The sequence below is a fragment of the Callorhinus ursinus genome, unplaced genomic scaffold (genome assembly GCF_003265705.2).
Source record: "Callorhinus ursinus isolate GAN/ISIS: 27379988/994484 unplaced genomic scaffold, GSC_fseal_2.0 scaffold1, whole genome shotgun sequence".
In the NCBI taxonomy this organism is placed as follows: domain Eukaryota; kingdom Metazoa; phylum Chordata; class Mammalia; order Carnivora; family Otariidae; genus Callorhinus; species Callorhinus ursinus.
In genome coordinates, this window is record NW_027397063.1 from 83,310,670 (window position 1) to 83,382,758 (window position 72,089).

A 72,089-nucleotide genomic window follows, 5' to 3' on the forward strand; every position below is an offset into this window, starting at 1 on the left:
ATGAAGTAGTTTGTGAGTTTTTGTGAGGACTGTATAATATTAGTGTTTAGAATAGTGCACTGAAAGCACTCAATAAATGCTAGCTATTACTATTATTATTTATCTCACAAATATTTATGAGGTACTTATTATACACCAGGCACTGTACTAGGCACTGGGGATACAACTGAGAAACAAGCTGATGCAGACTTTGCCCTCATAGAGCTCAGAGTTTAGTGAGCCCTATCTAAACAATCGCTATTTTATCCTACCACCTTTCTTTTTGTACAACTGGAGTTCACAAGGCTATAGAGCATGCTAACCATCTATAGTAGAGAGGTAATTTCATGGTAATTTGTATAAAATTGAAAAATGTTTCCCTAATGCACACTAATATGAAAGTTGTGATGCTTGATATAGTCACAGATGTGAAAAAAAAACCTAATGCTTTACCTCTCATTATTTTTACCTTCTCTTTCACACACAATTAAACTTATTTTATAGAGGCAATTAAAATATTAGGCTATTTTCTCCTTCATTAAGCATAATTTCCTTTAATTTTTCATTAACATTTTGCCTGCTTCTCTTTTTGAAGATTAAATGGAGCTGTTATGTATGGTATCATATGGAGTTGAGATGTTTATCAAGATTTTAAAACTACACTGTTTCATTTTCCTAATTAAAATATTTTTTGTTTGTTTTCTTTTCCTTTTTGCATGAATGTGACTGACCAAAGAATTTATATGTATTAAATTACTGCTCTTGGGAACACCAACATGAAATTAAAAGCCAATATGTTATCATACAGTAGATACCTCTAGACAGCACTTGTACATTGATTGATTTTTAAAATTGTAAATGTAGATTACTTTTATAATTTATAAGTTAGGGGAAAAAAGTACCCCAATTGTGCCATTTTCCTTATCAAATGCTTGACTCCCTGTTAGTTATCGGTAGCATACATCCAAGCACTGTCCCATGAACATTCAAGGTCTTTTACCAACTCTCCCCCAAAGCAGACAAAACAAATATGTTTCCATGCTATGAAACTAAGAAACATAAGTTAAAAGACCCATTTCCTGGAAATTCTTGGAATACCTTGAGGTAGAAACCACAATTCATATATTTATTTGAAATTTTAAAAATTAGAAATTAAATCATCTATCCATAAACTATACAAGTAATAGTGCAAATCTCAAAAACAAAAACAAAAGAAAAAGCTTGAGTTTCTAGTCTTAGTCTATTCGATTGTCTTGTTAGAATTGTAATGATTATATTTACCATCTTATTATCTCAGATCCCTAAAGAAAAATCAACTGTGTTTGATTATCACAAGATTATCAAAAGGAAGGAATTTTTTAGTAAAACCAACATTGTATTGTCTTGAGGAAGCTCTGGCTTGATTTCTTGACTTGACTTTAAAATTCTTCAAGACAGGGAGGCTGGGTGGCTCAGTTGGTTAAGCGACTGCCTTCAGCTCAGGCCATGCTCCTGGAGTCCCGGGATCGAGTCCCACATCAGGCTCCCTGCTCAGCAGGGAGTCTGCTTCTCCCTCTGACCCTCTTCCTTCTCGTGCTCTGTATCTCTCATTCTCTCTCTCAAATAAATAAATAAAATCTTTAAAATAAATAAATAAATAAATAAGATTCTTCAAGACAGAAAAAAATTGATTATTACAGTACAGTTCCTCTTCTTAAACCAAGAGAAGGGGATTTAAGCATAGGCTTTGTTTCCTAAGCCATACAAATGAAGAGCTAAGTTCTAGTTCATTGTCCTTGGCTTATAGCACATTACTGGGCTATACCTCCCCCGGCTTCAGTTGGTTCACCTTTTTATATCTCCTCTCAAATGTGGACACATTCTGTGGAACCAGGGATCTCACAGTAGTATCTTTTCCATGGGTCTTGAATAGCTTAGGCTGAGTCAAAATATACTGGCCCCACTACTTTTTTTTTAAGTTTATTATCTTTTTTTCTTGATAATCTCTGCAACCAACATGGGCCTGGAACTCACAACCCTGAGATCAAGAGTCACATGCTCTTCCAACTGAGCCAGCCAAGAACTTGTGGTTCCACTACTTTTATAAAGGATGTGAATCTGCTCTACAGTACTGGGTGCAAAAAAACATTTTCTTTAGTGTTCTAAATTAGATATATCTACCTAAGCTTGCTATTCATCAGGATTGATGGGAAATTTAATCCACCTTATTTAACTGATTTTATGGGAGAAATAAGATAGGACAGATGGGCTTCACCCCTCTCCAGGTCGTAAATAATCTGGGTCATCATATACAATCTAGGGGAAAAAGGCGGAAAGGGTTCTAGTCTTCAGTCCCTTTTGATCACCTTTGAAATGTTAATTATTGATCCCTGCATAAATCATTTGTAGGCAGATAATTCTACTCCTTTTATGCCATGCTTGAACAAGAATATCTTTCATTTCCCCAAATCATGACATGTGGTTGGTGTTCAGTCCTCACGCATCCCTAAACTACGCCTACTCAGCAGCTTCTTCTCCAGGAGTGGTGCATGAGAGTGCGTCTGAGATCTTCCTCCCTCTTAGAACTGCCTCCACCATGTTCAGGAAAAATGCACTGGAAGTCGGAATCCATCTTCACCTCAAAGAACTGGTCTGTTTTCTCCCTCTCCTTCCCTCAAGTGCTTCCAAAACAAAATGGCTTACTTCCTTGAGGTTAAATGGGAGAGTGTTCAGAGGACCTTCAATTCCTGGAGCTTTTCTTGAAAGGAAAGCTTGCTCCTACATGTACTTTGTTTCATGCTAATTTACTATACCATTTATTTATTTATTTAAGATTTATTTATTATTTGAGAGAGAGAGGGGTGGAGGGGTAGGGGCAAAGGGAGAGAGAGAGAGAGAGAATCTCAAGCAGACTCCCTGCTGAGCGTGGAGTCTGACACAGGGCTGGGTCCCACCCCCCAGAGACCACGACTGGAGACCGCGACCTGAGCGGAAACCAAGAGACAGCAGCCCAACTGAGCCCCCAGGTGTCCCACTACACTAATTATTTAAACATGAGTTAGGAGATACTAAATCAAAATGAATTAAATTTAAACATTGATTATTTACTTAATGAAACATTGAAACGTATAACTGAAATTTCACAATTATTAAAAATCACAAGTCTGATATATCAGATTTTCTTAAATATTATATACTCATTTATCAAACTACACACAAATTATATTGATTATAAAACATTACTACTTTTATACTTCAAGTAGTTAAAAAAGTATTAATACTATGGATTTAAATTTATGCTTTTCATTATTTCTATACTATTCTTATTATTTCTCATTCCTCTTAGGGGTTGCCTTCCTAGGGTTACAGAATATTAATTACCTTGCGGGGTATAGTACCAAATAAAACAACCAAAAAACGTCAGTGCAAGGTAGTCAAGGTCACAGAATCAGGATTGTCAGTGTATTGGGCCTGGCTTCAAATCCTAGCTACTGATCTCCAGGTTATACTTCTGTGGCAAAGAGTCTAATGTGAAATTCAGGATAAGGTATTTTGAGCAGAGAAGAGTCAGAATCAGTAAGGGCAGCCGAGAATAAATCATGGAATATTAGAGCTAAAGAACCCCTTAAAATCAGTCTCTGCTCACTCCACTCTCTCAATGTGGAAAAGAAAAAGAAAAGGAATCAGATACTGGTGGCAAGCAGACTATTAAGATACCCTTTTTAATAATCTAGGAATCATAATTTTATAGTCATGACCAAGGATGCTGACAATTAAAAAGACCAATGTGAGAGACAAGAGAAACAAAACTGATAGCCATAATTGTGGTTTTCAGTTACAAACAAACCAAGGCACACTAGCTAGTTTTAACCAAAAAAAAAACCCCAATCATTCTCAGAGGCTAAAGGTGCTTGGAGCAATACCCAAAGCCACCACCAGATTGTCGATGGTGCTCTGGGAAGAAGGAGCACAGACACTACCAGCAACCCTTACCTCTGTTGCCACTAAGAACTCAGTGCCTCTCAGCTAGACTCTACACAACACCTCCTTCTTCATGATGCTCTTTTAGTCAAAGGCATTCCATGACCGCTGCTAATGACAGAATCTAGGGGACATGCTGGGTGTCTGAGATATGAGAGAGACTAGGAAAGTGACATATATAGCCTCCAGCTTGCAGACCTAGGACTCACAATATGGGAAATTACCAACATTTATCAAGAGTGTTCAAAAGATTCTGGGAGGCCACAGATATAGCAAATGCTCACTATGACGCTCATGCAAGTTTTCTTTGGAATGATGTCCCATTCATTTGACCCCAAACATATTCACTATAAGACATATGAAAAGTCAGATAATTCTTTTTATTTATTTATTTATTTATTTAAAGTAAGCTCTACATGGAGTTAGAACTAACGATCCCAAGATCAAGAGTTGTATGCTGGACCGACTGAGCCCAAAAGATAATTTAAAAAAAAACTAGTCAGGTGCAGCTATTATGAAGTAGATTATCAAATAATTTCTAAAATTAATGGGACTTTCATTTAATATAAATAGGCTGTTATATACAATTAACAGTATATGTGTATATATATTGGGGTGTGTGTATATATATATATACACATTTATAAAGTAATTTATAATGAGTTAATCATGAATATTGCAAAAACTGAATGATTTATTTTACCAAAGGAAAAGAAAAATAACTTTAGGCCAGTGAATCTAGAAGACTTTAATCATGTTCTATGTTTTTTCCCAATGATAGAATTTCTTGCCAGTATACATTTCTATGATTTGATCATGATCACTTATTGAGTTAATACTATATCTTAACCATTCCTTGTTTTTTTCACACATAAATTACTTTTTCATGGTAGCTTTTGCATTTTTCTTATAAAAGTATGGCTTTAGAGCCTTATTTAAAGTGCCTTTTGTAATATGTTTACCTTGTATTTGCATTCTCATATAACTGGTAACTCTTGAAGATAGAAAGAATCTTAGAGATCCTGGGTCCAAACCATTATTTTACAGATTAAGAAACTAAGAGTCAAGAAAGTTGGGTAACATTCCCAAGGTATTATAGACAGCCAATGATAGAGCTTGGTCAAGAATTTCCAGCCATCTTTCTTTCTGTTAGGACAGGCCGTTTGAGACAAATATAAAGGATTGTTTTATAAATACAATTTTTGAATTAGACAAATAAATGTAATAGATATAACTTTCAATAAAAGTTCAGGTTTATCTGGTATGAGATGGTTCTGATACCAATTGTCTTAGGTATTTTTGTTAACTTCTGTTTCTACATTATTTTTAAAACATTATTATATAGTAATGAATGAAGAAAATTGAAAAACTCAAAGTAATAAAAAGAAATTAAAATTATTCATAGTTCTACTACATAAACATAAATGCATCTGAGGCTTGGGTATATTTACCTCCAGTTGTATTTAAACTTTTTTTCATTTCTTTAAACTTAATTGTTGTCATAATACATATTTACTTATTCTAACCTAAGCAATTGTTTGTGGTAGTATCCTGCTTTTTCAATTATTTTAAGGGCTAAGTGTTCCATTTACATTTAGATACATTGTTTACTTATTTTAATATGTAGAAGAAACTTATTTTTATATATTTTAAATATATATAATTTTTTAAATAATCTTTATTAAATAATTTTTTTCTACATAAAGACTCATATCATGGCACCATTTATAAGATGAAACTGGATACTATGTATTTACCTACCTTTCCTAACATCTATTTTCATCTATGATCTATTCTCTCATCATAATTTTTTGGAGGGAAAAGCAGAACCCTGAAAATTGTTTTGCATTCCTAGACTCTTGGTAAGGTTAAGCATTTTCCTGTGTATCTCTTTACTGACTGTATTTTCTGCCACATGAATATAAAGATTGTTAAAATGTACTTACATTATCAATGGATTTGTATATTGATATGAACTGTAATATAACAGAAATTTAAAATATTTAAAGAAATGCATCAAAAGTCTGCCATATCATTTTTTACTATGTATATCAAATTATCACAACTGACTAACAAACTTCAGGGGAAAAAAATCCTAAAACAGTGCTGCCACAATATCCATACCTAATGATAAAGGGATCAATTCATTCAGAAGATGTAATAATCCTATATATATATATTGTCGCAATATTAGAGCACCTAAATATATTAGGTGTATACCGACAGATTTGAAGGGAGAAATAGACACTACAATAAAAGCAGGGGACTTCAACAATGAATAGATCATCTAGACAGAAAAGCAATAAAAAACACTGGACTTGAACCATGCTTTAGACCAATGGCCCTAACAGACATATACAGAACATTCCATCCAACAGCAGCAGAATACACATTCTTCCCGAGTACACACAGAACATTCTCCAGAATAGATCATATGATAGGTCACAAAACAAGTCAGCAAATTTAAGAAGACTGAAATCATACCAAATATCTTTTCCAAACACAATAATATGAAACTAGAAATCAATAGTAGGAAGAAAGCTGGAAAATTCACAAATATGTGGAAATTATACAACACACTCCTGAACAACCAATGGGCCAAAGAAATCAAAATGGAAATAAAAAATATCTTGAAACAAATGACAATGAAAACACAACATATTCAAACTGTGGGATAGTGCAAAAGCTGTTTTCAGAGGGAAGTTTATAGTAATAAACACATCAAGAAAAAGAAAGATTCCAAATAAACAACCTCACTTTACACGTGAAGAAACTAGAAAAAGAACAAACTAAGTCCAAAGTTAGTAGGAGGAAGGAAATAACAAAGATCAGAGCAGAAACGAATGAAACAGAGACCAAAATGACAATAGAAAAAAATGAAACTAAGAACTGGTTTTTTTTTTTAAAGAAAAACAAAATTGAATTTTTAGCTAAACTAAGAAAAAAAGAAGATCCAAATAAATAGACTCAGAAATGGAGGAAGAGACATTACAACTGATACCACAAAAATACAGAGCTTCATAGAGACGACAGTGAACAATCATGCCAACAAATTGGACAACCTAGGAGAAATGGAGAAATTCTTAGTAACATACAAACTACCAAAACTGACTCATTAAGAATAGAAAATCTGAACAGATCAGTAACATGTAAGGAGATTGACAACTGTAATAAAACCTCTCAACAAGAAAGGCCCAGCACCAGTTGGTTTTTCTGGAGAATTCTACCAAACATTTAAAAAATTAATGCCAATCCTTCTCAAACTCTTCCAAAAAATTGAGGAGGAGGGAACACTCCCAAACTCTCTTTACAGGTCAGCATTACCTTAATACCAAAGCCAGATAAGGACACTACAAGAAAAGAAAGCCAGAGATCAATATCTCTGATGAAATGAAAACAGAATATCAGAGAGATATCTGCACTTCCCATGTTCACTGCAGCACTATTCACAATAGCCAAGATATGTAAAAAAACATAAATATCTATGTCTATCAACAGATGTATGAATAAAGAAGCTCTGTTATAAGCATGAGCTTGTGCACACATGCAGTGGACTAATTCGACCATGAGAAAGAAAGAAATCTGCCGCAACTTGCAGCAACATGGATGGAACCTGGGGGCATATTATGCTAACTGAAATCAGCCAGACAGAGAAAGACAAATACTGCATGATATCACTTAGTATGTGGAATCTAAAAAAATAAAATAAAATAAAATGTCAAACTCAGAAACACAGTAGAAAAGTGATTGCCTGGGGCTGGGAGGTAGGGGAAATAGAGAAAGGTTGGTAAAAGGGTACAAACTTCCAGTTTTAAGTCAGATACAGAAAGAAAAATGCTGAATGACAGCACTTCTTTGTGAAATCGAAAAAAGCCAAACTCAGAGAGTGAGAGTAAAATGGTGGTTGCCTGGGGAGGAGGTAGGGAAAATAGGGAGATGTTGCTTAAAGAGTACAAACTTCCAGTTACAAGATGACTAAGTTCTGGGGATCTTATGTACAGCATGGTGATTATACTTAATAATACTGAATTATATACTTGAAAGTTGCAGGAAGAGTAGATCTTAAATGTTCTCACCACAAGAAATGATAATATCTGACACCATGGATGTGTTAGCTAATGCTTTGGGGGTAGGCATTTTGCAATATTTAAGTGTATCAAATCAACAGGTTGTATACCTTAAACTTATAAGTGTAACATATCAATTATATTTCAATAAATCTGGAAAAAATAAAACACAAACATAAAAATTTTACTTAAAAAAAAAGGATTTGGGGGCACCTGGGTGGCTCAGTCATTAAGCGTCTGCCTTCGGCTCAGGTCATGATCCCAGGGTCCTGGGATCGAGTCCCACATCGGGCTCCCTGCTCAGCAGGAAGCCTGCTTCTCCCTCTCCCACTCCCCCTGCTTGTGTTCCTGCTCTCGCTGTCTCTCTCTGTCAAATAAATAAATAAAATCTTTAAAAAAAAAAAAAGGATTTGGGTATTTCCAAGTGCTCTCTCTCTCTCAGAGGAGATATTCAAAGTTTTGAATTACTTTCCAAAATTATACATGCATAAAAAACAGATTCGAATTTAGTAAACGTATTGTTTTTAGTTACTATGTCATATTCAATTTGTTACCTGATGATATTTAGCTGTGGAAGCGAGGTAATGATTTCTTTTTCACATTGTCGGTCCTTCAGATCTCAATATTAGACTTTTTTTTTAAAAGATTTTATTTATTTTATTTGAGAGAGAGAGAGAGAGCACATGAGAGGGGGGAGGGTCCGAGGGAGAAGCAGACTCCCCGCCGAGCAGGGAGCCCGATGAGGGACTTGATCCAGGGACTCCAGGATCACGACCCGAGCCGAAGGCAGCGGCCCAACCAACTGAGCCACCCAGGTGCCCAGACTTTATCAGCTATCCGTATTTACTGAACTTTGGCTATGTGGCTAGGACTGAGTTGGGACCTGGATATAGAGCTTAGGGCAGACATTGGAATAGTAAGAGATTAAATTCTGGGTTCAAATTTTTGAAAAGAATAACTTCTGGGAATACTCTAGGGACCTAACAAAAGTAAATGCCCAAACGAACTAACCAATGGTTTATTTTTCTGAGATAAGTACATATTTAAAAACCAAGAAACAGTAGAGAAACCTAACTGAAATATATAACCCACTTGATTTATTTTTTAGCATGTCTAATTGCTAAAATTTAAATGTCATCCTGACTACCTGGCCCAAGAACTTAGGCCAGTGGATATTTTAAATAGTTATTACAGAGTATATTTTATCAATAGAAGTCATTTATTCCTGAGAAGCATACACAGATTATCCTATCTTTGATTTATATAAATTCAATTAAATCAGTGAAATAAATTCTGATTGTATATCACTATCTCTTTTTCCACTGGTAGTTCAATTAAGAACAGACCTGAGGGGTGCCTGGCTGGCTCAACTGGTAGAGCATGTGACTCTTGATCTCTGGGTTGTGAGTTTGAGTTCCACATTGTGTGTGGAGCCTACTTAAAAACAACAACAAAAACAAACCTGAAACTTCTGCTGATAAATTTTATTATTTTGTATTGTTCATAAAATCTATAGAAGCTGCTCCCTGAAGCTATCATGCTCTCGCCACAAACCTTAGATTACACAGTATGCTTGCATATGCCTTTCTCCCCTTGTCTGTCTGGTGTGCTTCTACTTACCTTTGAAGACTATTTTTTCTACACCTCTATTATAACACTTAGCAAGTTTTCTTTTATTTTCCTGTTTACTATTTTTTTTTTCTACTGGACTGAGCACTCCTCCCATGCAGGGATATTGTCCTATCCCCAAGCATGATACAGTGTTCAATACTTAATAGGTCATCGGTAAATGTCCAATAATAAATGACATCTATGTCCAAAGATAATAAGGTAATTATAACATATTGTGATGTTATGTAAGCTTGAATATGACCAATTCCTTGATACATAATTTCATACATATGCCATGAAAAGATATCTGGTTCTTAAATGTACACATAAAATGGAAGGAGCCATTTTATATCAAAAAATTACAAAGTCACTTTCTCAGGAATCATAGGAAGATAAGCCTTAAATATGTTACCCAGAGTTGTTTGCATCAGTCTGAGAATCTGAAAAAAAAATGGAAAATGGAGAAAAGATACTTAACCAGAATACTCCTAAAAGACTGTCTTTTAAGCAGGCAAATATTCAGTAGTCTTTCTGAAACAAGATTCTGAAATAAAATCATTTTAGTATTTTCAGAAATATTGAAAATTACTTTAAAACAGGTGCCTTCAGGATATAAATACCCAACAACATAACTCTCTTTCCATCTAACTCATTTCCATCTTTCCTCAGGGGTGGGTCATTTAAATTAGCTTCATAAGAAAGACAAGACTCTTACTGCGAGGTGGTCACTTAGCAGTTATAGAAGGTACCTACAGGCTTCGGGGCCCAATTACATGCTGAACTTTACAAAATATTGTCACTCTGAGGAAGTGACATCTAAGCAGATATCTCAGTAATAAGAATGAGCCAACTAGGATGGAAAGTAGGGGACAGAGTGCCAGGCAGAGGAGACAGCACAGAATAACATACATAAAGACCCGGAGGCAAGAAAAGCCCTAGGATATCTGATTGGAAGGGAGCCAGTGTGGTTGCAGCATAGGAGACAGGTAGGGAGGGCAAGAGGTGAGTTACAGAGGTAGGCAGGGGCAACCAGCCCAACCCCGACTGAGGTCTGGAAAGGAACTTGGAATTTATTTGAAAAGGATATTCAAATTCACAGGTGACTGCCTGGAACTGTAATTACTACCAGTTCCCTACTTTCCATTAGATACAACCCAGGACCAACAGCTAAGCCCAGTCATCTTCAGAGGCCACACCTTTTCTCATAGGTAGATCCACCAAGGACACCAAAATAACATTCAGTTCCCTGGAGAGCACAGCAGTTCTTAGAAAATAGGAAGTGCCTGATTTTAAGCAATAAATATCATCATCAACGACAACAGCTACAAATGATGATCTCAACCTTGAATGCTTGAAATACCATTGAAGTGTGCCCTTTATATGTTTTCTTCCAACTCTGAACAAGAAACACATTTTCTCCTAATAATCTCATTTTCAGTCCCAAACTTATGACTATTTCACTCCTTTGGATCAGATTAAATTTAAATGACTATATTAAGGTACAAAATTATGTGTACCAGGTGTTTTAAGTCCTTGTTCAATAAGTTTGGAGCTGTTCTCGTACCACCTCCTTAAAACAGTTCTTCCAAATGTTTTCCTCCGGGATCTCTGGTTTTAATTCACCTGGTAGAGTTCTTTGTCTCATTCTATAACCTACCCTCTCCCCCATGGGAAATCTGGATTCAAATTATTTTGCTGCTCTCATTGACCCACTGAAAGAATTTTTTTTCAGGTGGCTTTTCCCTATTTATTTATTCATGTATATTAGTATAGATTCCCGGTTTTTATGTTATTTATAATCCATTAATTATTTATTTTGATGCTAAAATTACCCCAGCTTTAGCTATTGGGAGATCCTTCAGTCTGTCACCTGTGTCCTTTTGACCAGTCCCCTCATTTTTGAGCACTTCCTTATCTTCTAGCACAACAGACTAGTCTTGTACTTTACTTGCCCCAGCCTTGGAATCACCTTTTTCTCCAAAGAGCCAGCAGAGTCCTGGTTCTTTTTATTGGCAAATGAAATTTGGAAACCAAGACTTGGATGCTAGATATACTATTGGCTTGTCCCTGATTGAGCTATAGGAATTTATTATCTTTTTTTTCACCACGTATCAGCTAGAATTTACATTCCATTGCAAGTCTGGCTCTAGAAGACAGTGGATTTTTATTATCTTTCTCAGTATCTCCACTGTGAGTCAGAGTGGGCCAAGGACTTTGCACACACACACACACACACACACACACACACACACACACAGACTCATCACATTGAAACTATTCTGGGTTTTAGTTTGGGATCCTGCAGGAGGGAGCCGTTAGTCACAGGCGTGCAGTACAGACCTGTGTCCTCCAGAGTCCGCTGTGCTGCTCCTAGCGCAGCCCCGGAGCTGTCTCTAACCTCGAGCGTCTGCAACACTTTGCAAGGACACCGAAGAGGAGGCACGTCAGCGCTCCGACTTCCTCCCGACGCCGCCTCTGATTGGCTCCTGGGCGTGTAAGAAACCGGTGAATGAGCCGCTGACCCTTACAGAAACTTGCTGGAGGTCTTTGCGTGGCCCAGACCTTTCCTCCGCGTCCACCCGCCGGCAAGCCAAGCCGCGGGAGGATGAGGTCGTCCTGTGTCCTGCTCACCGCCCTGGTGGCGCTGGCCGCCTATTACATCTACATCCCCCTGCCCAGCTCTGTGTCCGATCCCTGGAAGCTGATGCTGCTGGACGCGACTTTCCGGAGCGCACAGCAAGTGGTGAGACGCAGCCCAGAGCTGATTCTCTCTCCCTCCTCTTAAGTAATATTTGGGAAGGGGGAAGCAAGATTTCCAGACCGCGTCCCACGAGAACGCATATTTTTCTAACGCAATTAGACGATCAATTTTTAAGGTGGTTCAGTCTGGCGTTTTCAGGGTGTCTCGTTTGCCTCCTTGCTAGCAGCGGGCTAGATCTGTATCTTCTCCTCTGCGTTGGTGACCGTGAAGGTGAAGTTCTTGAACAGAATTTGACAACTGTTTAACCCTTCGTCTGTCTTAAATATCCCTCCTCTTTCTTGGTTCGCAGTGTCAAAAAACAAAAAACCCACCTTTCAGCCTTTTATAAACCACCCTTCCCCATTTTCCTTCTTCTGCAGGGGCCAGCAGAGAGTGAGTTAAATGTTTTAGGAAGGCTGTGGGGAAAAACAGGCTCTGATTCCGGGTAGTGTGCAGCCACCTTAAAAGCGGAAGCGGGCACCGGCGATCTTCCGAGGTCCCCCGACTGTGGAGCTCTCCATTCCAGGGGGCAGCAGGCAGGGATCCTGTAAGCACTTGAGTAACCGCGGAGATCTCCCGTTTTCTGCGTGGTGCTTATCAGCTCAGCGCAGGAAGGAGGCCAGGAGGCCTGGCTGCCTGGCTGAAGACAAGGCGGTGGAGGGGGCGGCAGCGGCGTTTTGCATGATGCACTTGTTTTCCGCCTGCCCTGCAGCATTTATTTTCTCTCCTTGATTGTCAAGGAGATGATCTTGACCTGAGCCAAGATACTCCTACTTACCCTTGCAGGGTAACATTTCTGTCTACTGTATCATGGGTATGGATTTCTTTTCCCCGTAGGCCATACAATGTAACTGTCTGCATTTTATTCTATAGTAAGAGACATTAATTTTAGTGCCAGAGAATCTAAAATCTAAACTACAATCTGCAGCCAAGGCTGGGCCCTATTTTCTAACCCTTCTTAATCTCAGGTTATTTTTGTAAGCTCCTTTTTTTTCAGGAGTGACTAGAGAAAGAGGGGGAAAAAAATCATGAGTTTTCCTAGAGAGTTGATGTTTCTTTTCCCTTTTCCATTCTAATTGTGTGTAAAATCACAGAGTCTCTGAGGCTTTGTCCTATCACAAAGCCCCTGAAGTAGGGTATTGTAGCACATTCCTGCTAAGGGTTTGTTTTTCTTTCTTTTTTTTAAATTAATTTTTAAAAAGATTTCATTTTTAAGTAATCTCTACACCCAATGTGGGGCTCAAACTCAAACTCCAAGATCAAGAGCTACATGCTCCACCTACCAAGCCAGTCAGGCACCCCAGAGATTTGTTTTTCTTAAATCCAGCCATGTTTTCCATTCCCTGTTGTCTCTTAGGAATGGTCTATGAAGTTATACAGCCCGTTCCTTCCCTTCTGTTGACTGCAATGCTGACATGGTGGAAGAATGACCATCCCCTTCTCTAGCATTTGTCCCAAGAAAGGTGGTCTTCTTGTAGGAAGCCCTGAAGTCCCTCTCTTCCTTCAGAAATTATGTAATTTAGGAGTGATATCCTTTAAAGTTCTGGGGTACAGTGGTCTTTACTGGGGTGGGTTATAATGGCCTTCAACAAGAAGAAGAATCATAACTAGTTAGAAGAGTAAGAAAAATGTGAAAAAAGAATCAAACCGCTCTGTTGGCTGCAGAGATTATTCTTAGTTTTCAGGTCACCAAAGAAGTCTTCCCCATCATGTGTCATTGGGGAAACGCCAGGTTTGGAGAAAAGCCATTCTTCCCCAACTATAGGGTATCAACCCATCAAAGGCAAGGCCGTTGTACCCTATGATCCTCTATATAGAATGTGCCCTCAGTTGATGTTTGGGACTGATAATGTGTGTAAAGCCAGGTCATGGAGATAAATGAGGTAACCAATTATCCTCACCTGACACTGTGGCTTGAGAGTGGGTTTGCCCAGAAGTGGCTCTCATCACTTTTCTTCTAAATTGTGAAAGATCAGAAAGATCATTCAGGGCACATGGTAGCATATTCTACCCAGTAAAGCAATTTATTAATGTCACTTCAAATTGTGCCGGGGAAAAGGCGATGTGACTTGACACATTGTAAGTGAATACGAACGTGACTGCTAGAGTATGCCTCCCTGAGTCCCATCCCAACCAGGCTACTTACTGGCATCGAGGCCAGGAAATTTACTAACCTTCTCTGGTCCTCCATTTTCCCTGTAAAACAGACTTAACATCTACCTTACAAGGTTGCCATGAGGTTTAATAATGTATTTAAATGCCTGGAACTTGTAGTTATTCCTCTAAGAGTTGTTCCAAAGGTCCACTACGGATTGTAGAGAAAATCTGTGGGATTGCCCAACTTTGTTGAAACAATAAAACAAATGTCAACTGGAAGGGATTTATCTCTTTGAAACCTGGGGAGCTACCACTAAATTGCATGGCATAAAGTTTGTTACCCAAGCAATTTTCGTTAGAATTGATTTGCTCAATTACAAAAGCCGCCTAAGCTACTTCAGAGGTGAAGCTTGGCCTACTTCTTAGCACAGTAGGCACGTGCCCAGCATCAAGAAATATGAATGCTGCTTTTATTCTTGTGCAGATGAGTCAGATTATTGAGATTTTATTGATTGTACTTTTTTTTCCCTTGGGATCCTCCAATATTACCTAAGAAGAAGCTACTTGAGATCCTTCTCTAAAGTCATCTCCAACACAGAAGCTGCATTAAAATCGTCTAGGGAGCTTTAAAAATCCTGATGCCCGAGTTCTGTCCTATACCAGATTTATTCAGAATCTCTGGGAGGTGAGACCCGGGCTTCAGTTTTAAAAGCTCCCCGGGTGATTTCAATGTGCAGTAAAATTTGAGAACCACTGTTCTTTAAGGTAAATCAAATGCATTGCAGATCAGATAATATATATTCCTTAAATTGCACTAGTTATCTTGCACACATGTGGCTGGAAATTAGCCCTTTTACATTACATGGATTAGTTTATCAGATTAGTTGGTTGACACTCAACTGACTGAGCCACCCAGGCGCTCCAGCACTGCTGTTTCATGAGAAATATGGGGGACCATTCAGCAACCTTATTTTGTTTTGTTTTATTTTGTTTTGTTTTGCAGTATCATTTAAAAAAATGGAAGCAAAAAATTAAGAGATTATATAAATTACGGAACACGCATTTTTTGAATACTATACAGTCAAAACATTTAGGTTGTAAATAATGTTTAAAGACCTACAAAAGATACGTACTTTATGTTAAATGGGAAAATGCAACAAAACGGCATATATGCCATTATCCCATTTAAAATACTTATATATACCAAAACATATAGTTCTGTATATCTACATGCCAAAACATATAATTATGTATATCTATATATCAATTTATCTATACTTAGAGAAAAAGCAGAAGGGTATGATTTAAAATGTAGTGCTTTTTTTTTTCTGGGCCATCTTCAATTTTCACTTCTATATATTCTAGCTTTTCTACAATGAATGTGTAGTAATAAGAAATTATTAAAAAAAATTTTGTCGGTTTCCTACTTCTAAAGAGGAATTGATGTGCACACACATACCAATATGATTACTATTTTAGTAATTGTTCTCTAAAAAAATCAGATTTCTTTAAAAAAAAAAAAGTATCCTGGATCCCCTGATATAGCTCTCATAGTGGCATACTCCCTGCTTAGTCATTTAGATGTGACACAGATGGAAAGTGGTTTTAGGGAGATGCCAAAATGACCTAAAAGAACCTATAGCCTGGTAGAATGGAGAAGACATGTTAATATATAGCTATTAAAAAGGTACTTGCTGACAGGCATTACTGAAGAGGCACAGTTCCAGAAGCTCATAGGAGGGAGAGGCTTTGTAAGGTTTAAAGGAAGGTAAAGATGGCAGCTAAAGGCAATAGGTTATCTGAAGGGAGTTCAGAGCAAGGGCTGGGCTTGGCTTACCTTGATCATTTCCCAATTTACTAATTCCTCTACTATGTATCTTTTTTTAAAAAATTGTATTTACTTATTTTAGAGAGAGAAAGAGAGAGCGGGTGCAGGTGGGGGAGGAGCAGAGGGACAAGCAGACTCCGAGAGGAGTACAGAGCCTGACGTGGGGCTTGATCCCATGACCCCGAGATTGTGACCTGAGCCAAAATCCAGCGTGGGACGCTTAACCCACTGAGCCACCCAGGGCCTCCTCTACTATGTATCTTTTTGATGACATAATGTAAAACAGGTGTTTTTGCTGAATATTTCCCCCTGTTTCTTATGGGTGACAGTGCCTTTGAACCAGTTGAACAAGGTTTTTCATCTTGTAAAATGTCTCCAAACATCAAAATGCAACGTGACTTCACCTGGAAGTTCCATGCAGGAATGTACTCTCGGGCTGTGTAAGTGTGGTTTAAATCCGGCTCAGCTGGATGCCACGCAGAACTCCAATTTGCTAACCTTTTTCATAACCATTCATGAACTGGAACTTTTACTATTGTCAGGTAAATTTAACTCAAAAACATTAGTAAATGCTAAGTTTTGTCCACCGCCTTCTAGACTTGCTGTGATACATATTTCTTCATTTAATTAGAGATTTCACCAATCACAATAATTTTTAGCTAACTTGGTGGAATTTTCATAAACACCTCGCAGCAGAAATGCTTTAAGAATACTTTAGGGGCAGAGCACCTGGGTGGCTCAGTCCATTAAGTGACCAACTCTTGATTTTGGCTCAAGTCTTGATCTCCGGATCATGGCATCGAGCCCTGCATGAGGCCCTGCACTCTGTGGGGCATCTGCTGGAGATTCTCTCTCTCCCCCTCTCCCTCTGCCCCTGCCCCCACTCTCTCTGTCTCTCAAATAAATAAATAAACCTTTTAAAAAATTAAGGTCGGTTTGATTCAGCTACCAGGTGTGTTAGACAATGCCTAATTTATAGCTTTCCTTGTTATTTTTCCTAGACCTCTATAAATATAGCCCTCAGCACAAGAATGCTATATTACTTTATTTTAGTGGGACATTCTATTTCTAACATGTGACTTGGGCTTGATCTGAAGACATTTCTGGAAGGCATGGAAGTGCAGTGATCGTTCTTAAACAGTCTGTTAATGCACAGTTGCTTCTTTTAAAATACAGACTATATATTTTCACTGCTAAATGAAATGATATGGGAGATCAATACTTATTTTCTCCATTTTATGTTTATAACAAATTAAGAAATGTAATTGAATGTCCAAGTGGCAAACCTAGTTATATTCTATACCCAATTTGTGTCCAATTATGAAATTTTAACAATCTATCTTTCAGTGTTTCCAAAATAAAATTAAAGTCCTACCCTTTGGAAGTCATCACTCGTTCAGTAAATATTAACTGAACACCAGTGCTAAGAACTGGCAAAACAAAAATGAAAAAGACACATGCCTAATCTCAAGGAGTTTACAGTGGAGTGAAAGGAGGATAAGCCTATTGGCAGTTACAGAGTGTGTTCTTGAATGACAGAGTTATTGACAGAGACTTTAAGGGTTGCTCCAAGAGCCTTAAAAAGGACCTCTAATGTAGACCCAGGCCACAGGCATTGAGGACTATTTCCCTCTCACATTGGCATCTAATCTGAGTTATCGAGGTTGATTGTTTACAGTAAAAAAACTAACATTTCTTAAGCATATAGTGAGCATTTACTCTGTGCCAGATACTGTGCTATGTGCTTTGCATGCAATTCATTGAGGCCATGCTATAATTCTATGAGGTGGATGTCCTTATTCTCCTTTCTTTACAAAGGAGGAAACTGAATTGCAAAGAAAACTAACTTGCTCAAGATGACACAGTTTATGAGAGGTAGACTCACAATTCAACTCCTGCCTGTCTCACTCTGAGCTCAAGACTTTAACCATTGTACTCGCTTGCCTTTCCATAGGAGCTGAGTGAGGGAGGTGGAGGAGGAGAAGGTAGGGGTAGAAAGGAGGGTGGAAGGGCATTCCGGCCAGAAGGGACATTCCAATGGGAGAGGATGTTAGAGCTAAGGAACTACAAGTGGATTAGACCTCAGAGAGGTAAGGCTGGAAGGAAGCATAAGCAAGATAAAGAAGGGCTCTGTGGGCTGAGAAAGGGGCCACTGAAAGATTTTTCACAGGGAAATTACACAGTCAAATGTGTGTTCTAGAACAGTTTCTCTGTGACAGTGTAGAGACTGGAGTTGAAGAAAGTAAATGAAGGTGAGCATCCACTGAGGAGACAATCCAGATGAGAGGTGAGAGCATGAACTTACAGTGAAGCTGACAGACTTGCTGACGGAGAGAGAGTATGGAGTGAAGGAGAGAAAGGAGTTCATGGTGGCTCCTGAGACAGACCCTGGAGTACCTGGCTGAATAGTGACAATGGCCCCGATTCAGGAAGAGCAGATCTGAAAGTGAAGATCATAGAGTTTTGGATCTTGTTTTGAAATGTCTGTGGGACTAGTCTGAGGACAGCTTTTCATAAATAGTTTGCATGTGCAAGACCAGAGCCCAGGAGAGAGGGAGTTGACCAGAGACATGGATTTGGGAATGGTCGGTGAATGGGTGGTGGTGGAAGTAGGGGGAATGGAGTCAGAGTAAGATTGAGAGATCCTACCAGGAGTACCTCAGGGAGATGCCAGTGGCCACACAGGGAGAGGAGAAATGAGACCCTGACGAACATGATTTTTTATTATATTTTACATTTATATAGCGCTCTAGATTTTACAAAAGTTTTCACTTAATCTCTTTTTTTTTTCCAAAAAAAATCTGTGTTTGGGTGGTGGCTGGGTGGTGCCCTTCGTTAAGCATCCGACTCTTGGTTTTGGCTCAGGTCATGATCTCAGGGTCATGAGATCAAGCCCCAAGTCCAGCTCTGTGTTCAGGGTAGAATCTGCTTAAGTCCCTCTCTGCCCCTCCCCCACCTCGCTCTCTCTCAAATAAAATAAATAAATCTTTTTTAGAAAAGTGTTTTAAGGGCGCCTGGGTGGCCCAGTCATTAAGCGTCTGCCTTCGGCTCAGGTCATGATCCCAGGGTCCTGGGATCGAGCCCCACATCGGGCTCCCTGCTCAGCGGGAAGCCTGCTTCTCCCTCTCCCACTCCCCCTGCTTGTGTTCCTGCTCTCGCTGTCTCTCTCTCTGTCAAATAAATAAATGAAATCTTAAAAAAAGAAGAAAATGTGTTTTAAGCTTTTTTTTTTTTTTTAAGTAAGCTCTATGCCCAATATGGGTCTTGAACTCACGATCCCAAGAAAAGAGTCACATGCTCCACCAATTGAGACAGCCAGGTGCCCCACCCTTCATTTTATTTTTGTGATGAATAATTGGCTGGCATGAATTACTTCCATTTATCAAGTGAGGAAACAGGTTCAAGGAGAGTCAGTGACATCCCCAAGATCACATGATTCGTGAGACTAGAATCGAATGTCCTGGATTCCTATTTTCCTGCTCTCACTTGCTGAGCCAGGCTGACCTGAAAACAAAGTCCTCCATAATGGATTTCCCCTTTTTGTCTCTGGTGCTGTCTCTGACCCACCCCTCGTAGCTGCGGCCACGCACGTGGGAGTGCTCATGATCACTTTGACACTAGTTCACCTGGCACCTGGGTAGCTCAGTCAGTTAAGCACCTGCCTTCAGCTCAGGTCATGATCCCAGGATCCAGCCCTGCATTGGGCTCCCTGCTTAGTGGGGAATTTGCTTCTGCCTCTCCCTCTGCCCTCCGCCCGCCCCACCCCCTGACCCTGCTCATGCTCTCTCTCTCTCACTCTTTCTCAAATAAATAAATAAATAAATAAAATCTTCTGAAGAAATAGACTTGGAACAGTACCTGACATAAGAAATATATATATATATATATATATAGTCCAGATCTGAGTTTTGACAACTGTCTGCAATATACTCCAATAGTAATATGCTGTTTTGTATTCTTTTATTTTCACAGTTATTCTTGTCAGTCTACTACTGCTCTTACTGGCAGACTGGAATCTATACAGATATAGATCTTCTTAAACTTCTGTTGGCTGTGGCTACTGGGTTTAACTCCTGGCTTCAGCACTAACTAGCTGTGAAACTAGTTAGGCAAGTTACTTGAACTCTAACCTTAGTTTTCTCACCTATAAAAGTGAGATAATGATAGTGCATCCCTTGAGGCTTGTTATATGGACTATATGTGATTGCATATATAAAATTCTTGCACAATCCTTGCTGTAAAGCAAGAACTAAAAACTGCTTCCTGTGGTTAAAGTTTTAGAGTCTATGGGCTGAGTTTGCTGATGTTCTAACTGAAGAGATCTATGAATCAGCACCCTCATAGCTAACTCATATTCTTCTGTTTTATGTATATACTCAACCTTTATAAGAATCCTGTAAGGTAAGTACTATTACTATTACTATATTGTAAATGAAGAAACTGAGGCACAGAGGGGTTAAGTATCTTGCCAAAGTCAAACACCCAGAGCCAAAACTCTAATTCAGGCACTCTGCCTTTGTAGATAGTGCTCTAAAAGTCAAAGAAATTGAATGTCTCTTAGGCTTTCACTGTCTCATATCAAAGATCTCCACTGGAGTTTGCCAAGGTATCAATTCGTTTTAGAATATGATGTCACCTGAAAAGAGTTCCTTAGGTTTTAGGTATCTCAGGTACAGTTGGTGACATGACATTTTGTTATATAAATTAAAGTCCTTTATTTGAATTCTGTCTCAATGGTGGGCCATCTTGCCACATTGTGAAAGTGGTGAAGAAGTACTTGCAAGCAGGGTTGATCTTTTTCTCAACGAAGGGCTTTGGATTTGCTCAAATGCTTGCCATCTTTGGGACCTGGAGATCTTTCCTGTACCTATGGAAAAGATGACTTTGACTTCTAAAGTTATTAAAGGCAGGTGTCTTCAGTCGAACACCAGAACAAGAAATTCACGATGGCCTCTATCATTTGTTAACCACCATATACCGGGCACTGGGGTGATAGCAGTTCACAAAACACACAGCACTTGGCCTCCCGAGAGCTACAATCCAATGCCAAATATATGTGGCAAGAAAATAGAGTGAGTATGGAGAAATTTGTTGGCAGGCCGATGGTAATCGAAATCCTATAAAGACATGAAATCCCCTATGGAAACAATGTTGAATGAGAAGAGGTGGTACCAACAAAAGCGACAGAACAGGGAACAATGAGGAAAACTGGGGAAATAAAGTGTTAAAGAAACCAGCAAAGAGTAGTAGCAGGAAAGGGTGGTCAACTGTGTTGAATTCTCCTGAGAGACTGAGGGACGTGAGGATGGAATGGGGCCCATCAGCTCTACATCCTGGTGTTCTCCTCAAGGTCTCAGCCACAGATGTACTCCCAAGCAACTGTGGATTTTACAGTTCAGGGTCTCAATCTATAGCCTGTTTGTTAGGATGATTTCAAGGATGTCTGCCAAAACTAATATTTTGACTGGTAATGCTCATCATATTGAGCTATCATTTCTCACAGGAAATAGCCAAAATAAACTTTATAGCTTGTGATTAAAACCTGAGATGGAAGTTACTGATGGATATTACTGAGGTAATAAATAGCTATATATAAAAATTATATACATATAACTATTTAGTAGATTAAAAAATATTTGTTTAAAAAAATTTAGGGGCACCTGGCTGGCTCAGTCAGTGAGCAGGTGACTGTTGATCTCGGGGTCATGAGTTCGAGCCCTATGCTGGGTATGGAGAGTGCTTAAAAATAAAAATGATGTTGAATGAGAAGAGGTGGTGCCAACAAAGGCAGAAAGAAAAAGTAAAATAGCTAATTTCCCCAAAGAGCTAATTTTAAATTTGTGTTGTTTGGTTCATCTATGTGGAACCTATCTTAAAATGTGGAGTCTTACAAGCTAAGTAGCTTTTTCTGTCTGCTTCAAAATGAGGTTCCCATCAGATGAATATTAAACTTTCTCCCCTGTAGGTTGATGCCTATTAATTCTGTAGTTAATAGTATACCATTAAAATGCACATATTATACTTTTGTCAAGAACAGTGGGCCAGTATTTTTTAGGACACACCATGTGCTAGATTCGAGCCTTAGTTAGCAACCACAGAAGCTCTTACTGACTAAACCAGTAACTTGTCAGTCTTATTTCCTCACATAGCAAATTTAAATTGGCATAATTCTGCAACTTAAATGAAGATATTTTGGATAAAAACAAGAACATTGTTATTGGTTATGTCTACAGAAGGAATCTGTTTGGCAGTGATTTTCAATTCCTCTAAAAACATGATTTCCCGAATTCATAAGAGCCTATTTTTGGGTAAATCATAGAACTTTAACTGCTTAAAAAGTTGGGACTTTCATTTGGGTGTTGTCAGTGTTTAAATGTCTTTATGCCATTCCCCCCACCATCCATTTTTTGAGTCTGAAAGGATGTAAAAAAAAACACCAGACAGATGCAGAGATAAGGGTATTCCAGGAAAACAGCATGTCTACAATTCTGAGGTGGGACAGCATGGTGCCTACCAGAAGCTACTTCTGTTGAGATTCTGAAAGGTGTAAGAAGTTTGAAGGAGATCTTTATGCAGCTGAACCATGGGAAGAACTAGTTCCAGTCTTGTGTTAGGATCTATTTCACTGTTTTAATTATGCTAACTCTAGTTAAGCTAACAGTAAAATTATGAAAACACAAGAAAAGTATGATTTTTCAAGAATAAGTACCACTTGGTGAGATCAGCTTTAAACTACTTATTAAAAACATTGTTACAAACCTGTAGAATAGCATTTAAATTTTGGTGACCAAATATATAATTTGATTGAAAACGATTTTGCTACTGTTATTTGATTTTAGTAGTCTTTTGTGTTAAACAAAAACTTCTTTAAGTCAGTCTTTCCTGTTGTATCCCCCAGTGCCCTGCTTCAAAAAACTCCTTCTTTGTTCCAAGTCTAAAACAAACGCTGCAGTTATTCAGAGTTGTGGTGCCTTACTTGAGACAAGAGCTTCTTGCATGCTCATCTAAGGGGTTGGGTCTACAGTTAGAGACCTCTTGTTTTAAACACTCAGTCTAGTTTCTGTCTCATCCCTATTTCCCTCTCTCACCCCACCCGGTTCTTTCCCTCCATAGAACATATGCTATTGGGAATTGTCTGTTTAATTACTCCTAAGTAATTTGTCTCCCTAAGTAATTCTTTCTTGCCAGGCTGGAAGCTCTCTGAGGGGAGAGAGCATGTCTGTGGGTTTCACCACCGTGTACCCAGCTCCTGAAAGTACCTGGCATGAAGTAAATACATATCGGCTGAGTGAATAAATGGTGACTGACCCAAAGTCCCTGGACAGCTTTTACTGTAAAGAGGCTGGTGAAAATGTCCTGACAGGAAGTTTTCCCTCTACATCCCACTTTTCAAATAAGGCATCATCAATAGGACCAGCAGCAAAATGTGCTTGCTACTGTTTTTCTTTTTGGTTTTTCTTCAAATTTTTATTTAAATTCTAGTTAGTTAACATACAGTACAATATTGGTTTCAGGAGTAGAATTCAGCGATTCATCACTTACATACAACACCCAGTAAATGTGCTTGCTTTTGCCCTGGATTCCTGTTCCTCTTCATGAAAAGCCCAAGTAGAAGAATGATAAGGGGTAAGCCGCCTGCTTTTTTTCAGAAAGCAAGAACTTAAAAGCAACAGTGAAAGGAAACATAATCTCCACTATATTAATCCATTCACAATTAGACTGAGCACTAGTTGCCTACCCAGCAGTATGCCCCTCTTAGGGGAAAGAAGGTGAAGGAGGTAGATGTTACATTATCACTCTGTTTCTACAAGTATCAAAAGTAGAAGCTTGAACCATGAACCAAGAGAGGGTGGGGGCAGGAGTGACTGTCTGGGGAGTGAGTAGGGCAGGGTGCCACAGAGGAGGGGGCATTTGCAATGGATCCTAAAGGATGAACATGAGTTTGGTTGTGAGAGGAAGAAGGAGACATTGCAATAACAGATGGAACCCTACAATTTAGCCTTCTGTATCTTTGAGGAAGGGATGTACTGCATGGGCAAGACAGACTGTGCAGGCAGAGGTGTGTACAAGGAAGTAGTGTGTAGGAATAGGAGTAGGTAAAATGTGTGTTGGTGCAGTAGGTTGTTATCAGCAGGTGGAGAACATTGCTGTAAGTTGTATAATCTCTGGTTGTCACAGACGCTTTAAAATTTTTCCCATAGAAGCATAATTCCTTGAGTAAATTAGAGGACTGAATTATTTTTTATATACCAGAAGTATATGATTATGCTATAGAAAATGTAGAAAATAGAAAAACTTGACTACAGTCTCACCTTAACACAGCCATCATTTGCTTTTTGTTATATTTTCTTCCAGTCTCTTTTTGTGTATGTGTCGGCTTTTGTTAGACATTATCACACTATACATAGAGTTTTACACAGAACTTCTCTTACTTATCATTTACCAGAAGGATTTACCCTATCATTACTGCATAGTATTCTCTCCCCTTTGGAATGGATGTATCAAAGAGCATGTGCCATTTTTAAGCTATTTCCCTATTACCAGATACTTGGACTAGTTACTTGCTATTATAAATAATGTTACAGTGAACATATTTGAGTATATGATCTTTTTGTTTTTAGGGTTTTTCCTCAAGTGATTGCCCCAAATTAGAACTATCATACCAAAGGGTATAAATATTTTTACAAGTCTTGTTTCTTATTTCTAAGTTATTTTCCTATATATGGTTAATAGCAGTATAAGAGAATGCCAGTTGTTTTATACTCTTTCCAGCATGAACTATTAGACAGTGGACCATTGAACAACACAGGTTTGAACTGTGCAGGTCTCCTTACACATGGATTTTTTTTTCAGTGCATATTTCAGTTTTTATAGCAGTTTTTTATAGTTTATATAGAAATTTGATTCCAAGCCATTTCCTGAGGTACACATGAACATCAATCTCATTGCTTTATAGTCTCACCTTGTTTATGAACAGAGTGCAATCCTCAGCTTCATTACACATATTGTTATTTAGGGGGACTTTGACTTTTCTGGAAAGTAAATTCAACCTCAGGAAAGGGAGATTTGTCTTAAGAGTACACAAAGGAATGAACCAAAGTCTCTGAAAGCAGTTTTTAAAAAAATACTGTAGACAGTGGTAGCCATGTTGGATCAAACATAGGAACTCCCTACTTCTTTGCAAGGGTTAAGTCATTTTCATGCTCTAGAAGTTGCTTTGGTTTTCAGTTTATGTGAGGATTGTTAGCTTCCACTCCTGATTATATTGTAGGGCCCTGTGTGTCAAGAGCACCTCCAAGTGTTTAACACATCTGTCAACCTCAAGGAGAAGGACCAGTGACCCTTAGCATAGTACTGGGCACCTACCATTATAACACCCAGTTATAAATAGTCCACTTCCTGGCATCCTTGGTGGGGGAGGGGGTGAAGGAGACAGTATTTAGGCAGCTTGGACTTTCTTTCATACTTATACTACATCATATTATATTCTCTTTAACGTATTTCTCTTTTGAAAAAAAAAAAAAAAGATGGGGCACCTGAGTGGCTCAGTTGGTTAAGCATTGGATTCTTGGTTTCGGCTCAGGCCATGATCTCATGGGCTGTGGAATCAAGCCCTCAGGTGGGCTCTGAGTTCAGCCGGGAGTCTGAGATTCTCTCCCTCTGCCCCTCCCCCTGCTTGTGTACACTCTCTCTCTCAAATAAATAAGTAAATCTTAAAAAAAAAAAAATTTTCCTTTTGTCTTCTAACTCTAACCCAGTTTATTATCTCAGTAAAATTAATCTTTATCCCCCATTTCTTTTGTAATCCCCTAAGAATGACTATAATTACCTCTGACAAGAAGACTATACTCAAATCAGGGATAAGGAAATCTATGTGCTTTGAAGGGAAAAGAAATTTTATTTTGTTTTATTTTTGCTTTGAAAGGAAAAGAAATTTTAAAAAGAAAGTGCATCAGCCTCTGCAGTCCTTGAGAGAACCCCTAAGTCCCACTCAGATTATCCATAATTCCCATGTCCATTGTCATTACTCTCTAAACTGCCTCTATGCATCATCGCAACCTAAAATGCCAAATAAACAAAACCCACAATCAAATATTTCTAATTTTATGTCTTGGTTTTATTTATTATTATCCAGGTTTGGAGTTAGAAGACTGTCAATTGGGCATATTGTTTGTATGAAAAAATACGTTCTGACTTTCAGATCACCAACTTGAGAGCCACAGGCTGTCCTGCAGATATGTTATTTTTGGTCCACATGGTATAGTAAACGTTTTTATTTTTTATTTTTTTATGTTTATTTATTGAAGTCATCTCTACACACAACGTGGGGCTTGAACTCACGACCCCAAGCTGAAGAGTTGCATGCTCTTCCAACTGAGCCAGCCAGGTGCCCCTGTATAGTAAACATTTTTAAATTCATTGCCAACACTTAAAATTCAGAATATTTCACACAACAGTCTGGGCTTCCTGCTTCTCTTGAAAAATCAGATCGCCTGGCAATAGTAGGCCAGAATTTCCATATCACACAATCACCTAGGGAAAGCAGCAGCTTCATCCTTATTCTGGGCCTTGTTTCTCCAGTTTGCCACAAGCCTCCCATTCCCTGATGTCTAATCACCTATTTTACTCATTTGCATTAGCTGCTGTGGCCCCTGAAGACGTGAGTTTAAGGCTTCTACAGAGTTTAGTGTTGCATAGAAGTTGGCCAACTGAGGAAACCCAGCACAGTCCTATGTTCTAATTAGATATAGGATCAAGCTGAAATAAAATGAAACATCCACCTTTCTCACCTTCCCCCATGGGAACACTATGTGAACATTTGTAGTCTACCCCCAGCAAAGGGTTGGACGCTAGACATGCGGAAGACGAAAGAATTGGATCCAGCAGAGGAGAAATAACACTTAGAATAACAGAGAGTAGGCCCTGCCTGGGACTCAGAGCTGGATTGGGGCCCTGGTTCTGGCCCCCAAATAGAGGGAAATCATTCAATCCATTCAAATTCAGTTGAAATTTTGACGTGTAAAACAGCAGGGCTGTTACAGGTGTGAGGAGGTTAAAGAATAAGTTTACCTCTTCTCCAGCACCTTTGGATACACTGTGTTCCAAATGAAAATCAAATTTGAAACTAAAGGGCTGGCCAAGATCTGATTGCTTCCAGTTAATGTAATTTAGCAATGTCAGAATAGGTTCACATTGTTGTTTTACTATTATATTCATTGTTTATATCACATTATTATATTGTTTATTGTTATTTTAAAGTCCAACAATATTTTTAAATATTTTAGTGGTGCTTTTTTCTTTTTTCTTTTTTTTCCACTTTCTTTCTCCTTTTCGATTTCCGCTCCCTCTTATTTCTCTGAGTCTTGAGGCGCTGCAGAGCGGAGATCTTCCTCATGAGGCTGGACCTCGTCTTCTTCCTCTTCGGCTTCGTCTTCTCGCTCCCACCCTGTCAGGCCTTCAGCCTGTAAGGTCCATCCTTGGCCCTCCATCCTCGGGGAGCTCATGGATTTTAACAAGTACCATCTTAAGAGATGTCATCGTACTTCTTTACCAGAGTCTGAAATTCTTACTACATTTGGCCTCTACCTGATCACGCCGCTCGTGCAGCTCTGAGGGCAAGGACTGGGCCTTTCACGGGGCGAGGCGGGCTCTCACCAAAGGCATTTCTAGGCTTTGGTGCCCTCTCGGCCCGGGGCCTGGGCTCCTCGGCCAAGTGCCCAGCGCGCCGTCAGTCTCCACTCCTCGCGCCGCCGGCCCGCCTAACCTCCGGGACCGCCTGGCAGCGCTCCGGAGCCCCCAGCTCCCTGGCTCGGCCATGTTGGAGGACGGGAGTTAAAGGTGAAAGGCCGAGCGGGAGGGGTGAGGGCCCCCGGCGGGGAGGGGCCGGCGGAGCCGGAGCGAGGCGCTGGGAGCGGCGGGCCTTTGTGACTCCGCGGCTGCGCCAAACCTCCGCTGCGAGAGAGGCCAGGAAGGAGACGCCTCCCCTGTCCCCTGTCCCCGTCGGCTTTCAGGCGACCTAACGCCCTCTCCGCAGCCGTTCATCCCCCCGCCCCGGCTGCTCGCCCGCCTCGGGGCTGGTGCGCGCGGATGGCCGCAACCGGGGTTCCGCTCTCAGAGTTCGCGGGGCAGACAGACATAGACCAAACCTCGCACGGAGAACCGAGAGGTGCAGCAATGGAGACGCGTTCGAGCCACGTCGTCACACACGGAGCCTGCAGAGCCGAACTGTTCTCTGCGGAGCAGGGGCGGCCGGGGGGTGGGGGACTTCACAGAGGAGGTGTCTGGAAGGATAAATAGGAACTTAGGGAACTGACCGTTCAGTCCTGAGGGAGGCCAGCAGTGCTCCTTCAAACCCTCTACGGTGCCTTGCGTTGCACGCCCTGCTCTTAGCAACATTGCCCCAAACCCGTTCAGCCATTACGGTTGCAAAGAAAATCGGTAACCACCAGAGCTGTCTCGGACACCTGGCTAAAGGGGCACCTGGCTGGCTCGGTAAAGCATGTGACTCTTGATTTCAGGGTTGCGGGTTCAAGCCCCTCTTCGGGTGTAGAGTTAATATTAAAAAGAGCAAAGAAACACAACTTGTTTAATGAAATATTGAACTAGACCAATATTTCTCAACTTTAACGTGGAAAAGAACCACCTGGAGAGATTCCAAAGTCCCACTCCCAGAGATACTAATTAAACAGGTAGAGCTGGGGAGCAAGAATTTGCATTCAGGTGCTGCTAGTCTTTGAACCACCCTTTGAATAGCCTTGGATTAGACAATTTGTATGATTGCTTAACTGATAATAGAGATGAGGTAAAACTGGTTCTTAATAACCTATTTAAAAACAGGTGGATTTTTAAAATTACTAATTTGCTAATCTATTGGTGAGCGAAGCTCCTTTTGTCTCTTCAGTTAGGAACTCTTTTAGTGGAGCCGTACTTCGGCTTCCCTGGGTTTTGTCCTGGGGATAGGATGGGGGTGGGGGAACAGATGTTCTTAAAAAGTATCATAAAGACCAGATGCAAAATCATCAAATTAAAGCTATTTCAATACGTTAAAATACAGTGCCAACCCTATTCTTCTTAGGGCTACAGAACAGTAGTCCATCCCAACTTTCCAATAAGCCTTACTCTTCTGTACCTTTGTGTGTTACCATATTATTCCACTGGCTGGAATGTCCTTCTCCCCCTTTTCTCCTGGAAAATTATTTGTTCTTAGAGACACAGCTCAAATGTCACCAATGCTGTGGACACACTGCAAGCTCCTCTGGGTAGAAATTGTTATTTCTTTCTCCGTGTATGTATCCCTGGTACTTATCACAGTATTGCATTGTATATATCCGCCTTATACAGTGTCAGCTTCTTAAGGATGGAGCCTATGTTTGTATTTCCCCTATCTCCCTACTAGTCTTGGTGTCTGGTATACAATAAACATTCAAATGTTTGCTGAACAAGTGGATGACAAATAGATCCATACCCTTTTCCTTGTAGTGGGATATCTCACGTGTAAATTCACCTCAGGAGGGCAATACAGTTATCTGGTGTATAGATACTTTTCTTTAAACTTAATATTTTAGGGGCGCCTGGGTGGCTCAGTCCATTAAGCATCTGCCTTCAGCTCAGGTCATGATCCCAGAGTGCTGGGATCGAGTCCCACATCGGGCTCCCTGCTCATCAGGGAGTCGGCTTCTCCCTCTGCCCCGCCCTCCTCCCCCACTTGTTCTCTCTCTCTCTCTCTCTCTCTCTCTCTCTCAAAAATAAATAAATAAAATCTTTTCAAAAATAAACAATATTTTAGATATTAAACACATTAGATTGTTTGTTGCAATTGTAGATCTTGACTAAATGTTTGTAAGGAGTAAATTTTTTCTGTTTCCTGAGTCTGTTAAAATGAGAAGCCTCTCCTGGGGCAGAGGTAAAAACCTCCATTTTTAGGGACTCCAGATTCTATCACAATGGGACTGATGGGCCAAGGAATGACTGAGCTACATTAACTTGAATCTGCTGGCTATAGAAATTCCAAGTGCTGTAAAGCTCTTGTACTATTAGTTTTCTTAGGCACTGTTAAAGTTGGCAAACAGGTCCTGCTAACCAGCCTAGCAGATCTGCTGGCAAATATGCCTCTAGCAGAATAGAGTTTGAGATACATTTCCTGACCTACTTCCCTTCCCCACCCTGATTTTAAACCTTTCATTCTTAGGTGTTCAAAACCTGTGCGATGGGAGAGGCTCGGCTTTAAATGATGATTTGGTTAGTGATTTTCGTCTGAGCTCTGAGTATTAACATTGAGCATGATGGGTCAGTCAGTTGGGCTTTTGGGTTCCAGTACTTGCTTTGTCACTTTGGGCGTTATGACCCTGGGCAAGGCATTTAACTTCTTTAAGCCTCAGATGAGCATAAAATGTGTGTAATACCTGCTCTTCCTATTTCACAGGTCCTTGTGAGATGCAAACTGGTGAAAATTCAAGCGGTCAGAAACTGCAAAGCTCTGTACAAAAGAGTATTATGATTTTTATAATTTATTACATGTTTTATATAGTATGCAGTGATTTATTATAATCATGTTCTGAGTGTACACAAAGGAGTCTTAAAGATTTTTTATTTATTTATTTATTTATTTGAGAGAGAGAGAGAACGAGAGATAGAAAGCACGAGAGGGAAGAGGGTCAGAGGGAGAAGCAGACTCCCTGCTGAGCAGGAACCCCGATGTGGGACTCGATCCCGGGACTCCAGGATCATGACCTGAGCCGAAGGCAGTCGCTTAACCAACTGAGCCACCCAGGCGCCCATGGAGTCTTAATTTATTATAATCATCATCTGAATCTGGCCCTTCAGACATCTGTAGATATCTATAAAAATCATTTGCTTTATATCTTTTGGATTTATATGACATTTAAGAAACAATTTTCAAAGCTCACATCTAATCTGCTGCTTCCTGCACTTTACCTAAAGCAGAAGATTACCCCAACTTCTGGATTATCCTGTGTAACACACTTGTGAAGTCAGGCGGGAGGTGGGAGTGAGCCAGCTCTGAATTGTTGTATAGCAGAAGGGAGTTTGGGAGGTTTTGTTGTGAAGGTTCGTTCTTTTGTGCTGTCTTTAGTCAGCTGCTCTTTGGAACACTCAAATGAAAACAAATGCTTCTTGTCCTGGCAGCCAAGGGAGGCTTTTAGCAGCTCGAGTAGCCTCATGAAGGACATTTGTTTATGACCAGCTGTACATGGGGCACTGGAAAAAAATTTTGATCCCCAAGACTCTGACCATGTCTGTCCCAAGGAGCTCACAATTAGTTATTGCTGTTAAAGATAACAGAAATGTGAATAAAAATGCAAAAGTGGAGCCTGGGTGGCTCAGTCCTTAAGCGTCTGCCTTCGGCTTAGGTCATGATAACAGAGTCCTGGGATCAAGACCCGCATCAGGCTCCCTGCTGGGCGGGAAGCCTGCTTCTCCCTCTCCCACTCCCCCTGTTTGTGTTCTGTCTCTTGCTATGTCTCTCTCTGTAAAATAAATAAATAAAGCTTGTGTTCCCTGTCTCTCTGTAAAATAAGTAAATAAAATCTTTAATAAAAAAAAGAACGCAAAGTAATTTTTTCAAGTCTCATTTCAGTTGTCATGGGTGTGTGTATGGAGAAGAGTGAGAAAGGAAACAGGACCCCAGAGAGAGAAATGTGCTGGTGAGGAAGAGCTGGAGGAAATGGGAAGATGGAGAGTGCCTCTTCAGCCGGAGTGGTCAGGGCTAGGCTGTGCTAGAGCAGGTGACCCTGGGCGAGTCATGTATCCTATCCTTTCCAGGTCTGAGTTTCCCTTTGTGTGATACGGGAGGCTAAATGTTCATTCCAGATGTAAAATCTTCCAGTTTTCTGATATATGTTTGAAACTACATTGACTCTTGAGTGTCAGTGGAGGGTGATGGTTAAAGGTTCTGGAACCAGAATGTTTGGTTCAAATCCAGCCCACTACTTCTTGCCTGTGTGACTTGGTCTGAGACTCCCCCAACACTGGGAACAGTGACTGGCAGAGAGCAGATATCAGTACGTTGTGAGTCATTATGCACCTTGATGTACCCTGATAGGATGTAGGAGGCTTTTGGAGCTAAGCAAGCACCTTGGCAATGTAGAATTACTTGTCTTCTGGGTCATAGTAAAAAATAAACAAAAAGTCTTAGCAACTGGAAAGAGGGGAGCCTGTCCTTTTTGTGCTCCCCCAGATTGAATTGCAACCCTGGGAGTGAGAGAACAAAGTGAAAGTTTTAGGGTGAAAGGCTTAAGGTGTCAGATCCTGCAGTTCTACTTTACCTTGCTAATTGAATGGCAGTGAGATGCTCCTCAGGTTTGCTTTGTAGCTTGTAATGAAATCTTTGAATAGGAGGCTAAACCAATTTGAAATTTTGTAATAGAGCAATCTCGTCAGAGAATCCTGTTACATAATTATATTTGTGTTTCACAGGTTGGTTTAATAATTCTCTCCAGTGCTTTGCTGTATGGAGAGAGTGCAGCTGTGGCCCAACCTGAACGCTTTTGGTCCATGCCTACTCTCAGAGTGTGAGACAAAAGTTGGGTTTTTGTTTGTTTTTTACAAAAATAATACTGGGTAAAAGAAATAAGAGAGGAAGGACAGGTGTAGGAGGGGTCCCTAACCAGATGGGGATTTGCCCAAGACCTGAGCAAGGCTTCTGCCAATTCAGGACCTCAGGAGAGAGGGAACAGACAATAAGTAATGTGGATTTCCTCCTCACGTGCAGTTTTTTTCCTCTTTTATCTCATAACTGGGGCCCAGAGAACTTAGGAAGCTTGCCCAGGCCATGTAGTTAATAAATGGGGGAGCCAGGACCTGTCTCTCTGTAAAGTCTGTGCCCTTTCTTCTCAATTATTTTTCTTTAACCCTTTCTGCCCTGTTCAAAGAATTTCAAGTCAGGGATAATGAAAACTGATTCTTCACAGCTTTTTCTTCTGAGGAAGCCTTGAAGATGGGGTTTATATCAGTTAAAGAGCTTTGCTACTTTGAAGTCCTTGTGTATCACTCAGTCTAGGAACATGCAGCTGGTGATTTAGCCTGGCTCTTCCAAGCTAATGTAGCAAGACTACATTATATGACAGGCTAAGATGCTATGAAGACCTGACATAAGCAAATAAAAAGAGGTAACAAACGGGGCGCTTGGGTGGCTCAGGCGTTAAGCGTCTGCCTTCTGCTCAGGTCATGATCCCGGGGTCCTGGGATCAAGCCCCACTTGGGCTCCCTGCTCAGCAGGAGGCCTGCTTCCCCCTCTCCTGCTCCCACTGCCTGTGTTCTTGCTCTCCCTATGTGTGTGTCTCTCTCTCTGTCAATTAAATAAATAAATAATTTAAAAAAATTAAAAAATAAAATAAGATTTATTAAAAAAATAAAATATAAAAATAAAAAGAGGTAACATTATGAGCACTTATATTCTAAGTTTTATGTCAGGTATCCTTTAAGAAGCTCTATAAAGTAGATATTATGATCTCTCCGATTTTATAGGTAAAGAAACTGAGGCAGACAGAGGTTTGGTGAATTGCTCAGAATCACCCAGCTAGAAAGTGTCAGAACCAGGACTGATCCTTGGACAACTGACCTCATAGTGCACACCATAAAGAACTATGCTATGCTCCGAATGAGTAGGGAAGGGGGAGGGGTGAAGTAGAAGCAATGGAGTGCTCTCCATGCAAATTAAAAGTGGTTAAACCTTTGAATATGGGAAATGAAGTGGGTAGTGAGTTACAATAGATGTTTTAAGTATTTAATGCTGTTGGTTCGTGTTGAAATTTGACCACAGGCTAAGTTAGTATTATTATTTCTGTTTTAAAGACGAGAAATCAAGACACAGAGAGGTTTAGTAACTTGCCCAAGATCCCACCCCTGGTAAAGTGGGGCAGCTGGGCTTTTCACTCAGGTACTTTAGGGCTGGAGTCTGTGCTGTTGCCTTTGGCGCTATCCGTGCCTCTTAGGTTGAGCCTTTTATTTCTATACCCCCCCCCACCCCCGCCTTCACTTCCCGTACATACCTGATCTTCCTATAGGTGTCTGAATGATAGCACGTGTACAACACTTTTACATCTTGCTTTCCAACCCTTTTCTTTGCTACCTGTGCTTCATCTTCCGTTAAGCCACGATGTAGGCTAGAAACCTTACTGAATTCCATCCCAGGAAGAACAGACAGAAGTAATTCCTTCCTTTTCTGAGCTCATACAACCTTTTATCTAGATCTCCCTTACTGCTTGTATTGCTTAGCTAACTAACAATAGCTATTCCTTTACAGCTCTTGGTTCTCCTCTATTTCCCTAAGCTCCTAAAGATTGTCTCTTTCTTCCCCCTTAAGCTTTCCTGCCCATAGAATCGAATTCATAATTTACATGTTGAATGAGTTAACAGAAAACAACCCCATTCACAAACATAACAACTAACTTGGATGTTGATAAACGGAGTACAGCCTCTGCTTCACTTCCTTTGATTCTTGCTTGTCCTTTGATCTTCGGCCATAATACCTGGGTAGGGACCCAGTGGCCCACCTATTTTGTTGTGTCTGGTTCCACTGTGGTATAATGAGCACCCTTATCCCTTCCATGTCCTCAGGCAGAATTTCTCCCCCAGATCCTGTAATGATTATGGGGGCAAGTTTAAGACCCATAGCACTGCCCTAGAGTCCTTCAACTGGCCAAGAATTGGTCAATTCTCAACCTGTGGGGCTCTAAAAACTTGGCCTGCTTCTTTGTGCTACTGGAATTTTCCAGCTACTTCTAAGGAGATTTCAGGAAACTTTGTTAACTTAGAAATGTTTTTTGGGGTGGATCTGAATCCCACTTAAACAAACTCAAGGATGCAAGAAATAAAACTTCATCTGTATTTTGAGTCTACATTTTTAAGGTAGAACTTCATTCCCATAAATTCCCCCTAATTGCTCTTTACTTTTAGGTTTTGGAGGGTCTTATACAATGTTGAGGCATAACGTGTCGGGGAGGCCATCTGGGTACTCATCCTTGGCTTATATCTTTGTTCCATGTGGTCTTTGGTGTTTGAGTCCCATACATTGCCCTGGAATATCCTTTGTTCTAATTTATAAGAGCAATTTAGGTTCACTAGTGCTCTCCCTCTATTCCCATTGGACCCTTGAGAGCATATAATGGGCCATGGCTAATGCAAAGGTGGTCTCAGGTCCATCAGCAAGACACTCATGCAGCCCTTGCCACTTTTATGCCTTTATTGGACTATGGAATCATTTAGCTGCTCCTGCACTAGTGGAAGCCGGAGGAACTCTCTGAGGTCATTTGAGGCACCATCTTCTTAAGACTTACCTTGCAGCCACTCTTCCCTAGGGTCTTGCCTCCTTCCAAGGTTCTGTCTGGGCATGGGGCAGATATCTACTGCTTTCAGATTCCACAGACATATCTGGGAGTTGCTGTGTCTCAGGGGTCTCTTTTGATTGGATTTCAGATATCAATCCATACATTCCTCACTTCATCTCCAGTGCTTTCTCCTCCCCTCTCCCACTACTTAGTTTGGAGAATCATTTTCTATTCTAGGAGACTTATTCATCATGTGATCTTCTAAATCAATGTCTATTTTTTAATTCTCCCAAGGATATAGGCTTTGAAAATCCAAAGTATGAAGTCACTCCTGCTTCTTTGCTATTTGTTCTCACACCCCTTCCCTGAAGTAACAACAACAGAAAGACTGGGATAGTGAGAAGAGCTAAGGGAGGGGCGCCTGGGTGGCTCAGTCATTAAGAGGCTGCCTTCGGCTCAGGTCATGATCCCAGGGTCCTGGGATCGAGCCCTGCATCAGGTTCCCTGCTCAGCCAGGAACCTGCCTCTCCCTCTCCCACTCCCCCTGCTCAGGTCATGATCCCAGGGTCCTGGGATCGAGCCCTGCATCAGGTTCCCTGCTCAGCCAGGAACTTGCCTCTCCCTCTCCCACTCCCCCTGCGTGTGTTCTCTCCCTTGCTGTCTCTCTCTCTCTGTCAAATAAATAAATAAAATCTTAAAAAAAAAAAAAGAGCTAAGGGAAACAGTAGATATTGGAGGAAAAAGTTAGATAATATTTACAATTTTATCATGCCACATGATATCATACAGACATGCGAATGTCATCCCATACTGAATAGGACTACCCTACCCAAGCACTGTAGGCGCTTAGGCAGTGATCACTATTATTAACAATAGCAAGACTGTTTGGTGACAGATTACTGTTTGAGTATCTCTGTTTTCAAATTTTGAAATAATCTTGGTATTTTCTGGAGGATAACTATTTTTCATACTCTCATTTATCAATGCAATTCCAAACATTAGCACGACTTTTAGCACCTTTTTGGCCCTATCTGACCCCTACCTGCTTATCTGTTTTTCCCATATAAACTGTCCCTTCTTGAATCAACACTTCTTTTTTTTTTAAATATTTTATTTACTTATTTGACAGAGAGAGACACAGCGAGAGAGAGATCAGAAGCATGGGGAGTGGGAGAGGGAGAAGCAGGCTTCCCGCGGAGCAGGGAGCCCGATGTGGGGCTTGATCCCAGGATCCTGGGATCATGACCTGAGCTGAAGGCAGACGCTTAACGACTGAGCCACCCAGGCGCCCCTTGAATCAACACTTCTGCCCCCACCCCACCCTGGCAGCATTGTGAACAATGCAGATATTTGTTCAGAAATTCTGTTAGTGCAAATGATCATAAGCTGACATGGCAGAAGTATTTTGGGAAAGGTATGGACAAATTGAGTCAAGTCTGCATGCACTCAGAGCATGCAGTGCATAAAGGAAACCCAAGGTGGACTCTGTAAAATGAACAATCTTCTCTAATCTGTCTTGTAAAGACAATTCACCTGTTTTACAGCTTTCCTATAGTTGAAGAAACTCATATATACTTTGTCATAAGTATTCAGTAGTCTTCACTTAACTTAAAAAAAAAAAAAAAGTCCAGAAAGTAACACAGCCAAGCCTGTGATTGTTTTCTTCATATTCATTATTTCATGCTTATCGAGCTACTTGTTCTGTGAGAAATGGGATGGATCCTGTGTGTTCTCTGTTAATTGATAATGATATTGACAAGGGTTTATGTGTGAACTCTAGAAATCTTAGTGAATGCAGTGATTTTTAGCTATGTCCTGGCAGAAATCAATATTCCCCAGTAAGGCTGACATTTTACCACAAAACTCAAAGGATGATTGCCTTTTCCCACTTTGACAAAACATTAAATTAATGGTTCGAATTCTGTGTGTGTGTGAATTTATATCATATCACACACATTTATTTCATAGCAAGCACATTATCAGTTGTTTAACTTTTTCAATAAATGTGGGCAATTGATAAAGAAATTGAATTATTTTATTAATATTTATTTGCTCTGCTGCTTATATTACAAACAAATATTAATGAAATTACTGGAATAGCTCTTCATGGTTAGATTAATTGCCTGTTGTTCTCATTTTTCATAAACCCTGGCCAAAGGTTTGTGGGTTTTTTCTTTTTTTTTTTTTAAGATTTTATTTATTTGACAGAGCACAAGCAGAGGGAGAGAGAGGAAGAAGCAGGCTCCCTGCTGAGCAAGGAGCCCAATGTGGGACTCGATCCCAGGACGCTGGGATCATGACCCGGGCGGAAGGCAGCTGCTTAACCAACTGAGCCACCCAGGCATCCCACTGGCCACTGGTTTTATAATGCAGTGATTTCCAACTCTTTTCATGGCTGGGCATATGTATACAACAATATTTTACATGGGACACTGGGGTAAGGGGCTCTCAGGAGCTTGGCTCCCCAGGGGTAAGGGGATCAGTATTATGGCACACCACTGTGCCTCAGGCACATGCCGGGAAGCTGTATTATGCTGTATCACAGACTGTTTATAGTCCTGATTTCTGCTACTAGTAACATTGTTTCCTTGACCTTATGATGGCATTAAATATTTCACTAATAATCAGTGTCCTGCTTCATATTTTCCAGAAGGGCACTGCTAATCTCTAGCTGTCCCTCTACCCTAGGTTTGAGAGCCACTGGGAGATACAGTATCTAAATTCATGCACCTGTGCCAGGAAAGTTTCCAGTCACTCTTTGACACTTGTGAGCCTCTCCATTGGACTAGTCACTGGCTGCCTGATGGCTTCCAGTTCTCTGGCTTTGAAACATGTCCATTTAAGTCTTACAGGGAGGTCAGTTTTATAAGTGTACTCAACAGGAACACCTTGTGTAAGATGTGGAAAGAGGGGAATACACTTTATAGGATCTTTGCTGGGTGGATGACTTGGGTCTCTTCTCTCTTTGTTCCTTCTCCAACCAGATAACTTCCTACAAAGACTTAATGCAGAGCTCAGTGCCCTCAGGTTCCAAGGGGACCGGATGGCAGACTGTTTATTCTTTGCACATTTCTGAAAAGCTCCTGGTAATGTCTGAGGTGTTCTGCTTCTCAGTGCTAGGACCAGAGTTACCTCTGCTCCTGGCCTCTCACAAATTCATTTCTTGCTTCACTCTCAAAATAACAGACATGCTTAAGCAGATAAGCTGTAAAACACTTTAAAAATAATTACGGTAAATATGAAACTTCTATATCTTTTATTTGCATTTAAATAAAGTATTCTTCCTCTAGTCTTAGTATCTATTGGAACTGTGATGTGCTGATTGAGGGGAGAATAAAGGACTAAATCCTAAAATTCACAAGTCCCAGAATTACCACTTATCCAGCTAAATGTTTATGTTTGCTTAATTTCTAAGCCTTCTTGATAAAATGGGACTGATGATACCTGTCCAATGCCCCTCTCAGAGCTGATCCAAAAACTACGATCTCATGTATGAAAATACTTTGCAAATGCTAAAGGCAAAAAGTAAATATAATTTGTTACTGGATTAAAAGTGGCCAGTAAGTCCTGAAGAGTATTGGCAATTGCTTGTAATAATTCAAACACCAGGAGTTGGTGAGTGTGGCTCTGGTGAGACAAAGTTGACTCGTGTTCTCCCTCTGTGCTCCCTCCCTTGCCCTGCAGAGCAACCTGATACACAATCTGGGCCTGAGCCATCACCTGCTCGCACTGAATTTTATCATCGTTATTTTTGGCAAGAAAAGCGCGTGGTCATCCGCTCAGGTGAAGGTGACCGACACTGACTTTGACGGTGTGGAAGTCAGAGTGTTTGAGGGCTCCCCAAAGCCAGAAGAGCCTTTGAGACGCAGCATTGTTTACATCCACGGAGGAGGCTGGGCTTTGGCCAGTGCAAGTATGTCCTAGTCACCTTCGGGTCTTTTGGGGCTGTGGTTTGCCCTGGGCGAGATGTGTGATTGAGTTTGACTTCCTTACTGGGTAAGGAGAGGAGGACCATTTGACTTGGTTCCCTTGAACAGTCTCGGTTACTCCTATTATCCCAGCAGAATTATTAATAGTGTCCCCTTTTCACACTCGAAAAGGTCCTGTCTTGGATGATTAATTATATGATTACCCTACATAAAGGTTTTGCCTATCTGTTTATTGCTTGTTAATGCAGGCAGACTCTTTTGAAAATATTTCCTGTGACCTATATCATAGGCTAACTTATGCGAAGTGCTGACAATAGCTTTCAGCACCAAAACAAGCCAAAGTTTCACTGGGCCAGAATATGAGGAAATTATCTTTTGCCGTTGTGTTTTGAAAACATTTTTCTGTGAAGTAGGACCAGTATTTATGAACATACATGATAACTCATCCACATTTCATCTGCTTATGAAACCAAAGATGAAAATATAAAAGGTATACCACCATTAAAAGGAAACAATGTTGCAAAATTCAAGAATATTCTCTTTGGTGTTTGGTAACTTTCATGAGTTATGAAAGGCAGGCAGCCAAGTGGAACAGCCTAGCAGAAAGCATACCAAGGAGAAAGTAAGGGCCTTATCTCTGCCTGTAATTATCAGAGAGCTACTTTCTCATGTTCAGCCCAAAGCTACTGGCATCCCCTGTGGCTTTTTTTTTCTTTTTTATTTATTTAAGTAATCTGTCTGCTCCACGGGGGCTCAAACTCATGACCCCAAGATCAAGAGTCACATGCTCTTCCAACTGAGCCAACCAGGTGCCCTGGCATCCCCTAGGTTTAAAGGTAATGACAATTTGTTCTAGTTTGTTTGTGGGTTTTGTTTGTTTGTTTTAATATAGGCTCCACACCCAACGTGGAGCCTGATACAGGGCTTGAACTCACGACCCTGAAATCAAGACCTAAGCTGAAATCAAGAGTCCGATGCTCAACTGACTGAGCCACCCGGGCACCCCTTGTTTGTGTTTTTAAATAGCATTTTTTTAAATGTGGCAAAGGCCAAAAAAGTATAACTTTTTCTAGTAATCACGTTTCATATTCATTATTTATTATTTTATTCATGGATTTGTTCATGTTTTCAACAGATGTTTATGGAGTACGTAGGTTTGGCCAGGACTGAGGGATTTCCTGGGGTTCAGGACTTCAGTATTCGAACAGTTATGTACAAACCTATACCTGTGACTCTCCTAATATGTGCTAGGGGATGAGGATACAGAAGTGAGTAACAGAAGTGATTGCATCTATAGTATTGGACACTTGCCAAGTGAGACATTCCCGTGGAGGCCAGGAAGTGTCAGTACCAGGAATGGCATGGATTACAAATCCAGCTGGCCTTGTCCACATGATTTTGATCACTCCTGCCAGAGGAAGAGCTCAGGGTGGAGACACTATGCAGATGGTTATGTAGTTATTAAAATTGTTTCTGTCACTGCAAACCTTTGGATTCTCTTTCTAAGAAATGCTAAGATTTCCTAAAATTCTAGTTTTTATGTGTTGGCTTTAACAGAATTTGCTGTTCTTCAAATTGGAAGAATGCAATTGAATTGCAGCAAATGAAGGTATTAAGACAAAAATTTCCTCCAAGGAGGAAACTGTTTATTTGCTGTGATTTTTGGAAAGGCATACGTTTGAGGAGCTACGAAATCAGAATTAATTTGGTGCATTTCAGATAGTCTATTATGAAATACATGTCCAGTTAGTTAAAAACACGTTCAAGGGTAATCTAATGTGGATTTCTTGTTATTTTATACTAATTACATTTTATAGAAACCAGATTTAATTTTTACATTGGTATATGTAACCCTATAAATGAGACATATGTTCACATTTGCTTTTTATTAGTTTTATTATTAATATCTTAAGTCCAAGTCTAAAAGCAATCCACAATGAGCAGAATTTAAGAATGGACAGTATTAAGTAATTTGTTTAATACTGATTGTTCCTTTGTCTCTTTTAGAAATCCGGTATTATGATGAACTGTGTACAGCAATGGCTGAAGAACTGAATGCTGTCATTATCTCCATTGAGTAAGTAATTAATCCTAGTCATAGAGGGCACCTGAGTGGCTTTGAGTGGCTTAGTAGGTTAAGTGTGCTGGGCATGGAGCCTGCTTAAGATCTCTCTCTCTCTCCATCTGCCTACCGCCGCACCGCTCCCACCCCCCCACCCCTCCCACCGCCTCCCTGTGCATACGCTCTCTCGAAAAGAAAAATATGGGACACCTGGGTGGCTAAGTTGGTTAAGTGTCTGCCTTCAGCTCAGGTCCTGATGGGATCAAGTCCTGAGTCAGGCTCCCTGCTCAGTGGGGAGTCTGCTTCTCGCTCTGCCCCTCCCCCTGCTCATGAGCTCTCACTCTCTCTCTCAAATAAATAAATAAAATCTTAAAAAAAAAAAGAAAAATACTAGTCATAGAAAAAATAGTTTTTAGGAAGGGATCTTAGATAACCATCTACTTACTTTATTTTACAAGCAGGAAAATACAGTGCAAAATACACAAAATACACAAAAGATGAAGGGGTTTGCCCAAGGTCACACAAAATGATTTCTGATACAATTAGCAATTTCTTGAACTAGCTTTATAGCACCTTGAATTCTCTTTTTATTTTAGTTTTGCAAACTTCTGGAAAAGGAATTAACTGAAACTAAGAAAAATATGCAATCAGTTATCTACAGCAAATAATTTTGTTTACTGCCTTTTAAAATTTAAAAAACAATCCAGAGTTGGAAAAGTCATCCCCTGCAGTTCCATTCTGTAACTCAGACCTTGTAAATAGAATGTGTTCAACAAATCTCGGTCAATGCAGTTATTGTCATCATTACTAATCATATTAAGAAGAATATGAGTAAGAATTAAAACAATTGTGGTGACGGCAATAATACAAAATCCTGCTGCCTCTTCTGCAGCAGGTGTTGTATGGGTGCTATTACATACATTGTCTCTCCTCCTTCAGATCCTTGTTCAAATATCATCCTTCTGGCAAGACCTTCCTTGATACTGCTATTTAAAATTGCAGCCCACTTTTCCTCTGTTTCATTTTTCTCCAAAACTGTCATCAACCTCTGAGAGATCATCTATTCGACTTATTAGGTATTTATTGTACTGGGTTGAAATAGACGAAGTAAGTTCTGCAGAAACAGAAAATTTTGGGATTTTGGCCTGTTTTGTTCATTGTTAATCACTGGTGCCTGGAAACATCCCTGGCAGATAGTGAGCATTCAACCAATGTTTATGGAATGAATGAATAGGACTCTTTCTTTTTGTTTTGTTTTTTTTTAAGATTTTATTTATTTATTTGACAGAGAGAGACACAGTGAGAGAGGGAACACAAGCAGGGGGAGTGGGAGAGGGAGAAGCAGGCTTCCTGTGGAGCAAGGAGCCCGATGCAGGGCTTGATCCCAAGACCCTAGGATCATGACCTGAGCCAAAGGCAGACACTTAATGACTGAGCCACCCAGGCGCCCCGAATAGGAGTCTTTCTTAATTCTCATATATATCATTCAAGATAAATATTTTTATATTTTTCTCTTAGATGAGGAAATGAGGTCACAGAGCTAGCCAATTATATAGAGTGAGGCATTAAGCCCACATCCTGAGGCCCCTATACTCTTTGACCCAGTATCCAGCCAGTACTGAAAGACGCTGATAATGCCAAGGGACAGGGCTATGATCACATTGACCACCTTCCACACTCCGACCTTATCCAGAGCTCCTCTTCCCTCTGCCTCTCTCTGCCCGCTGTTCTCCTGTTCATGGCTCATCCCCTCTGTGCGCCTGCCTCAGATCTGAGACCTAAGAGAATCCTTTCATCTGCAGTATCTCAGAAGGGCTGGTTTCCCAAGTCATTTGGGCAGCGATGACCCTTGAACATAAGACTTAGAGTCACACAGAGCAGTGTGGCACCTGCCTCTTGAGCAGATTTGCCTCCTAGAGAGCTCTGGACAGCTCCTGGCTGGCTATGGCCTCTCCACAGGCCCCCCAGATCACCGAAGGACCCGTGGTGCAGTTTTGTAATGCAGGAGCCTTCGAGTGAAGGCTTGCATCTAGCCAGGGCAGCTGGCCGGAGGAAAGCAGAGTCTGCTGAAGTAGCTGGACCCCCATATGGAGCAAGGCCATATAGTTCAGAGCTGCAGAACCAGCCTTCCAGTGGTTTCCTGTGTAGCTCTGGCTCCTCACAGGCCTGAGGACAGTAGGGAAACTGCACCTGCTTTACTTGGCACCATGAGGATTCTCCACACAGGACCTTACCATCCCGGGCTTCAATGGAAACAATGGGCAACATGTCTAAAGTCTTCCTAGATGCCCGTCTCCACCTGTGAGCATCTGTCTCCAGTAAAATAGGTGTTCTCTTAAGTCTAGGCTTATTATACAACATATAAGGATGGATGGAATGTTTTTAAGAAGATCTCTTTTAAATATGGAAGGGACTGCTTTCATCTTAACTTTCCATTCTGCCCCATCTCGGTGGTACGGTATCCACAAGTTTATCACTGGGAGGGCACCACAGTGGTAGGCAAGGACCATTACCCATGACCGCCTGACTTCAGGCAAATCATTTAATGTCATGTGCAAACTGGGCTGAGGAATCCTTCCTGTGTGTCTAGACTGTGAGCTACTGGGAAGAGAAATCCTGTCTTCCTTCCTCTGGTTCCCATCACCCAGCTGAAGACTTAGAACATATATGCTAAGTAAATATACTTTGAGTTAGGTTAATGACTGCAGAGAACTGTCATGAGAATTGGTTTGGACAACTGAGCTAAAAGGGCTTTAGATACTCTAAGGCACTAGACAAGTCTGGAGGATTAGTGCTGTAGTCCATAGAACGGGAATGGTTCAACTTACAGATTTATTTATCAGCACCTGTTTGGAGCTCACAGCTCTCTTTGCAGAAATCAAGAGTGAAAGTGGTTAGAATCTAGGCTAGCCAGCCCACAAAGAGCCACATAACCATGCATAGCCAACATCACATGATCATGGTTCTCTTGGAAAGTTATATTCAGAGGTCTACCTTGGGAACATTATTTCTTCTCACTGCTCATCTCATTCCCCTTTCTTTTATTCCAGAAATATTTATTGAAGTTGTTATGTGCCAGTTACTATGTTACACTCTGCTAACATCCCAGTGTAAGACAGACATAATTCCTGCCCTCATGGAGTTTACAGTCTAGGTGAGAAAATAAACAGTGAACAAGTAATGTTATATTGTGATAAGTGACGTGAAGTAGAAGGCTAAGTAGTACGGAGGCATCAAATAGGTAAGATCTTACCTCGTTTGAAGGGTCAGGAAATTCATCCCTTAAAGAAAGCAATGTTTGCACTGAGCTCCTAAGAATGAGCAAAATCTAGTTCGACAAAATGAGTTGGTCATGAGAGTCCAAAGTGGTGTAATGAGAGGGCTTGGAGGAAGGGAAGGAAGCAGAGAGCCCTAAGGGAACAAAACAAGAGAGAAGACAGATGGAGAGGTTCCTGGTGATGACTAAGGAAAATAAGAAAGAAAAGCAGATGATCTTGAGAGCCTTAGGAGGATGATAGACCCTTGGTTCTCCTGAAACTCTACCTTCTAGCAGGGAGCTGTCTGGGGGCAACTGCTCCTTATCCGTGAGGCGCACAGGAGTTAGATGGTGGTGGCATGGCTTAGTTCCTGTGTGGTGTGGCCCTGGGGAAGTTATAACCCGAGGAAGCTGGTAGGCAAGGGCTGGGGTCAGCCCCAGTAATGGAATCGCTCCCACGAAGCCAGTACTGGGAGCTGGCACGTCTCCATTCGTGTTGCTGGTGCTGGCTCACGCACAGTTCTGGGGACCCAGCAACTAAGGTAGATAAAGGTCTCAAGTTATAAAACTAGGCCGTGCCTCTGCTCAGTTGCTTCTATAACACCATGGTGCTTTTACATATTAATTGCACAAGTTTTCTGCACACAGCAGAAAACACATGTACCCATACACATTGTTAAATAAATGCAAAAGTTCATCTTATACTACCCAAGATACATGGATGTTTCCTCATTTATATAATCTAAGAAGGTCCTATTTTTATATTCATAAACCTATTTTCATAAATTTTAGTGCAGGTTAGCTAAACATTGCACCTTTTTACCCATAGCTTATATAATAAGACACAGTACTGGAACCATAAGACATAAGAGAAAAGAAAGATTTAAATTTTTTTTAAGATAAAATGCAAGATAATAGCAAAGTAGGCATGTTGGATATGATTAAATTCTATTTAATAAATCTATTTAATTCTATAATTAAATTCTACAAGGCATTTACGTTGCTTTTTTGGGTATGGAAAACTGTTTTAAGTTGTGTTTTGCTTTTAATTAAATCTTTACTACAGTCCAACCCTCTGTGTAGATGGAGACCTAGTCCCATTCCACCAAATGTCAGGTGGCCTTGTGCACAGAGCCCTTAATACTTTACAGAGCTATAAAGAATGTTGCTAAAGTAGACAGAAAAGAAGCTGGAGCACCTCTCTAAGTTTGCTGCTAACAGAGTTATAAGCAATGGGATTTTTATGCTTCTGTTGTTTTTAATCCGTAAAATTAGATGAGTGAAAGCTGACAAAATCACAGTGCTTTTAGGAGGCCCAATACAACACTCATCGCACGCAGTAAATAGTTGTACGAATAAGGTACTCAGAAAAGCACAGAGTGAATGGTGACCTAGCTGTGACTTTCTCTCTGTGCCTTTTCCTGCTCTTCTGAGTCATGAGCCTAGAAATCTTCATGCATCACTCCCACCAGGGCAGCCCTAGAAGGTGGGCAGACCAAATTCCTAAGCGTTCTCCTCCAAGAAAGGAAAGATTTGCTAAAAACTTTCCTTTCACTCAGCCTAGGCCAACTTCAGCAAATCTAAAGGCCAGCATCACAAATAATTTAAAACTAGAGAAAGCTAATATTGTGCTTCTTTTAAGAAGTGGCTTGTTTTGTTTTCTTCCCTGCCATTGACTAAAATGAATCTCTCCTCTTCAGACATATGCATCTAATGTCTTCCTGGCTCTGTTTTCTAGTAACATGAAAAATCCACTGGCTTCTCTCTTGTGGTTTTAGGTCTTCGAGAATTTCAGGGGAGCAGCGGGTGAGGGGGGCTAGGGGGTTAATGGGAGCTTCTACAACAAGTCTGAATTACAGCTGCAGAACACTGTGACTACAAAGAACACCATAGGTGTGTAGCCCAGTTCCACCCACACCTGAACTAGAGAAAATGTTTAGCTCCGGAAGTCAGACAAAGAGAGGAGGCCAGGAGGAGGAGGCACCAAGCCTACTTGGGCTTCTGTAGCCACCTGGGAGTGCTCTGGCTCTTTATCTATCTTTGAGGGTATAGGCAAGATTTGCATCTGAATGGGAGGAGGTAGTTTAGATCTATATTTAGAGCCTGGGGAGATCCCCACGGTGTACTTAGATAAGTCTTCAATTGTGAACTGTGCATCAGAGAATCACATTGTTTAAACAGATCCCAGTGGATCCCAGTTCTAGGCTCCATCACTCCTAGGATTTTGGCAAAGCATCCTGACCTCTGTCAGTTCTTTTGAATGCCATTCTTACCCAATGGGTCAAGGCTTCCCTAATCTCAGCTCTCCCTTGCTGAATGACTATGGTCAAACTATCACAGGGGCCAACATCAAAGTCTTTAGTATGCAATTATGACTTTCCATCTACTACTAGAGGAAACAGAGGTGTCCTCGATGTGACCTATTGTCAGAGAGACTTTGAGGGCTCCAAGGAAGGAGAGCGACTTTTGGCTGGGCTCTCCCAAAGGTTTCACAGCGAAGCAGCATTTGAGATGAGACTTAACAGGACAGGCACATTGGATGAAGACTTGCTGGGGAAGGGCAGAGGATGGAGAGAACAAAGCACCGGGAATGGGAACAGGGAAACTGCTCAGACAACAGTGACAGTATGACTGGACTCAGTGATATTTCTGAGCCTTGGCTGTGCATCAGAATTATTGGGGAGAATTTCCCTTCAAATACAGATATGCAAGACTCCACACCAGATCAAATACGTTGGAATGTTTTGTAGAGGGGCTTAAGCCTCAGTGTTTTTGTAAAGCTCCCAAGATTATCGTAAGGTACACACAGAGTTGAGAAACTCTGAGCTATGCATTAGAATACAAGAAGTAGAGTTCTTGGAGATACATCCGGGGAGTAGGTGGGTTAGGAACAATTTCTTTTTTTATGTTTTTAAAGCCATATGGCTTATTACTTGTCTCACCACAGAAAGTGCTATATGACATATTTTATATATAAAAGGTACAAAATAAATCTTTAAAATTTTGTGTGGAAGGAAGAAAAGTATGTTATTAAAGATGTACCATGTGCCAGGCACTGTGGGAGGTGGTTCGTTTGAGAATATTGCAAAACGACTGAAATCAGGAGACATGTTCTGGGATGTCAGAAATCTGTAGTTCTGAGAATTTACTGCTCTGGTGAGGTAATGAGAAAACACATGTACCCATACACATTTATAAGGCTGTAGGTTTCTGAAGGAGAATATTTTCTTTCTTTTTTTTTTAAAGATTTTATTTATTTATTTGACAGAGAGAGACACACCGAGAGAGGGAACACAAGCAGGGGGAGAGGGAGAGGGAGAAGCAGTCTTCCCCTAGAGCAGGGAGCCCGATGCAGGCTCGATCCCAGGACGCTGGGATCATGACATGAGCCGAAGGCCGACGCTTAATGACTAAGCCACCCAGGCGCCCCAAGGAGAATATTTTCTAAGGCGGGGGTTACACGTTTGTTTTGAAGTCAGGGGTGAATTCACCACACAGCTTTGCCCCATACGAGCTGTTGTAAACAAGTTACCCCTCCTTGAGCCTCACGTTCTCATTCTTACACCCACAAGTTTGCCCTGCAATTTGAGTGAAACACATCTACAGAGTACTTGGCAGGGGGCTGGGGGGGGTGCCTCACCTAGCAGGAATAAGATAATATTTATAGAGTGTATGTATTTATTAAATTGATTAAGCTTCATTCCTGAGTTCACAACCAAATTTTGCTAGAAGGAGGTGTGTGCAATAACAGATAGGCAGAAGCCAGCTCTGCAGAGTTATCTATCCCTGCAGTGAGCTGGGCAAATTAAGACCATATTTGCCACAAATTCAGCAGGTGCTTTAACTCAAGATCTATAATTTTGAATTTTTAAAAAAGTCAGAATCCTCTTTTCATACTTTGCAGGAACATATCTTTAAACAAAAGCATCAGATAAATATATTTATTTATATATATAAGTAAATATATATATTTATATGTATATAAATAAATATATATATGTAAAATTTATTTATCTTTGGCTCTAGCACTCATAAATTTTCTCCTGACTCTTGAGTTTTCTGTGTCTACAAAAATATTACAGAACTTTTGCTGTACTTCTCAGGTCAATTTCAAGTTACTTTGAAGGCTTATCTTACACTAGGTGACCTCAGAAGTATATAGTTTCACTCTATTTTCCAATCTATGAAAATAGTGTCCCTTATTGAATAAAACTAGAGAAAGTTTCCAGCTTAAACAAAGATAGGAGGGATTAGGAGGCAGATCTTTAAGGGTACCAGGAAGACTCTATTATGACCTGTGTGTTGTTTACTTTGTTATCTGAGCCAATTATTAATCGACTGATAAGATTGAGGCAGTAGCAAGGTTTTGGTTTTTTTTAGATTACCAGTTTCTCTTGATTCAAAGTCACGAAGACCTTTTGGGAAACAACATCCGAAGATTCAATTCATGTGTGTGTACTGGTAGAATGTGTTCTGACATCCTGGGCTACCTGGAAAACAGTTTATCATGATATATGGAATCTTGCTAAGATAAAATAGCCTTTATTGTCACAACTTGAGTCATGAAGTGCATTTGTTTTTATTTCATTGAAAGAATTAAGAGTTCAGCTTGAGGGGCGCCTGGGTGGCTCAGGGGGTTAAGCGCCTGCCTTCAGCTCAGGTCATGATCCCAGGGTCCTGGGTCAGGCTCCCTACAGGGGAGCTTCTCTCTCTCCTCCCCGATCTCCTGCTTTCTGACTCACTGTCTCTGTCCCTATCTCTGTCTCTCTCTCAAATAAATAAATAAAATCTTAAAAAAAAAATCAGCTTGGTAAGGGGCACCTAGATGGCTCAGTTAGTTGAGCTACTGATTTCTGCTCATGTTGTGATGTGCGCGTTGTGAGATTGAGGAGCCTCATGTAGGGCTCCACCCTAGGCGTGGAGCATGCTTAAGATTCTGTCTCTCTCTCTCTCTCTCTCCCTCTGCCCCTCCCTCCTCTCTCTCCCTCTCTCTTAAAAAAAAAAAAAAAATTCAGCTTGGTGAAACTGAAGTTGAAAATTGAGATCTTGTCCTACAACTGGGGGTAAATGGAATCCTATGAGATGGCGCCATCTAGTGGACAAAATGGTGTACTCCTACTCCTTTCACTCTAACCAATAGTATAGCAGGCGCTGTAGGACATAATGAAATTCAACGGGAGAAAAAAATATTTTGGATGATTAATTGATCCACAGATGGAAAAAAAAAAGAAGTTAGAAAAATCATTTAGTCCGTTATAAGGCAACCACTAAGGGAATTTTTTTTTATTGCATTTAGAATTTTCCAAATGCAGTCATTCTTGAGTAACCAGGTCAATGTTCACTACTTCTTGGAGTATTTCACAAATATTTATCCATTTGATTGTATCTGTACTGAATGTCAAGATACTTAATTAACTAGCTAGATTTTAGATGGGGGAAAAATTAGTTTCTGAGAATAAGTATTTTAATTATAAAATGGAAATTAAAAGACCTGAGTTCTTTTTTTTAATTTTTTATTGTTATGTTAATCACCATACATTACATCATTAGTTCTTGATGTAGTGTTCCATGATTCATTGTTTGTGCATAACACCCAGTGCTCCACGCAGGACGTGCCCTCCTTAATACCCATCACCAGGCTAACCCATCCCCCTCCCCCCCTACCCTAGACCTGAGTTCTTAATATTAGAGTTTAAGTAATTAGTTTCTATCCCACCTTGTTTTTATCTGTCCTTGACTTATTTCACAAATAAAGTAACTTGTCGGTGCCTCAGTTTCTTTTGTCAGCAAAAGGAAGGTGTTAATTCTCAAAAAGGGTTTACTGGATGGATGATATGTGCCTAGCACATGGATGGATACTGGGAACACAGTGATGAATAAAACACAGTCTTGATATCAGAGCACACACTTTTTAGAGGAAATACATAAAGCAATCGTTTTAAGATGAGGCAGAAAGAACAGTAATCTACCCCAGCACGTAGAATTATCAAGGAGTGGTACCCAGCTCAGCCCTGAAAGTGAGTGGAGTTTTAACCAAGGAACTCTACCTAGAGGTGGCCAAACCCTTGAGTGAGGCTTAAAGGATGAGTGAGAATTAAGGACCAAAGGAGGAGGGGATTGAGAGGATCCTCCAGGCCCCGTCTACCAGCAAATACAGATTTGTAAGATGACATTATGGGTGGGGCGTTTGACAAAACTAGGTTCTTTGGAACTCTTAACGGCATAGGAATCCTACAAAGTATACAGAGTAGGGTCCCAAAGGGACTCTGATATTACAAAGTGGGGTGAGAGGAGAAGCCTCAGAACTGTCCTGGCCATCTGGCGGACTTGGCTTCCTTTTTGCTGGTTGGCAGCTAGCTTTTCAGTTCCCTCCTCCCAGGGAGTGAATTCATTGCCTGGGTTTAATGTCAGGCTGGCATGACCTCTTCATTGGAGTACAGTTTTACTATATTTCTCAGGTAAATCATGAAGGATACCATATGGAGCCATGAGACACTGACTTCCAGAAATAAAATGTCAAAATCTATTGTGGTTCTACCCATATCTTAATAATCAACACCCACCTTTAACTTTGAAATTTTGTTGTTTTTCCATTGTGGTGGTCTAGGTGTTTGTTTTGTGTGGTGGCTGATCATAAAAAAAAGTGGGGGAGGACTATTGCTAATACAAAAGCATTACATTCTTAAACTAAGTATTTGATTTGCAAGAAAATGAATGGTTCAGGATGCCTCCGTGGCTCAGTCAGGTAAGCGGCTGCCTTTAGCTCAGGTCATGATCCCAGGGTCCTGGGACCGAGCCCCGCATTGGGTTCCTTGCTCAGGGGGGGCCTGCTTCTCCCTCTGCCTGCCGCTCCCCCTGCTTGTGCTCTCTCTCTCTCTGGCAAATAAATAAATAAAATCTTTTTTTAAAAAAGAAAATGAATGGTTCATTTTTATATTTATTATTATTATTTTTTAAAGTAAGCTTTGTGCCCAATGTGGGGCTCTAACTCAAAACCCTGAGATCAAGAGTCGCGTGCTCTACCGACTGAGCCAGCCAGGCACCCCTTTATATTTATTTTAATTCTTCACTTGCTTATTTCTGTGTCAAAAGAGCCAGTTTCCCCTTAAATCTTAAATGGCCTATAAAGACTTGGTGAAGTCCTTAAATGAATACAACTTTTGTCTTCACAGATACAGGCTAGTTCCAAAAGTTTATTTTCCTGCACAAATTCACGATGTTGTGCGTGCCACGAAGTATTTCCTGCAGCCGGAAGTCTTACACAAGTATTCGGTTGACCCAGACAGAATTGGCATCTCTGGTGACAGTGCTGGTGGGAATTTGGCCGCTGCTCTGGGCCAGCAGGTAATAGATACTGCCCTTCGGTGCTGGAGGTAGGAGGGCGCTGGCTAACCTCCTGCAGACAGACGGACAAATATTCTCCACCATGTATGGCAAAGGCCTAGCAGGTGGGCTGGTCAGTAGGGGGCCAAGTTATTCAGAAGCCTGCACTTGGAGAGTTCTCAGATCTTTTTGAAGTAGGAAGAGGGGTGAATGAAAGAAGTGTCATCTCTCAGTCCTTGGAAAGGCCCTGATTACGATTAATATGAGAAAAAGGGCTAATGTTTTATAGGGCTCTCTTGCTGCTCAGGGATATGCATGGAAATCAAGTATCCCTGGCTTCTTGTCTATGTTGGACCTGAAAAATGGGGGTCTTTGTGCTTAAATGCCAATTGCTAAGATTGCTTCCTTAGGACTTTGAGGTAAATGGAGAAGTTAAAAAGCGTTTCCCAGAGTATTTTTTTTTTTTTAAATACAAACAAAAAAAATTAAAATGGGTCAGCCACTTTGAAAGTTATCCCACAAGTTCATTTGGGCTTACCTGGTTAAATTCTTTGGAAACTATCTAGGTCTAAGAGCACCCAGAATTTTGGGCAGCTGCATAAATTCAAAGATAAGTACATTTTCTTCCTCTGATGGATTAAATAAGTTTAGAACACGAGCTCTGTCTTCTCGCCTCCAAATTTCTTTTGGTATTCTCAAATAGCATCTGCCTTTTTATCTGTGGTGCACCTTGGTTTCTTCTCCTTTGCTGTATGTAAAGACCTTTGTTCTCTGGTATTGTCAGAGTTGCTGTACCTGTGTCCAAATGCGGTAAGAAGAAAGTGCCGATGTAGCAGGGCGAGAGCATCATGGGCTTTACAATGAGAACTGGGATGGAATCCAGTCCCCCTGCTTTGAGAGCTATAGGGCTTTGGGCAAGCACCTTAACATCTCTAAGCTTCAGGAAAATGAGGATAATGCCATCTGATTGCAGGGCTGTTGCCAGAACTTAGTGAAATGATGTATATACAACTCCTGGCACATATTAATAGTACCATTAACCGATCATTTCCTTTTGCTTTGACAGAGCAGTTACATCTTCCCTGGGGATGGGGTTCTAAATTCTGACGTGAAACAAAATTGCATGTGGCTAAAGTGACGTTGAAGATTGTTTAGTTGCCTATAAAACACAGTGACCTAGTTAGCTGCCTTTCAGAGGTTACATGAAAATATATATCATTTTAGGCGCCTGGGTGGCTCAGTCGTTAAGCGTCTGCCTTCAGCTCAGGTCATGATCCCAGGGTCCTGGGATCGAGCCCCGCATCGGGCTCCCTGCTCCGCGGGAAGCCTGCTTGTCCCTCTCCCACTCACCCTGCTTGTGTTCCCTCTCTCGCTGTATCTCTGTCAAATAAATAAAATCTTTAAAAAGAAAATATATATCGTTTTAGACACAGTTCTCGTGTCTAAAATGAGGCAGTATGTTCGCATTTTGCAGGGGCTTGGGGGAATTGAGATCTGCTGAGGTAGGGGATGCATTCACGTTCCCATTTCATCCTCAACTCTTGGGTGCATGCTCATTGAGGAGAATGGAGGGCATGTTGCCAGCACCATTTAAATTCTCTCTCACCCAGTGTGAATACTAACTGCTCATCAGAGGAGATATCCCGAGGTCCTTCTCAGACACTTTGGAGTCCCATTGTCTGTTCCTTTAGCTTTTCCTACCCCTCTCCTCTGGAAGGGTAAGACTAGTTTGTTTCTCTCCAGGAAGCCATTGCCTTTTGGGACCCTGCAGAGAATACCGAACTAAATAAGGTTCACACGTTATCCAACCGTCTTACCCCGGCAAGGTGTGCTAGTGCCAAAGAATAGAGACAAGTAAAGTGTGCATGGGGGTTTAAAGACCTAAGAGATCGCATACATCTGCAGTGTCCACTCAAACATCATACCCTTCTTAGTAAATATCCAGCAGCTTGATCGGGGTGGTGGTATGGTTGGTGGTAGGGAAGTTTTATTTTTTAAACTACATTACTTAATCCCATGGCTGGTAGAAATTTCACACTTATACCCTTTGCTTGATGCAAAGTAAGGCATAAAGCTACTTTATAAGGTGTGGTTTCTGTAAAAGGAGCCATGCAAAAAGAAATAATGTGTTTGCTTCCTCTTCTCCAGTTTACTCAAGATGCCAACCTCAAAAACAAGCTCAAGGTGCAAGCTTTAATTTATCCGGTTCTTCAAGCTTTAGATTTTAACACACCCTCTTATCAGCAAAATGTGAACACACCAATCCTGCCCCGTTATGTCATGGTGAAGTACTGGGTGGACTACTTCCAAGGCAACTATGACTTTGTCCAGGCAATGATAGTTAACAACCACACTTCACTTGACGTGGAAGAGGCGGTTGCCCTCAGGGCCCGTCTAAACTGGACGTCCCTCTTGCCTGCCTCCATCACAAAGGACTACAAGCCTGTCATGCAGACCACTGGCGATGCCAGGATTGTGCAGGAGATCCCTCAGCTGCTGGATGCCCGGGCAGCCCCACTCATTGCAGAGCAGGAAGTCCTGCGGCACCTCCCAAAGACCTATATTCTGACGTGTGAGCATGACGTCCTAAGAGATGATGGGATCATGTATGCCAAGCGTCTGGAGAGCGCAGGTGTGCAGGTGACCCTAGATCACTTTGAGGATGGTTTCCACGGCTGCATGATTTTCACCAGCTGGCCCACCAACTTCTCAGTGGGAATCCGGACTAGGGATAGTTACATCAAGTGGCTGGATCAAAACCTGTAAACAAGTAACATTTCTAGAATGCTTGAGCCCCTCTTGACCTCCTGCACTTGCTTTGGAAAGAGATGCACTTTTTAATTGACTGATTTCCCCTTGTGACTTCTGAGTGATGGAATCTCTATTCCTTGCATACCTTATGTTAATTTAATTTTGGGAAATGCATTTGACTAACCTCCATACAAAATGTCTGAAGCTGGTTCTCAAGATGGGCCAGTGTCTGTTCTTTTTGTTTTAGCCCAACTGCTACCATTACTCACAGCTGCAGAGAGCAGGATGAGGAGCTGAAATAGCTTTGGGTTCTGTCTTCATCAAGAAATTCTTTCTAGAAGAAATTCTTCCAGCTGTGGATGACATAGTGACCCTTAATGAGTAAAGAAAATGTGGGCTCTTCTTCAACTTGCTAGGGTTTGCTTTAAATTCAGAGCAGTGTTACCTTGTGTGCACGTAAAGGCCAGTGCTGGGGTTCCAGCAAGGACAAGTTTCTCAAATGACTTTCTTCCTTTAGAGCGTGAGAGTTATCTGTAAGTCCAGTTGGATTAGAATGAGACTTGAAAGTTGCTTTTTACCACTATTATTAGAAAATAGAGAGTCACATGGACTGGATATCTTTACATTGTTAAGTGTTTTGGTTAGCTGTCTCCGTGGGGGTGATCTTCTGGGAGCAAATTCATTTAGATGTAGGATAAATTTTTCATTACAGAACAAGTAAAACAGACAAATGAACCAACCTATTTATTTTCGTAATGAATATTTCTGACATAAATTACCAAGAGCAGTGTGTAATATATTCGGCATAGTCAGAAAAGAAGATACGTTTAATACTGAAATTATGAAAAATACCTTTAGAGGGTCTAGTTTATTCTTAAAAACTCAATTTTTTCACTTACATGGCTTTAAAATGAGGCTATTTTGGTATATATAATGTATTGTTTATTTTTTAAGTTATTTAATGTTAATATATGCAGCTAGACTTAAGATTTTTCAGAATAACGTCTATAATGAATATTAAAAATAATATTTTTTAAAAAACTACCTTAGAATTATATCCACATGTAATTTTATGGAAAGAGGTAAAGTAGCTATTAATACTTCTGCACATTAGGCTTAAATATTTTGATGTTTATAAGCAATCACAAATTAAAATAATTAGAAACTATGACTACACCTGGTATAGTCGTCTAAGTTTATAGTTCAGTAACTTAGGTAAGACACACACTGCTCATTTCTGCCCTCTATGGTCAGAGGAACGCTAACTCATATTCTCCTGGGTGACGCATACATCTGCACCTGGTGCCTTCACCTCTTTTTATCTCCTTCCAGCCTGGTCTTGAATTTACAATAGCCCAACCTTGACTTCATGTAAAGCCTTCACCGCCAGTGGGAACATCTTCGGAATTGCAAGGGACTCCAGTTCTGGGTTGAGTACCTCTGCCCTCCTTCCTGCCATTCTGACCATGCTCCCCCTGCCCCCCCGACCCCCTGCTCTTTGCAGGGGTTGCAGAAGGGAGCAGGGCAGCAGGTCATGATATGGCCCATCCATCAATGGACAGGATGGAGAGGAAGTGAAACCTTTTTGCTTGTTTGAAAGGGGGGCACTTCCCACTTCTGCAATGAAATCAGTGAAAATGTGCACCCTTATTTTTCATTTATTATACAAGCCAGTAGCATTTTATGTAAAAATATGTGTGTATGCATGTGTGCCTGTGTATGTCTAAAAAATAATCATGCAGATTAACATGCTAATGGACGGAGACAAGTCATTGACCATTTCTGGGCCTTTTCCCCCTTCCCTCTAAAATCAGTGATTTGAATTAATCTATGAGGTCTCTTCCAACTGTAAATTCCAACCATTTTGTCAGACTGGAAAATTGTATTGGCTTCTTCTCCAGTGGTTTTTTTGTTTGTTTGTTTTCTACGGGTTTTTTTGCAGGTCATTTTTTCATATACATAGACACAAATCTCATCAAAGATTTTGTTTTTCTAAAAAACCAGGATTTTGGTTCTTACTCTTTGACAGCTACTCTCCTCTTTTAGTACTATTGGGTTTTTTTAATACCGTTTGAAGGGACCAATGTCTGGGCCTTAGTTTGAGGTTATCTACCTCTAGAAAGCAAGGAAAATATACATGCAAAGAGTTTCTTAAAATGGCATATTTTCGCCCAGAATTATGAGCCAAATGTTATAGTAATTACAGACAACAAATGATTCTAGATCTTTAAAGGGTTCTCTTGGATGAGAAGGGAGTGAAAGAAAAAGGGCCAACTACTGTTCCGAACGAAACACTTGAGTTTCATTAAAGCTTTTTTTGTGTGTGAATAATTTGTCTAATGACTTAAACTGGATCCCACCTCAAACCTTGCTTGAAGTTCTTTCTTTTTTTTTTTTAAAGATTTTTTTTTTATTTATTTATTTGAGAGAGAGAGAGAGCACTAGAGGGAAGAGGGTCAGAGGGAGAAGCAGACTCCCTGCTGAGCAGGGAGCCCGATGCGGGACTCGATCCCGGGACTCCAGGATCATGACCTGAGCCGAAGGCAGTCACTTAACCAACTGAGCCACCCAGGCGCCCTTGAAGTTCTTTCTTGAAATTCTCCCAGGAATAATAACAGTTGGGATCAGGATACACAAAAACCAGTAGGTACAGGAGAGGTTAAACCAACCAAAAATCTGAGTGCTAAGAACTCCTTCGGGACGCCTACAGAGTTTATGGTGAAGATATCTTAGTTTGGGTGAATTCGCTGTCTTTTAATTTTTGTTCTTATATTAAAAAGTTTATGCTCCGCAGATTGATTTTATAGTATGATGGCTTTGTTTTGTTTTCCTATTTTATGGAAAAGTTGATAGTCTTTTTGTAGTATTGTTGTTTGTGAAATATGAACATAAATATATGAAGAAAAAAACCTTGAAGTGCTGCGAATATCGTGGAGTGTAAATTAGTCTTAATGTTTTATCATTAATTTGTGAAGAATTTGAGACTATTGTATAATTATCTTGTTGGCTATGATATTTTATGCATGACCTCTTAACCTTTGACTTTTTGCTTATTTCCCACTGCCAAGAGGAAGGCAGATTTTTATGAAGGATTTTGGGTAGCAAATCTATTTTATAAGATGAAAATCCACAGTGGAGGCAGGAAAGTCTGTATCTGTTTCGACTCAAGTTTAGAAATAAAATGGCTCCATCTGGGAATGTGCCTCTTTTACTTCTTGTCTCCTTTTCTGGTTCCTATCTCTCTCTCTGTATCTCGGATCCCTAGCCACAGCTCTGCCCAAATCTGCCCACCGAAGTCCCCCAGCTACCTTTTGATCACTGAGAGGTTGGTCGGTGGCCTCCTTGATGACATTCATTTTGTGTCTGGATCCAGTATGTGTTGCTCATGTTGGGGAATCCTTTCTTGGACTGACTAGAATCTTTGCCAAAGTGAGGCAGGCCCTGAGACTATTCGGGGACTTTCAGTACACATATTAGAAAGGGATGACCCTGGTACAAATGAATTTAGATTTGAAGTAGTTTAGCCACAGAAGTATCAACTTTCACTGGAGGAAATGTTTCAAATTGACCCTGACATTACAAGCAAATCTAATAATTTCACACTTGAGTTTATTATGCTGAGTTTATATCAATGTTATAGGAATGTTTAAAATTCAAAGTGAATTGTTCATATTGGTTCTAAACGGTCACATACCTGTGTGTAAATTATGTTTTTCTACTCAATTTTAGTTTTTTCATCTTCTCCAACAAAATCTCTGGGGTAGGGCTATATTTTGTTGGAGAGACCCACTAACAGTTGCAGCAATTCTTTGGAGCATTGAAGATGTACTCTGTGTGTTTTAATATTGTTTCTCTTGCGATTGGCATTTTTTATCCCCCATTTTTTTTTTATACCCTCTCCTATTTTCCAATAGATCCTGTATTTAAACATCTAGAAGATGTTGGTGTCAGTACCAGCATCCCCAGATCTCAGAGACTGGCGACATAAATATGATTTCTACTGCGTAGCCATGTCACATTAGAACCAGCATCTTGTGTCATTAGAGAGGCTGGTGACATCTTGTGTCTTGTGTGGAAGGCTCCTCCCCCAGATTTTCTCACAGCTAGCCCACTGTTGACAGGAGGTTGAGAGCCCCACCTTCTGGAGAGACTGTCTGCCCAAACGAGACCCCCCCTTCCAGGGACCAGGCTTTCTTTAGCCCCTTCTGATTGCTGTCGATTGCTGCCCGTTTGCCATCTCACTTCTCCATCTGCAATTCTCGGTATTTGATTGTTTTCTGTTTTCCTCATATTTAAATGTAAGCTCCATGAAGGCAGGGACTTTATTTTGTTCATTCCTGTTTCCTCAGCACTTAGAACAGAGCACACAGTGGACTATGAAAATGTGTTGCTTTTGTTTTTTTTAAAGAGGGGGAGAGAGAGAGGTGGGGGCAGAGGGCGAGGGAGAGAGAATCCCAGGCAGACTCCATTCCATTCCTAGTGCAGAGCCTGATGCGAGGCTCAATCTCACAACTCTGAGATCATGACCTGAGCCGAAATCAAGAATTGGACGCTCAACCGACTGAGCCACCCAGGTGCCCCTCAAAAAGCATTTTTGAACAAATAAATCCTCACTGAGAAAAACTGAGCTTATAAGAATTAGGTTTTATTTTTCATGTGTTTCTTTTAGAAGTAAATTAAGTTTATGTCAAATATAAAAAACTACTTACTTTAGACTAAAATTACTTAGCTTAAAAACTAAACATTCCCAAGAAAAATTAAATAATTCAAAGTAATCTCATATCTGTTTTTAACTAAATTTTATTTATTCTTTTTTAAGATTTTATTTATTTATTCATCAGAAAGGGGGAGAGAGAGAGAGAGAGAACACACAAGCAGGGGGAGCGGCAGGCAGAGGGAGAAGTAGGCTCCCCACTGAGCAGGGAGCCCGACGCGGACTCGATCCCAGGACCACAGGATCCTGACCTGAGCCGAAAGCAGACACTTAACCGAATGAGCCACCCAGGCGTCCCTAACTACTAAATTTTAAAGCAAAAAAAAAAAATTTTGAGAGCATGGAGAACAAAGGCAAAAGAAATGAAGAAAAAAATTAAATTTCCTTTGCAGCCCACTGACAAGTACTTAAGACAGGCAGGGTGACCTTCCTGCAGGAACTCAACTGTCTCAATATTAATACATTGCTAGAGGCAAAGGGCAACCTTAGCTTGACATTAGCCTGACCTCCAGGATCCTGTAAGTCTTCTTTAACATAGAAAAATCCTTTTGTAAACTTCCCTCCTCCCCCAAGATATATGTTAGCAATCATCTTCCTAACATATGGAGCACTGATATACATCTGAAGGCTCTGAAGACTAAGGTTTTACTAGACAGTAGCAAATGATCTTATCTTAAACAGCAGCTAGCCCCTCAAGTTCCTGAAAACCTTGCTTCCAAATTCCTTAGAGATATACACTATCCTTAACCCCTCCCAACTTAAAAGTATATATAATCAGTCACCTGTCACAACCCTAGTGCAGCTCTTCTTGCCCACAGGTCTTGCCCCCGTGCCTTACTAAAACCATGCTTTTTGCACTGAAGCCGTCCCAAGAATTCTTTCGTGACCGTTCGCTCCTGGACACCAAACATTTTATCACATCAGTTAAGGTGAAGTCTTTTTATTTTTCTTCCCTCCATAGCTCAAGTCCTTCCTGTATTTTTCTTAACAGATATTCACCGAGGTTTTTACCCTGTTAAATAAAACTGTTGCAAACTGCCCTAAAGAATGATCTATGTAACACATTTTACTAAGTGTTCCATGGAAGTCAACTTAAGAACTTAAACTTTTAACCACTTAAAGCAATTCTACCACTTTCAGCAGATTGTCTTCTTTCTGGTCTCATCTTTTAATAGGGAATCAAATTCTATGTTCTTTATTCCAGTTAAATTCATGCAATAGGGGCACCTCGCTGATTCAGCTGGAAAGAGCATGTGACTCTTGATCTCGGAGTTGTGAGTTTGAGCCCCACATTAGGTGTAGAGATTACTAAAAAAAAAATTTAAATACTTAAAAAAATCATGCAATAAATAATATTTATTTGCTGACCACAGATTAAACTTATTTTAAGTTTTTTGAGGCACTCAGGTCATGATCCCAGGGTCCTGGGATGGAGCCCCACATCGGGCTCCCAGCTCCGTGGGAAGCCTGCTTCTCCCTCTCCCACTCCCCATGCTTGTGCTCCCTCTCTCGCTGTGTCTCTGTCAAATAAATAAATAAAATATTTAAAAAAAAAAAACCTATTTTAAATAGAATGAAGTTCCCTGTCTTCTATCAAAGCCAGAATCTCAATTTGCCTCCTCGATCAATTCATTATTGTCTCATTCAAGGACGTGTTAAAGTACCTCCCCTTTCTTCTGGACCTTTTACTCTTCACTGAACTACTCACTCCTTCATCTTAGCTCTATAAAGATAGTCAAGTCTGTCCTGTCCAGAAGAAACTCTCTTTTGGTCCTTTATCTCCATTTTATCTTCCTTCCAATCCAAACACTGCAATACTCTTTTGGTTATTTATTGCTGAGTAATTTAAAACACTAGCCATTTGTTACTGCATGATTCTGGGTTGACTAAGCTTAGCCCCGTGGATCATCCGCTGGGGCTGTAGTCAGAGTGCGCTCTGCTAAGCTGGAACGTCATGATGGCTCCCTACGTGCCTGGCAGTTGTTGCTGGCCATTAGCTGGGTGACTCGGTTCTCCTGCACAAGCCCTTTCCTCCTGGATTAGAATTCTAGAAGCATGGCATATGGATTTCATGATGGAACATTCTGAGTGTGCAAAAGTGGGAAGCTTTTGATCTTAGGAAAACCTCCTAAGATCCAGGTTTGGAAGCTGCCCAGCATCGTTCTACCATATCCCATTGGTCAAAGCAAATCATAGGATTAGCCCAGACTCAAGGGGAGGAGAAGCAGACACCATTGCTTACTGGAAGGAGTGACAAAGAATTAAAGTCATCTTTAATGCTCCACAATTCCTGCCTGGAGAGAATTTTCATTTTGGGAAGTCATTGACAAGAACAAAATCCTCTGCTTACATTTATAGTACATCGGATGATGGGGAGAATTTTCCAGAGATTACTTCTGGCCCCGTACATTCTTTTTTTTTAACCTTGTTTTTCCTCCACTATCCCTTGAACTTCTGGTGCTGGTGCAATAGTTCATATTTTAATACATCTGGCCCCATACTTCAGCAGAGGGAGGGGCAGGGGTATTCCTGGAAGTTATTCCCCTACTGCGTGAGTCAGCAATAGCTGAAGAAGCTGAGAATCACATAAATATATCCCACTAAACCCAAGCTAAATGCACCGCCAGCTCAATTTTCCCCTTGACTGGATTGCCCAAAATGTCTGCAGGCACTCTAAGCATCTAACACCTAGGGAATTTGTGATGGAGAAACTGGGGTGGAGTCACTGACACTAACCAACTGCAGTTTAAAGGTATTTTAACTTGTGTATTTAAAAAGGGCAATAATCTTGTGCACCTATGAGTGGGGTCCCTCTAGTTCCCTGAATGGGACCCATGCATGTGAGGGGCCCTGAGCTCAAGTTTTATGGTAAATCTGCCCCCACACAAGATTCAGATTCAGGCTTTCACCCTCATTCTAAATGCCTCTCCTGGGCCATCTGATAGCCCCGGTACACAAGCCCCAGACTAAATACCTACATTGCCTTCTCCCTCTGCATTGGCCGGCCTTATCTAGGCCTATCTTTCACTGGTCATAGTGCCCTCTCTCTGGTCACCCAAGCTAGGACTGTGAGGGTTGCCTTTATCTCCTTAGTCCTTCAAATTTTTTAAGATTTTTTTTTTAAATTTTATTTTATTATGTTACGTTAGTCACCATACAATACATCATTAGTTTTGATGTGGTGATCCACGATCCATTGTTTTCATATAACATCCAGTCCAGTGCTTTATAGAGAGAGAGAGAGAGAGCGAGAGAGAGAGCGCATGTGCACGAGCAGCAGGAGGGGGGACCCTAGGGAGAAGCAGACTTCCCGTTAAGCAGGGAGCCCAACGTGGGGCTCTATCCCAGGACCCTGGGATCATGACCTGAGCCGAAGGCGGACGCTTAACGACTGAGCCACCCAGGCGCCCCTTAGTCCTTCAACTTTGTCAGTCACCAAGTCCAATCAATTATACTTCCCAAATATTTTTTTTTAATTTTTTTTAAGATTTTATTTATTTATTTGGGAGAGAGAGAGAATGAGAATTAGAGAGCACGAGAGGGAAGAGGGTCAGAGGGAGAAGCAGACTCCCCGCCGAGCAGGAAGCCCGATGCAGGACCCGATCCCAGGACTCCAGGGTCATGACCTGAGCTGAAGCCAGCCGCTCAACCAACTGAGCCACCCAGGTGCCCCATACTTCCCAAATATTTTATAGGTAAAATATGTGTATTTAATATTTATAGGATATTTGTATAAAAATAAACTTATATATCAGATATGTATATCTCAATCATGCAAAATCCATTGCCTTCTTTCCATACCTGGACACTCTGCTCTAGCTCCAAGCTTAAAGTCCTTCAGGCCATTGGTTAGGTTCAGGGCATCAAATGTGACATGCACAGCGCCCCCTCATGGCCGCTCCCCTTCATGGCCCCGTCCCTGCAGACTTGTGCTGCCAGGGTTCTCCAAGTGTGGTCCAGGCACGCTTGGGGGCCCACAGAATCAATTCTCATAATGATACTGTGATGTTACTTGCCTTCACCACTGTTCTCCTTTCATGAGTGGAGTTTCCCAGCTGCTACTAGACATGTAGTGTTTCAACAGGTGGAATGTTGAGGCAGATATGAATATCCAGCTTGCTCCTGTTAAACCAGACATGAAAAGGGTTTTTGCAAAGATGTAAAACAATGCCACACTCCTCACTCATTTGTGTTGGGAAAATTTAACGTTTCGTCTTCCATAAAATATAGTTTAAGCTTAACATGTAATTAAATACATGAATAACTATGTTTAAAATTTGTTTCAATTCCTAATATGGTAAATAAACATCAATAAATAAAGCCCATAGGAACAAAAGCTCCCTGGGTCCTCAGTAATTTTTAAGAATGTAAGGTCCTGAGACCAAAACGTTGGAGTTCCGCTGTTGTACAACCTCATCTCCTGGCAAGCCCTGTATGTTGTGCTAAGCTATAGCCCGCCAATGCTGAACTTATTATCATGGTTCGAAATACCCGCCATGTGTTCTCTTCCCTCTGCCTGTCTTTGTCCTTTCCTCATCTTCCTTTCCCTGCCTCCTCCAGAGTACCTCTCCTAACTCCTCCCTCCTCGGGATGATTCAGGCATCCCTCCTCCTTGGTTTTGTTGCAGGATTTTTTTCTCCCTCAGTGGGTACTCATGGTTCTGGGTCACACTGCTTGGAAGAATAAAGTGGTAGACCATACAGAGTGGTGGGCAGCAAAGCAAAGTTTATTGCGTGATAGCAAAGTGACAGTATCAAGCTCTGGAGGAGGGAGGGGACCCGAAGGGGTTGCCACCATAGTTTGTAAGTCTAGGGGGTTTTATGGGCTTGTTGACAGGCTGTTATAATCTGATTAACCCTCCCTGAACCTCTCATCCAATTAGGTTTTTGTCATTTATCTATCACGTGGGAAAGGGTGGAGGGCTCCTTCCCGGGTGGGGCAAAATCCTTTCAAAGGTTGTTTCCTTTGTTTCCTCTTGGGGGGCGGGGGCGGGCGGCCTTCCAATTATCCTTCATCAGTCTCACATTGTACTCAACCCACGGCGCGTGGTAATTGTTAGCAGTCCTGACAACCCTCACAGGACTGTGGGATCCTTGATGTGGGGTCAAGCCAGTGTTACCTTTGTTATCCCAATGGCTGACACAGTCCCTCTCACAGAATACCACTCAAGAAATCTTTGCTGAACAAATGTTCGTAGGCTCTACAAAGTAAAACAGTGTTCTCTTCCTAACATAAAATTATGCCTGATACTGTTATATTTAATATATTTGCTTATTTATATCCTTCAGATAAAATCTGTTTTGTTTTGTTTTTGTTTTCCTGCAGATTATTTTTTTTCTTTTTACTAACGCATTAAAAACTTACTTGGTCGTGGCGCCTGGGTGGTTCAGTCAGTTAAGCATCTGCCTTCCGCCCGAGTTCCTAGGTTCAAGTTCCCAGAGGGCTCCTTGCTCAGTGGAGCATCTGCTTCTCCCTCTCCCTCTGATGCTCCCCCTGGTTGTGTGCTCTCTCTTTGTCAAACAAACAAAATAAAATAAAGATGTACAGGCCTAATTGTTAAACAAACAAACAAACAAAACTTACTTGGTCAACAAATGAAATCCTGAAGCCTACTAATATTTTTAAATTCAAGGCAACTGCCAGCAGAGGACACTCATGAAAGTAGATGGCATTAACCATCCTCCACATTGTTGTGTTTCACCTGGAATTAAAAAAAAAAAAAGATTTCCCAGTAGCTTTCTTTAACATTTTATATTTATCAAAGGTAAATAAAAAGCCCTGCTATGTTTCATAACAGAATAAATTAAGTTGGGTAGTTTTTTAAAGTAGAGAGATTTTAAAATCCTCATTAAGTAACTGATAGAGACTGACTGAATTCTCAAAACAAAGCGAAACAAAACAGAAAAAGGACTTATATTGATCCTTTGTTAAAGCATGATTCACCTCCCGGCCCACCAAAGTGTTTGTCTTTTCTTCTTACAAGTTTTTATTCAAGGTAGGTATTTGCCATCCATTTGGAAAGAAGCTGACGGAAAAATGGTGTTCTGCATTTTTGAAGGACCATTTAGTTCAGCAGAAAATATAGGGCCGTTATCTTTTGTTGTGCCTGCTGGCAAACCCCAGGCACCCAGCATTGGGTGGGTCCTTAGATGTGAAGAAACTGCCTTTGAAAACAATACCTAAGGCAAGCTAGGTGGGCTTCAAAAGCTAAAGCACATTTTCAATTCAAAGAACATTCAGCTGTGATATTTGCAGGACTGCCATACTTTTAAAAACATAATGTGTTATGATTAAGGGGGAAAACCTTGCCACTCACTCAGCTCACATGAACAGAGGAAATTGCATGAACTAGCAGTTAGTAAACCACAATTCCATCTCCAGCTCTGCCAGCAAATACCTCAGCAAATACAGGTAAGTCTTCGTTTGTGCCTTGGTTCTACCATTTAAAGGTTATATTTATCTAAACTTCTTATTCTGATAAGGAAAATCTGTGTCCTAAAATGGCCCACAGAGCCCGGGGAGAGATCCCAGTCCTTGCCCCGGGGTCCTTCCGGGTTCTTCTCCCTGCTCTGACTCCTGCGTGCACCAGTCCGGGTCCTTCTCCCTGTCCCGCTTCGCCCAGGCGCCAAAAGTGCTAAGTATGCAGAAGTAGAAGTGTATAAACTTCCCCCTTTGTGCTGGGGGCTCAGACCTTTGGAGACCTCTGTCCTCTGAGCCCGCCAGCGTTAAATAAACCTCCTATCCTCCAAGATCTCTGGGTGCCCTTCGGTTCTTCCGTCAGGCGACCCAGTCCAGGTTCCGTAACAATTTCACAAAAATACTTGGAGCAACTTATAATTAAACAAAATATACAATGATATAGTGACATAGAAATAGGAGCTTATTGCCAAGGAAAAAAAGAAAAATCTGCAGTTAGAAAAATCAGTTGCTTTGGGGCGCTTGGCAGGCTCAGTCGGTAGAGCATTTGATTCTAATCTCTTGAGTTCAAGCCCCACATTGGACATGGGGCACACTTTAAAAAAAAGAAAAAGAAAAATCAGTTGCTTTGGTTAATTTCTGATTTGATTCCGAGTACCCTGGTAGTTGAGGCAAAAAGTGAAAACCATGGTCAGTGATTCAGCCTGCTACAAAATGAAGTGTTCCAATTTCTCAGGGATGGCGGTCTTACCCTAGCACTAAATTCTAAAAGAAAATTCCTACGTGTGCTTATGGATAATGTCTTCAAATATTTTAAAGCAAATCCAATAGGAGCTTTCACGTAGCTATTTATTTAATGAGCCTCAATGAAAACTGAGAACATAATTTTAAACCTGAGTATATCCATACTTCAAATCCACCACAGTTACAGCGTTTGCCCTACTGCAGGCCTCCAAAGACTATTTTATAAATAATAATCTATAGAAGGGCATTTTTAAAAGTTGTAAATTAAACAAATGTTAGATATTTTTAAATGTATCTCTCCAGGCATACTGATAATAAGATGATCAGCTGGCTCGCTCTTTCTTTCTTTTCTTTCAGAAAAGTTAAAGATTCCTTAATTTTTAATTTCTGGTACCACCACCACAATTTACAGGGCAATATACCAGATGTGATGAAAAGAAAAAGAAAAAGACACAGCTACAGCTACAGCATGTAAAAGACCTCAGGAATGTACATGTAATTGACACTACATTGCTTTAATCAATAGCTGCACTGTTTGCAAAGTGCGGCTCTGAACCCTGACCAAGAAAGGGTTCCTGTTCAAGCTGCAGTAACTTTTCTGACTATGGATCATTGTTCCTTCTGTGGCAGATTTTTAGAGTTCCTTTAATGCATTTGGGATGACTGTCTCAAAGTAACCTGCAGCTGTCCTAACAACTCCTCACTCTCTCTGCTCCTAAGAACCGTAGCCCTTTTCTTCTGAGTTTTTTTTTTTTTTAGAACCTTCTGCTGCCGTATCCACCACTTCACCACCAGATCCATAACCAGCACCATAGGGACTGCCTGAGCTTCTTCCACTAAAACTGCCCCCCTTTGTGGGTCCACAATTTGATTGCTGTTGTCCACTATAATTTCCAAAATCCTTATGATTCCCACCACCACTATAGTTAGCTCCAAAATGTCCTCCTTCGTTGTAACCATTGTATCCTCTACCACCGCCACCGCATCTGCCTCCTTGGTGTCCGTAGCCTGGTCCGCCCCCGCCACCATCGCCTCCTCTACTGCTATGACCAGGACCACCCCCATGGTTGCCACCATCACCTCCAAATCCCTTATATCGACCCTCACCTCCTGCATATCCACCTCTGCTGCCACCACCTCCACCAGAGCCCCCCTTGCACTGCCACCACCTCCACCAGACCCATCAAGTTGCCAGATGCACGACGTCTTTGTGATCCAGCAGACGGCATTTCTTGTTTAGAAAGGGCCTTTTCCACTTCACAGTTATGCCCATTGATAGTGTGGTGTTCCTGAACAACAATTTTATCAACTGTATGATGATCATCAAAAGTTACAAAAACAGGGCACCCGGGTGGCTCAGTCGGTTAAACATCTGTCTTCCACTCAGGTCATGATCCCAGGGTCCCGGAATCGAGTCCCACATCAGGCTCCCTGCTCAGCCGGGAGACTGCTTCCCCCTCTCCCTATGCCCCTCCCCCTCCTCGTGCTCTCTCTCTGTCAAATAAATAAATAAAATCTTTTTTTAAAAAGTTACAAAAGTAAATCCTCTCTTTTTTCCACTCTGCCTGACTTCCATAACATCTATGGTTTCAATTGTGCCATACTTTTCAAAGTAGTCTCTCAAATTATATTCTTCTGTATCTTCTTTAATACCACCGACAAAAATGTTCTTCACTGTGAGATGGGCACCAGGCTTTACAGAATCCTCTCTAGAAACAGCTCTCTTTGGTTCCATGCCTACCAACCCTGTGTGGTCCGACACACATTGCTGCATCTACCTCTTCAACACAAGAGTAAATCACAAAACCAAAACCCCTGGAACGTTTTTTGGAGGAGGGGTCTCTCATCACTGCACCATCTGTAAGTGTGCGTCATTTTCCAAAATGTTTTCTTGAACTATCATCTGTAGTTTCAAAGCTCAAACCACCCATAAACAGCTATCTCAACTGCTCTGGTTCCTTTGGATCCTGGTCCTTCACTTTGGGATTGGACTCACCTCTTCCAACTCAAGTTCAATATGGGACCGAGAGCCAGCTTTCTTTTCTTTAATCAGTGCCAAGGGTAAAGACAGGGGTGGTTATAGGTACCTCAAAAAAATTACTAAAGGTTATACGAGACACTGTTAACTGTTTACCTCTAGGGAATAGGAAGAAGGCTCTTAGGGGAAGAAAGATCTTTTTTCTATTTTGCTTCTCTCTGAAACTTTGGAATTTTTATAATGATCATTATTTAAAAATTTTTTAAAGGTAATTTACTCGTAAATTATACCCTATACAATATACCCTATAAATGACTCCAAATATCTGTTTTAATTTTTTTTAGTTGCGATTTTGTTTATCTCTTTGCAAGTTATCTGTTGCCAGAAACAGACACTCATTCAAGCTAGATAAAGTAAAAAGAGAAGTTTATTGTAAATGATACAACCAGAAATCTCCTGGACACCCAAGATCAAAAAATGAAAGAAAGCCTGCTGTCAGGGAGCCTAATACAGAAAATTCAAGAACTCAGCTACTTTCTCTGTTTCTCCATGTGTCTAATATCTACTTCTTTCTTCTTATTTTCCCAAATAGCCACCTGCTTTCAGCAGACAGGCTTTCTTAATTTCTTTAAGAATCCATCATAATTTTGTCTGATCAAAACTGACCACCGGGGCGCCTGGGTGGCTCAGTCATTAAGTGTCTGCCTTCACCTCAGGTCATGATCCCGGGGTCCTGGGATGGAGCCCTGCATCTGGTTCCCTGCTCAGTAGGAAGTCTGCTTCTCCCTCTGCTCCCCCCTTCTCCCCCCACTTGTGCTCTCTCTCACGCTCTCACTTTTAAATAATGACCACCAATTCTGGATAGGGTTGAAGTATCCACTCCTGAGTCTCTAAAATGTTTATGTCTCTTTAACCAGAGCTTCCAAATATCAGTCTGCATGTGAATCACCTGGGGATCTTGTTAGGATGCAGATTCTAACTCAGTAGGTCTAGGTGGGTCCAGAGAAAACCAGGTGATAGCTTGATGCTGCTGGTTCGCAGACCACTCTTTGAGTAGCAAGGCCTTAGTACCCATTTTTGAGAGAAGGAGTCTGGTTAGTGGCTAGCCAGCCAGTGATTTTGATTGGATGCAATCATCTGTGGCCTGGGATAACGGTATGGTATGCCCATTTGGCAGGAGCTGTGGATGGGAGTAGAGTCTATGAGAAAGAAGGGAATGGAAGGGCAGCCACCTTCAAAACACAGGTCAGACATTTGACTCTTGTCTGCATCCAAAGTTGCCATGAACATGATCCAGCTGTATACAATAGGAAACCTTCTCCTCCTATTGCCAGTACACAACAAGCTAAAGTCAGGTCCAAAGGTGATTCTGGTTCCTTAGAGCTCACCACATCCAGATGACATACATTCTTCCTTCCGGTTTGTTCTGTCTATTCCAGATGTGGTTTTTGCCATTTCGAGCTGATGGAGGGATCAGGGGTTCTCAAACTTGAAATTCTGACTCACTGAATCCAGTGTGGGATCTAGGCATCGGGATCTTGAACAAGCTTCCTGCACTGGTCATTCTGGTGCATTAGCATACTCCAGTCTGAGAAGACCACTGAACTGGAAAAATGAAAGTCCTTTCCCGTGGAGTGGAGGGTGGGGTAGAACAGGACCGGGTTCTTTACGTTAAAGTACATATGTAACCATATGTTACATTGGTGGTTTTCAAACTCAGCATGTATTAGAATCCTCTGGAAGGCTTGTTAGAACACAAATAGCTGCACAGATTGCTGGCCTTACTCCCCAAATTTCTGATTCAGTAGGTCTGGGATTGGGCCCAATAATTTACATTTTTATAAGGTCCCAGGTGACACTGCTTCTGTTGATGCTGAATACAGCAAGAGCCCTTGTGTCACGTGTTAATGCTACTGATGCTCACCCACCTCACAAACAGGACCAGCGGAAAGAAGGCATGTAAATATTTATGAAATTACTTAGAGCCATAAAAATGAGAGTAGTGAATTGCTCAGAGAAATGAATAGATGATGCCCAGCCAGGCTTTTTTTTTTTTTTTTCAGATTTTTTTTTTTTATTCTCTTGAGAGAAGGAGACAGAACAAGAGAGAGCATGAGCTGGGGGGTGGGCAGATGGAGAAGGAGAGGCAGACTCCCCGCTGAGCATGGGGCTTGATCCCAGGACACTGAGATCATGACCTGAGTCAAAGGCAGATAGATGCTCAACTGACTGAGCCACCCAGCTGCCCCCTCATTCAGGCTTTTGCTAATATTTAAGGGTCTAAGACACAAAGGCCAACTAACAGATGCATTATAGTCTCTCTGCACAGGAGGTATATCCGTTAGGGTCCTGGCAGGAAAGGGGCATGCTTCAAATGGTTCATTTGAGAAGCATTTAACAAAGGCACTCTATACAAAGATGTGGGTAGGGATTACAGAAACCACCAGCAGACAGTGCACCCTCAGGGGCCAGTAGCAACAAGGAGCTGTTATCTCATCTGGACCTGCTAACAAAAAGGAGGATGTAATCCCCATTCTAAGAAAGGGGAGCTCTGTGAAGAAAGCCTAGCATCTACTGTGTCCTTTGCTGAGTCATTAGAGAAGAAACCAGGGAAATAAATACCCCAAAGTTTATTTTCCTTCTGTCCTCCATTCTGCTGAACTGGAAGTGAGGGACCCTGTGTGTGCAGCCCATATGGGCCTGACTCTGTGGGCCCACAGCAGGTTAGAGAAAGGTGGAAGGTGGATCTGGAAACAGAAGATACTCAGCACACAGAGTACATAGGTAGGGCCCCACCCCCAGTGCTTTTGTAGCCTGAGATTTAACAGGGAGGTAGGGGTTTTTCATGTTTATTTCACACAGGCTAATTTTAGCCCTTTAGGTTCTCTGAAATAATTACACTTAAAAAAAAAATAGGAGTGACATTTAATGTAGGATGGCACTTAGCAGAAATAATAGGTGCACTCTGTTTCAATATCCAGGCCTAGTGGTTATCCTGGCTCAAAATTCATAGGCACAATAACTAACTAAAAATATACTACTAGCCTTTCCTTTTAAGTATGAGTTTTAGGATTGAATGATTTTTTTCTGCCTACTTCTGAGCACTTTTTTTTGACTTATGGTGGGCAGAAAAAGGACCTCATAAACTACAACTCCCACATGTATAGGGGTGAATACTTCACATAAATTGTCAGTTTATTGGTCAGTCAAAAAAGAGGACCCTGCTTCCCATCTGTGGCCAATGAGGACTGTCCAGGCAGAAAAGGGATGCAGGGAGGATGCATTCAGCTCAATACTGGATCTCAAAATACCCACTTCCCCCATGGGCTGTCATTCGTACACACATT

At 41.0% G+C, this 72,089-nt stretch overlaps 1 protein-coding gene and 1 pseudogene across 3 annotated transcripts; one reads left to right on the forward strand and one right to left on the reverse strand.

Annotated features, from left to right (window-relative positions):
* The first annotated feature begins 12,005 nt into the window (after positions 1–12,005).
* On the forward strand, positions 12,006–58,087 carry NCEH1 (neutral cholesterol ester hydrolase 1). Of its 3 annotated transcripts, none has more exons than XM_025878734.2 (5): positions 12,006–12,360; positions 39,253–39,481; positions 41,505–41,574; positions 51,988–52,159; positions 54,287–58,087. In XM_025878734.2, the coding sequence occupies exons 1-5, from the start codon at positions 12,223–12,225 to the stop codon at positions 54,902–54,904; spliced, it is 1,227 nt and encodes a 408-aa protein (XP_025734519.1). In that variant the 5' UTR covers positions 12,006–12,222; the 3' UTR covers positions 54,905–58,087. The 3 variants fall into 3 exon arrangements, with proteins under 3 accessions (XP_025734519.1, XP_073753246.1, XP_073753252.1); XM_073897145.1 differs by having other exon boundaries at positions 12,009–12,202; XM_073897151.1 differs by lacking the exon at positions 39,253–39,481 and having other exon boundaries at positions 12,234–12,360.
* Positions 58,088–67,519: 9,432 nt separating this feature from the next.
* Positions 67,520–70,197, reverse strand: LOC112819804 (heterogeneous nuclear ribonucleoprotein A1-like; annotated as a pseudogene).
* Between the last annotated feature and the right edge of the window lie 1,892 nt (positions 70,198–72,089).

Coding starts and splice junctions, on each gene's coding strand:
- NCEH1 (XM_025878734.2), top strand. CDS start 12,223: ATGAGGTCGTCCTGTGTCCTGCTCACCGCCCTGGTGGCGCTGGCCGCC. Junction 12,361..39,252: donor TCCGGAGCGCACAGCAAGTG/GTGAGACGCAGC, acceptor CTTGCCCTGCAG/AGCAACCTGATACACAATCT. Junction 41,575..51,987: donor GCTGTCATTATCTCCATTGA/GTAAGTAATTAA, acceptor TTGTCTTCACAG/ATACAGGCTAGTTCCAAAAG.